The sequence below is a fragment of the Mytilus trossulus genome, chromosome 6, assembly GCF_036588685.1.
Source record: "Mytilus trossulus isolate FHL-02 chromosome 6, PNRI_Mtr1.1.1.hap1, whole genome shotgun sequence".
In the NCBI taxonomy this organism is placed as follows: domain Eukaryota; kingdom Metazoa; phylum Mollusca; class Bivalvia; order Mytilida; family Mytilidae; genus Mytilus; species Mytilus trossulus.
Window position 1 is genome coordinate 21,016,642 of NC_086378.1, and position 66,351 is coordinate 21,082,992.

At 33.6% G+C, this 66,351-nt stretch overlaps 1 protein-coding gene and 1 long non-coding RNA gene across 2 annotated transcripts; both read right to left on the minus strand.

Annotated features, from left to right (window-relative positions):
- Window positions 1-6,516: 6,516 nt before the first annotated feature.
- Window positions 6,517-9,854, minus strand: LOC134723252 (uncharacterized). Its single transcript, XR_010108030.1, has 4 exons — window positions 9,781-9,854; window positions 9,010-9,028; window positions 7,985-8,058; window positions 6,517-7,274 (listed from the first exon to the last, which is right to left on the minus strand). It is a non-coding gene; the product is annotated as an uncharacterized LOC134723252 (long non-coding RNA).
- Window positions 9,855-11,108: 1,254 nt separating this feature from the next.
- Window positions 11,109-35,600, minus strand: LOC134722408 (cell adhesion molecule DSCAM-like). Its single transcript, XM_063586028.1, has 8 exons — window positions 35,576-35,600; window positions 34,481-34,825; window positions 29,563-29,874; window positions 18,667-18,774; window positions 14,325-14,343; window positions 12,884-12,963; window positions 12,112-12,127; window positions 11,109-11,202 (listed from the first exon to the last, which is right to left on the minus strand). The coding sequence occupies exons 1-8, from the start codon at window positions 35,598-35,600 to the stop codon at window positions 11,109-11,111; spliced, it is 999 nt and encodes a 332-aa protein (XP_063442098.1).
- Between the last annotated feature and the right edge of the window lie 30,751 nt (window positions 35,601-66,351).

Genomic DNA, 66,351 nt, shown 5'->3' on the forward strand with positions numbered 1-66,351 from the left:
CCTTCTTTGAAAATGTCATCTTATAAATTTCATTTAAGATCATTTGTAATGCCCTTATATGAACCTTAAACATTCAATCAATATTGGCAATATATTTGTACCTGACCAAATGGTTCAACAATAATTGAAAGGTGGAAAACATATGAATTTCCGTTTCAAAAACATTTTGACTTCTTTTGTTACAAATGTTGATTGATTACATGTAATGAAGTAAACCTAACGAAAAAACTAGTTTATATAGCTTTTATAGTTTATATACATGTAAACCCAAAACAATAACAGATTTTTATTACATAACTGTAAGCTTAAGGTGGTATGTGAGACTGAACTAAAAATGGTAAACTTTGTTGATACTTTGCCAAAACGCAGAATCTAATGATACATGTTAAAAAATATCTTAAAACTGGAGGCTCTCAAGAGCCTGTGTCGCTCATCTTGGTCTTTGTGCATATTAAACAATGGACACAGATAAATGCATAAAAAAAAAAGAGTTTTGGAGATGGTTATGTGTTTGTAAATCTTACTTGTGCTGTTGCGTTTCGGTGTTGTGTCGTTGTTTTCCTCTTATATTTAATGCGTTTCCCTCGGTTTTGGTTTGTTGCCCCGATTTTGTTTTTTGTCCATGGATTTATGAGTTTTGAACAGCGGTATACTACTGTTGCCTTTATTTACTTGACTGAATATTCTAGATGCTACAATTACCTCTATATAAAATGAACTTGGCCCAGTCATTTATTTTCTAAAAATTTAAAAAAAAATACAAAAATATATTAATATTGTTGAAAATTGACTATAAAGGGGTCAATTAACAATTTTGGTCATATTGACTTACTTGTAGATCTTTTTTTGCTGAACATTATTGCTGCTTATAGTTTATCTCTATCTATAATAATATTCAAGATAATAACCAAAAACTGAAATTTTTTATTTAAAATTACTAATTTGGGGGCAGCAACCCAACAAGGGATTGTTTGATTTGACTGAACAATTTACTCCTATCAGATTTGTTCTAAATGTCTTGGTTTCAGATATATAAGCCAACATTTACATTTCACCCCTATGTACTATTTTTAGCCATGGTGACCATCTTGGTTGGTAGGCCGGGTCATCAGCCACATTTTTTTAAATTAAATACCCCAATGATGATTGAAGCCAATATTGGTTTAATTTGACACAGTAGTTTCAGAGGAGAAATTTTATTCATAGAATACTAAAATTTAGGAAAAATTGTTAAAAATTGAATATAAAGGCCAATAACTCTTTAAGGGGTCAACTGGCAATTTTGTTCATGTTGATTTTTTTTCTAGATCTTACCTTGTGAACATTATTGCTGTCTACAGTTTATCTCTATCTATAATTATATTCAAGATAATAACCCAAAACTGCAAAACTTTCATTAAAATTACTAATTTGGTGGCAGAAACCCAACAACGGGTTGTCTGATGTGTCTGAAAATTTCAGAGCAGATAGATCTTGACCTACTAGATAATTTTACCCCAGTCAGATTTGCTCTAAATGCTTTGGTGTCAGAGTTATATGCCAAAATCTACATTTTACCCCTAGTTTCTATGTTATGGCGGCCATTTGGTTGGTCCACGGGGTAATTTTATTAAAGATAATAACCAAAAGCTGCAAATTTTTCTGAAAATTACTTATTTGGTGGCAGCAACCCAACAACAGGTTGTCTGATTTGTCTAAACATTTCAAGCCAGATAGATATTCAACTAACAGACAATTTAATCCCATGTCATATTTGCTCTAAATGCTTTGGTTTCAGAGTTATAAGCCAAAATCTACATTTTACCTATGTTTTATTTTTTGCCATAGCGGCCATCTTGGTTGTTTGTCCAGGTCACGCCACACATTTTTTTAAACAAGATACCCCAATGATGATGTGGTCAAGTTTATTTGAAGTAGTTTTAGAGAAGAAGAGCTTTGTAAAAGTCAACGACGAAGGACGACGTCGACGGACGACGACGGACGACGGACGCAAAGTGATGTGAAAAGCTCATTTGGCCTTTTGAGCCAGGTGAGTTAAAAAATGATAGGTCACCGCGCATTTTCACAAGCTACAGGTCGGGACAAAATGACACATTTTGTATGGATTATTAGGGAAATAAAACACCTTTATGTAATAACAAGCTAAGGTAAATGATATCATTGTAATCACCCCGTATAACCCCGATACAAATGAATCCGGACGTTGATGCGTTCGAAGCGATAATCAGGACAACATTTGGGATGACAATAACTTTGAATGCCTCTCTAGAACTTATTTGAGTATATATAAATATGTCAATGAGCATGTTAGTATCTTTATTCAATTATACAGTTGTTGTAAGTTTTAGATATTGTATAAAACGTTTGATTAAACTGATAGATGCAAAACGCACAGACATGGTGCAATTTCATACGGTTTACGATGTAAACAATGCTGAATATATTTTCGTGCATGCACCTTTGAGTATTAATACCTTAAGCAATACTAAATATCTATACATTGAATTACTACGTGCCTTCAACTGGCCCTAGAACTTAGAATAAACGCAATATCATACAAAATAAATTTTCTCTGACTGTATTGTTCGTTCCACCAAATGTGTCGCGTTCATTGTGCGTTTTGAAATAATCACTGTACAGTTCGTTGACAAAAACCGTGACAAACACTTTCTTGTCAAGGTTTTCGAGATGGTGTCGGCGACCCTTTTTCTGTATTCTATTGTAAATGTTTATATGTTAACTTAGTCAAAGTAATTGAACTTAAAATATCTGTCATACAAAGCCAAAATTGAAATATGTAACTCGCGTACATCTGATTGGAATGTTTCTATTGAAAATTGAGAGTTTCAATGTTTTTCCAGATGAAATGAACAGTTAATAAATATATTCCAGAGGAAAGAAAGTTACAAAAAGTATAGTACAGTCATTAAAACTTTAATGACTTCCTTTTCACAATTTGAGGCTCTTCCAAATGCCGATGTTGGTCCAAGTCCGCCTAGAAGAAAGCAGACATACATGAAGGAGCTCGTTGAACTTAATTTGCCGAATGCCATAGATGGCATTCCAACTGCTTTAATATTTTCATTACTTTTTTTACATGCGGAGCTTTGTAGATGTGGTGTGATGGCCAGTGAGACAACTGTCCATCAAAGTTTAAATGAAGCCTTGAAGTTGGCGTATAAACTTATATAGTTCAATGTACAACATTTAACAATGAGGAAAAGCTATACCATACAGTCGCCTAAAAAAGGCCCCGATATGAAAAAAATATATGAAAAAAACCGATTAAACTAACGGTTGATAATTTATAACTTATGAAATGACAGATCTATATAACCAATGAACTGCAGGATTCTGACGTTGGACCGACAAAACAAAGTGCAGCAGGTTTAAACATGTGAGCCCCCAACCCTCTCCTTAACATAGAACACTGGTGTAACAGCACATCATGATAAAAAAGTTCAGTTGCAATTGGCTAAACTCAAAATGTCGGTACAAGGCACAAAAACCATATACATAAAATATCGACAAAGGAGTAATTGTAGTAACTGATAGTTATTTCAAAGCGAATTACAACTAAGAAGTAAATCATGTATCCAAAGTGTTTTAATTAGTATATCCTACGCTTTTAGGTAAAGACGTAATAAAACGCACGAACTTGTGCAATGCCAAATATGAACAGTATCGAGAGGATGTACGGTATTATGAGTTCTCATAAGTGTGCATAAATTGTAATAATGTTAAGTGATGTTTTGATTAAACAGGTAGAGCAAAATTTCTATATTATGGCCAATTGTTTTTTTTTATTTGTGAAAGAATCTGGTGAAGGGTGACTAGAAGATATACTATAAGTTATGATCACTTTGGTCTTTTTCCGATCGGCAGTAAAAACTGACTGAAGTTGGCCACCCATTTAGTTGTGTGGGATGTAACAGTACACAGTCACGTCCTGTCCGAATGGGAATATAAAATGAATGTCTCGTGTAAAGAGAGTACCACGCTAACTACACAGTACGAACCCCTGCAAAAACTTCAAGAGAGGTCTATAAATAGCCTGTTGAAAGACACCATTTGTGTCCTTATAAAATATACATAATTTTATCCAGTGGCAATCCAAACGTCCCTGACGTAATTCCAGAGGGTCTCCTCACAGGACTTACATGTATGTGTTGCTACTTTGTGCTTATCCTGAACATGCATGGCATATTTGCAAGTGATCGTTAAGCAACCAACAATCAGCCATTAATTACGCGTGTCATAAACAAATAAAAGGGTCCATATATTGTTAAGTACCAACAGTAAAGAAGAAACCCAGCAAATGTATAAGGTTAGGTTGGTGGTTGATGCTTTGCTAACCCATAATTTACCAATGACGCCAAGGGTAACTGGGGAATATAAATATGGTCCCTGTGGTCTTCTTTGAAATAAATCAAAATTTGAATGAAATGCATATGGGTGAGTATAGACTTTAAAGGTGTTTATAATAACCAGAATGACCTGACCAATCATTTAGATTTTTGCACCACAGTAGAAAGACTGTAATGTTCGAGGAATTTAAGGTGGTATGGGAGTCTAAAATAAAAATGATAGAATGTATTCATAATTTGTCAAAATGTAATATCTATTGATACATGTTCAAAAATATTATTAAAATGATAGGTCACCGTGCATTTTCTCAAGCTACAGGTTGTGACAAATTGACAAATTTTGTATGGATTATACAGAAAAAAAAAAACATTTTGTGAATAGAAACTAAACAAAATGACAGAATTGTAAAATAAATTAGGAAAAGAATGCTTTCAGACAATGCTTTGAGAATATCAAAAGAAAAGATAGGGTCACCGTACGTTTTTTTCGGCTAAAAGACAAAATAGGAAAATTTCATGTAGAGTCCTTCAGAAAATGCACTGTTTTAGAGTTACCTCCCCTTAAATTGCCAATTTGAAAATATTCAAAAACAACCAAAAATAATCTACACTTGTAAAAATATTAACATTTCTAAGTTATATTCTTATAAATTGGTTCTTTTAAATGAAATTTACATTAAATATCTGCATTCCTGCGTCAAATTTTGCTAACTTGATAGAAAATATAGACCTTATATTCTCTGTTTTTTACAATCCAAGATGGCGAAAGACACCCATACCACCTGAAGCATAATCTTTATACCATAAAAATCAAACAAACACAAAAACATAATTAAAGAAAGCAAACCAGTTAATATTTAGTGTTGTCTCTTCATCTTTATATCTTCACATTAAAGTAACTTGTATTACTATTGATGGCTATCAGTTACATGTTCCTTGCATACACCTAATCTTGAGCCTTAATGTACCTCTATGGTAATCTATGATCCCCCTCTGAGATTCAGGCCAAAAGGCTTAACCTATAATCCATTGATTATATTTGATTACTTTCTATATCAAATAGAAGATGCGGTATTGAAACAGCTCTTCGCAAGAGACCAAACGAAACAAAAATGAACAACTATAGGTCACCGTACGGCCTTTAACAATGAAAAAGCCCACACCGCTATTAAGCACACCGAAATAACAAATGTAGTCAGTGCATACGAGAAAACTAACGGCTCAATTTTTGCACAAAAGTGTGAACAAAAAAATATATACAACCACTGAATTACAGGCTCCTGGCTTTGGACAGGCACATACAGAATATGGCGGGATTAAACATGTTAGCGGGCACCCAACCCACCACCTAACAGTACATTGACTGTTGTATGGTAAAAACACTTTCAAATATGCTATGAAATTAGAAATCGGACGTGTGTATCTGTATGCTTTGTCATAGTTGCATCTGTTGAGTTATTGTATTTTCCTGCCAATTCACACTTTTGTATACATGAGGATTTTTTTTAATGTAAAAATTTCCTCCAAGTGTTTTTCGACAATACAACTGACATTATGGGTTGCTCTCTGCATGTTATGATGGTAAATTATTATTTTCAAACATGCATTTTGATTATAATCATATCAAAGCATAATCTAATACATGCAAAATTCATTGACAAACGCAATATGTTGTCAACGAAGCGTACAGTATAAAAAGGTATAATGACAACGAAGTGTACACATCATGAAAATAGAGACATTTGAAAACGTGTATTTTTTTGTTTCTAGATACAACATAAACAAACGATCTTTATAAGTTTGTTAATTTATACTATGAAGTTTTCAAAAATGTATGTTTTAAAAACTATGAGGTACGAGAAACATTAAGTTTTGAATGTTTAAAAATACCAAGCACGTTTTATCATTGATATCGTCGTGCGTTTTTTATGTTTGTATAAAAAAATGTCACATTTTTGAAAAACCTTTGAGTAACTCATGAGTATTATGGCAAAGAATATATTGGCGCAAAATATACGAAGAATAGATATTGGATTGTCTTTAAAAGTATGAATTCCTTACTGTCTAAACTCAGTGCTATACGGTGTGCTCGACTCGAACGCGTCAACGTCTGGTTTCATCTGTATCGGGGTTATACAGAGTGGTAATATAAGATACGAGAAGATAGCTTTTAGAAAATTGCTCGAGAATATCAAAAGGAAAAATAGGGTCACCGTGCGTTTTTCCCGGCTAAAATACAAAATAGCAAAATTCCAGGGAGATTCCTTCGTAAATTGCAATATTTCAGAGTGACCTCCACCTAAATTGCCAATTCAAAAAAAGTTAAAATCAAGCAGAAATAATCAAAACTTGTAAAAATAATCATAGCATATATTTAAAGTTTTAATCTTATTAATTTCTTCTTATAAATGCAAATTCACATTAGTTATTTCCGTTCCTGCATCAAATTTTGGTAATTTGATTGAAACCAGGACCTTCCATTGTGTTTTTTTTTTTACAATCCAAGATGGCGTAAGACACCCATACCACCTTAGGCATTTAAGAGTGTTATTAGATATGTTATAGACATGATATTGTTGACATTATTCTTAGGTTTACTGTTTATTTGAATATTCCTTAAAATGTGTATTGAGTAATTACCTTCATAGGTAATCTAAAAAAAAAAATCACTTGTTAAAATTAATCTCCTGACTATATAGATTAGAACAAACTACCGTATTTGCAAAACAAAAATAAACGATATTTACAAATATAACTATATACATGAAACAATTTTCTAAACAAAAAATATATGTTTTGTCAAAAGGTTCGTGTATCTCTTGGTGTTCTTGTCTTTTCAGTAAACAAACTGTATGTGGCTATAGTTGCATCAAAATACTTCATTTTCATAAACTTTTTCTGTTCGGTCTAAAATTAAAGGAAATAGTCAGTAAATGAAAAAAAAGATGAAAAATTTCCAAATTAAGTATAGATTATCATTTAATTTTTTTTAAGAGACAATTCAACCTTCTATATTAAACAACTGCATTATATCCTATATGTATAAATGATACAAAAAATCCAGGACGATTTGATATACTTGGAATTAAGAAACTTAGTAAAAACCAAAACAAAATAAAAAGAATATATTCTAAGGAATTCCAGATTAAAAAAACACGGAAATCATCATTACATGCGCACTAACAGTTTTGTATATGCATACCGTCTTTATCCATTTAATTTCTAAAATGAAACATAAGTGATTGAATGTTGGTAAACATTTGAAACAAGCATTAAACAGAGTGATTTTACACCATGTTTCATCATAAATAAACAGCAACATATTAAAAAACTTAATTAACAGCAACATCGCGGAGGAAAAAAAAGTTATTTGGAGTATTCGGAGTAATAAGACTAACAACTAACCTATCACTTTTACACACAGTTTGCAGAAGTTTTTAATTGTTTTATGTAAATAAGGACACACATTACACTAGATAATAGATTGTGCTTTTGTTTTTGTATGAAAAAAGACATGCGCTATTGCTTGTAAATCATACATGACTGTGGGACATATCATATTTCAGCTACTTATCTAATGTGTTAAAATTTTCATTGTAATATTAGGAAACACTAACCTTGGTTTGTATTTAGTTCCATGTGGTCGTTGTGATCATTCGGATTCTTAAATTGGCTTTTACCCTCGTGTTGTCTACAAACATAAAGTACTTCTCAACTATAAATTACATTTTTTTGAGAATGTAGGAGTAATCACTTTTTTAAAATAACGAATAAACCCAGATTGATATTAAAAATTTTGAAATTGCAAAATATTACATAATAAACAGCCATCAATTATATATGGAACTTCATATGTCGATTCCTGGTTTGCTGGCTCATTGAATAAACCTTATATTTCATGAACATTTAATTATTTAAAGAAATCTACTCTACATCTCTTTATCGTCCTGTTAAAACTTGTGTTGAAGAAGGCATGCGATTCCGCCTTTACTAGTACACATTTTCTTTTCTTGCTGTCTACTATTGATTTAACAATTGATCCATATTCCGTATTAAGTATACTTAAGATATTTATAAAATATAATGTTAGATTCTATGTACATATGTCATAGTTATCTGTGGCTGGTCTGAACAGTACACAAGTTAGGATCTTTAGGAAAAACACGCATTTAAAACGCAACATAAACCCGCCAAAATAACCCTACATGTGAGAGTAAGAATTGAAAAACTGCTTCCAAGTCCATGGCCCTATACAGGTAAAAGGCGAGGAAAAAATTATTTAACATACTAATTGTGACTTGATTATGGGTTGATTTATCACGGTAATGGCACATATATAGCTATTGGACACTTACACAAAAACTTGCATATATATTTTGAAATAGTTATTAGATATTGCAATGCTCTTAATCGCTTTCTAAATTATGAGTGAACACTAATTTTGTCGACGCTCAAGTAAGTACTGAAATAATTACCCGAGTAAAATACAATTAATCTAAAAATCTATAATATTGATAAACTTCTCGAAAATAACCATTTCATATTTGAAATTTAGCATCCAGCAAGACGTACAAATCTGTCTAGAAATCATATCGGGACCACAAATTCTACCTGAAATAAATATTTATTAAGTAGTACTCACTTATTAGGTTGTTTCTGTTCTAAAATGACAATGATATTTATGCATTACTTTAAACTTGAGATACCAACAATAGTGTGTTTTGTTTGTAATAATGGTGTGTAAAATTTAAACTGTAGGATTGTGACTTTATTTAACGCATCATGTAAATGTAACGGAATTTGATGAGACTGTTATTAAAGTGAGAGGGTTAGCGATATAGAACCAGGTTTAATCCACCATTTTCTACATTTGAAAATGCCTGTACCAAGTCAGGAATATGACAGTTCTTGTCCATTCGTTTTTGATGCGTTTTGTTTTTTGATTTTGCCCTGTGATTATGGACTTTCCAAATTGATTTTCCTCTGAGTTCAGTATTTTTGTGATTTTACTTTATACTAGATTTGAACACTTGGGAATAACTTTAACCTAAAATTAAACTTAAAACAACGACCAGTACGTGTGTATTTAATCCAACAATGGTTTCAAAAGTCGATTGAGTCGAATCTGACTATTTCAAAATCGATATAAAAAAAATTAGATATTCAGTTGATTGTTATAGTCCAAGGGAAGAACATCATTAATTGAAACATCTTACATGTATTTACTATAGAATCAATAATAAAAATAACACATTTGCAGTACACATGTGCTTGGAACGTATTTCAGAAATCATCTTCATTTGTAACGTTCATGGTTAAGGACGGAAAAATATATATGGCAAAGCGATCACAAAATGATGACTTAACGTATCTTATCTAATCAGTAAATATGTCTTTTTAATTTTAACGTTACCTTTCTGGTTTTCCATTTCAGCATAAATGCTGGGTTTTTCTTGGACTCCTAGTGCTTCGTAAACGCCCATCGAGCTAAAAACATAAAAAAAAAAGAAAAGCATTTTTAAAGTTTACTAAAAACACGGTAGAATTTTAGCTAATGTGTGTTTAAATGTTTATCAGTTCATAGTAAATCGAAACCGAATTAAATATCGTTCTTTTAAATCCCTTTTTAAATTTCACCAGTAAAGGAGTATTGTTTTAAGATATGAAATTTTGAATTTTTAGATATCCGTATACATATAATATGAATACTTACGATTTTGATGATGTTACACCTAAATAATACAAAAAATAATAAAAGATATTACAAGTTCTCAATCTATTCAATTATAGCTTTTGTAATCACGTGAAAAATAAAGCAATAGTTCATCTTAAGTATACGGCAAATCAATTTTGTAACTATTGTGCATCGAGGTGTATTGTCAAATAATTCTCTGAACGAGATAAGATATTGACAGCTATACTTAAACACACACAATAAAGTAAATAAATCAGACTTAATTTTGGTAAAATTTATTATCATTATTATAATTGTATTTAATTTTGGATTTTACGCATCTTCTAATTGGCTGACAGCGTTTTGTATATCAGCTCATAGACATAAGTTTGTCATGTGACTGTACTGAAATTAATGTTTGTTCATGTTTAACTCAGACTTTAACTTGTACTAAAATTGAATTGCAAGGAATGACTGTTATATTATTTCTATCAATATAGTGGACAACAGCTACAAGTGAGCATCGTAATTCAATGCGACAATCCGTTAAAAAAAAAAAAAAAAAAAAATATAAATGTTTTATATCATTACTACAAATTAAACAAGTATTCACTACATGTACAATTTAACCTTTGGTGTAACAAATATATGTCTATCGTACAGCATTCAAAGACGAGTGGCTGCACATGTGACACTTATTATTAAAACAGTTATTCTTTGTCTCGGGGCACGTTTAACTCTAGAATTTCCACAAAATTCGCATTATATTTATTATACAATGAGATCAACTAAAAGTACAGAAATCTGATTTACAGATAAATTTAAGTATAATATCAGCAAGTGGTGCAAATGTAGAATTGTCTTACATATCTTATCGGAACTTACATAAGATTTATTACTTTCATATTTGATCCGTTGCAACAGAGGAACATTCAAAGTAATAAATCGAAAAATAAACTGACAACACCATGGCTAAAAATGATTCAGACAAACAGACAAACGGAAGTACACATGTCGACACAAAATAGAAAACTAAAGAATAAGCAAGAAAGACAAGTATTTTTCAATTAAAGTTTACCATACACACCTTTGGTATTTTCTAAATCATCATAAACACTTATTTTTTCTTTGGTACCAAGTGTTTCGTATGTTTTACTAGACCTGAAACATGTAATGATAACTATAAGAATTCAATGAAAATATTTGATTATGCTGAATTATCATTAGATTAAATCTAATATCAGAAGTTTTGCTATAAAACAGGCAAACACGAGATTTTAATCAATCAGACTAAAACTGAAGTTTGTTATGACAAGAAATTTCCATATTTATAATTTAATAACTTATGTTTATGATAATGCTACTGACTAATGAATGAGGCACTTTTACATAGGTGTACGAAACTATATGAAATCCAAATAGTATTTGCTTGATAGATTTTCCATTGTGTTTTTTTTGTATGTCTTTTAAGCCGAACAATGATTTATTACCGTTAATATAACATAGTCAATTTGTAGTTTTGTTTTTCAAATGTTTTGATCCCATGACAAATTTTTTCACAAACGCAAAAATAAGGCAAAAATCAGTGCATTACTTTTAGATTTTGTTTTGAACAGAACATGACACCCTATAACGTTCGTAGGTTCTACGCGCTTTTATTGATTTACTTTCATCTTAAAAGATTAACATAAACATTTGAAAGCCAGTATTGTAAAATCACACTTTTAAAAACGGAAACATGTCTATCCGATTCTATCAAATTACAGAGTAGATAATCCTGTAAACGAAACGATACGACGAAGGAACGTAGAGTAACTAAGACGTTCCTATATTATCGATATGACTAAATCTGTAGAGTTAAAGCTAAGACAACAGTGATTTGTAAAGAAAACTTCATATAGTTCTGCATGTGCAATGATTGTGTCGAAAACACAACCCTGCTTAAAAAACTACTGTAGTGTGAACATTCCCGACATTAATTTCCAAATTGAACATTCAAATAATAGTGAAATCTGTCTTATGCTATTGGTATTTGAGAATGTAAATGTCAAAGAATCCTTATATACTCACTGTGGATGCTCAACATCTGAAACAATACAACATCAATACAATAATGTTCAATAAAGAGACATGTTATAAAAACAACAATAGCAGGACTGTCGGTATAAGCTATGTTTTATGATTACTCAACCATATATAAAGTTCTACTGATTTTATAAGGAAACAGTTTCAAACGAATTGCGATATAAGGGAGAACATAATTCAGATTTTGTTTTCCCTTTGAAGTGTTACTTCTCGTAGCGCATTGTGTTTGCAACATTCTAGAAGCATCGACATATGTCATCATACATATCCCTCTTATGATTAAATATCCCAGTGGATTTGATTTTTGATATGGTTTCAATGATAAGAGAATGCTCTTTACAAAAAAAATCATGAGTTGTTTTCATCCCTTCCACAGTTTTATTTTACGTCATCCTGAGTTGATTGATTGCTATATAATATATGTGCTACAAATGAGTACTGATGTTCTTTTATTATTTACCAGAGTTTCCACGATAATATATCCCTGAAAGTAAAGTATAGCCAAATTTTAATTTCACGAGAAGCATTACCGGTGCCGCATGTGAAACAGGAGCAGCTTACCTTTGCAGAGTACCTGATTATTGCTTTTAGTGGAGTTCTCGTTGCTTAGTCATTCTTTTCTATATAGATGTTGTGTGCACTTGTCCGTCTTTGTCGTTGTGTTCCGGTTTTGTTTAGTTATGTTGTCCGTTATTGGTTTTGTATGTCACGCCACCTTTGTATCTTTCGACTATTTTATATTAAAAAGCAAACTTACCAAATTTATTTTCCATTTCTTCGTATGCATCTCCAATGTGAATATTATGGAAGCCGGTGTTTACATAACATTTATCATTTCTTTAAAAAGAAGTAATTATGATGTACAAATAAGTTTTAATTCTATAGGTAAATATCGATTTACTTTTAGTATAAAAAAATATTGGCATGAGTTTAGCAGTATGTCAACACCTAAGTAACATACGAAGTATTGTAAAAATAAGTGTCTAGTATTTTACAAGATTTGTGCTATTTTATAGTTTTGTGATGAATTGAAAGTAAATGTAAAAGCTAATTATTTTTACATGTGCTGTATCTTTCATCGTCTTTTATTTACATACTGTACTCCGTTAAGGAAAATTTCAAACACCTAAAATGTATGTCCTACGGGCAGTAGAAGTATCTGTTTGTTTTAATTTTGATCCTCTTTTAAGCAAATGTAACAAAATTACCGGGTTCAATGATAATAGATCATAACCAACAGCACTGTGAAGGTTACAACAAATCAATAAACATAATATAAGTTTTGTGAATAGTATCAAAACACTGTCGATGCTGTTTTACATGTCGTCAATTTATGTAAAACATGTTCATTCATTTTGACATATAGAACGTTATCATTGTGACAGTCAATTTTAATGTACGTCTATTTAAACTTGTATGTTATGTTCAAGCAGCGTTTCCGTGTGATATGATACATTCTAACATAATGACATATAATCACAGTATATTTACATTTATCGTAGACACTTAGATATTCAAAATTGGCTATTCCGCGTACGCCCATCAAAATCATCTAACAATTTTTTAACAGTAAATTATACGTTTCACGTACGTGAACCTTCAAGTACAATACCGTTATCTTTAAGTCCATGTAGAGCTTACTTTTTTTTACATTTGTTCAATTACGGAAATACATCATTTATATCTTGTTATTATCATTAATATTTTTATTATATATTTGGTATGAAAATAAAATAATGTATGATTGTCAATGTACATGTATTGAGAAAACTCTCCATCACCGACCACACAACGTTTATATTAACCTGATATGTGTCATCCTACAAATGTATGACCTTCGACTAGAGTAAATCACATAGCGTAAGATAAGGTATAAGGCACATAACTAACAAGTTTTAAATAGTTCAAATATAACTATAACGGCCAAATATATGTACACAAAAAAACGGTAACAAACTGGTACGGTGTAGTAACGGCACATCATAAAACAAAATTTTAAAAGCAATCGAACACAGGCTCACTTATCAGATCGATACAGAGAGCAAAAAAACAGGTTTATTTAATTAGAATTTTGTTCTGACTGCAAGAGTAAATCTCAAACGCTGGACAATTTGCACTCGCACATGTAATATTTTTTTTCAATACTGTTGCGTTGCTATCTCTTCTATAATTTATTGAATAGAAAATAGTGAACTTACTTTTCTCTTTTATCTTTCCCTGAAAGTATAAACACTAAACAGTGTGAGATTATAAACACTATATAAAAATATCTATAATATTCTATAATATATCATGAGATAAAAATGATTATAAAGTTTAGCTTTTGAATGCCACGGTTATACGTTACGAAGGCAATGCTTCACTGGGGTAAAGCTGATGACCGTAACTGCATTCACGGTCATCCCAAGATGTCGGATGAAAAATTAGGTCAGTATTTGTATTGTCTGTTTAAGTGTTTCTAAAGGATTTTCTTAACAAAGCATACCTTGGTACGATATAAATTTGTAAAAGATTCACACGGAATCAACAAATTTCTATCAAGAAATGTGTATGAAACGGGAAATTGGATTCGAAAAAATCACTAAGATGACCGTAAATCATATTTCGAGATGACCGTAACAGGATCAGCGATTCATAACAAGGGTGACCGTAATTGGCTAAAAGATGACCGTAATTTGTGAAGGATGACCGTAACTTTTAAAGGGTGACCGTCAATTCTAAGAAATATCCATATTTGTATTCATAACCGTTTGTTGAGTTTGTCTCAATAGGGGCTCGTTTAGCGGTTATAAATATGTTTTATCAATTTCTTTTCAACTATTTGCCGTATTTAGAGTTGATGACAATGATAGTAAATTGCATATTTCTCGTAAAAAAATAAATATTTATTGATAACAACGTTAAAATTTGAATACATATCAAATATTTTATTTTTCCAATCAGGTTCCCAAAGTGGGCATTTACAATTACCAATAATGATAGTATATGCAACAAACATTGTACACTATATAACGTGACAGATATTATAATAGACAAATGAAAATAGCATTAATAACAAAAATACATTAAAAGAACTTTTCCCCCCTTCCTTCCTTATTATCATTATTATTTCTATGTCCAGCAATGCACCAATAAAAAAACACATTAAAAGTAAAGTTTGAACAGACTGAAATTATTATTTATAAAGATCGAAATTTGTTCATCTGTAGGAGACACCAAGGGACGGTGCCGTAGGATATACTGTTGATTGCGATAGGCAATAACAGCAATCCTCCTAGTGTCAGAAGCAGATGAACAAAATAATAGAGAAACTGAATCTTGTCACTTAACAAATATATTTTTTAAATAGCAACAATAGCTAATTTTGCGAAACATGGAATATAAATCTGCTATTTGCAGTGTTTAACCAGGAATATACATGTTACTCTTTTCATACAGTTGAGTTTTCACAAGACAGCAGCCATAGCAATTTCTCTTGGGAATTTAAGTTAATTTAATTGGAACATGATTCGGATTTGATATAAATGGTGTCTGTCTTTGTTATATTTTGCGCAATAAAAGAGAAAATGAACTTCATTTTCAATATTACCAGAATTACATTGCTGACATGGTCTAAGGTTTGAAGGAGTACCCTGGTATCGTTCTATTTCAATCTGCAAATGTTGAGATGGCACCCTCAATTTTGTTAATGATCCCCTAAGCTAAAATTTTGTTATGATATTGATATAGATACTTTTCGAAACCATAATTATCCTTTAACTTTCACATAAGTGCGGAGCTCTCCTTCTGATTTCTTGGTCAGTTGATCCTTCCAAAATTTTTATGCACGTCTCTTTCAATATTTTCCTGATGGTATTATTTGAAATATTTTCCCATCATTTAGGTTTGCGAAACCAGGAAGAGTTTTTAAAATGTGTTGGAGAAAGCCATACCATGACGATTTATACTGAGAACATAGAGATTTGAATGCTGGTATGCATCTTGTAATAAAGGAAATTAGTCTATTTTTTTAGTCTAAGCCAATAATTCAAAATAGACCTCACTAATTAAAAGTACAGTGGAAACCGACCAAGTTCAGATAAGGCTGCACAATTTGTGTTTTTATTTGTGCACACCCAGAATGAATTTACAAAATGTACTGTGTAGCTTTTCACAAGTTTAATGTGAATAAATTTTATCCTTGCAAATAAGTTAGTTTCCATATCTAAATTCTGCCATCAAGGGATAAATAGCGAATTTCACTTCCAAGAATAAGCTTAATAGCATGATGAAAAAACATGCATAAAGTACTAGTTTTTAAGGATTTAGAGATAATATGCCTATTAATATTTACATGGTCTAGAGATTTTGCCACATAGTTGGGAAGGTCATTAATGAAAATCTTAAACAGGTAAGGACTTAGGTTATCTCCTTGTATAACTCCAAACTGTTTTGGGAAGAATATAATACAAATTGACAGCGATACGACGAAAAGTTGAAGAAAAAAAAACCCCATTGATTAAACATATGATTATCCAGCAGAATCAGATTAAAATCTTAACATCTGCCTTGAAATATATAAACAGTCCCTTGCGAACACCGGATCCGATGGAACTGCAATATTTATTCTGCATTCAGTTGGTTTGACTGAGATTAAAATTCCGACATTTAGTAACAAATGAAAATCAACATGTTCAGTAAATATTCCATTAGATAAGGATTTCAATATGGAAATGCAGTCTTCGTATCGCCCTATCTCTTTTAGTTTTGCTTCAATATTTGCCAATAGTTCATAAATATAAGAAAAAGAGATGTGGTATAATTGCCGATTAGACAACTCTCCAAAAGACAACTCTCCACTGGACACCAAAATGACACAGAAATCAACAACTATAGGTCACCGGACGGTCTTCAACAATGAGCAAAGTACATACCGCATAGTCAGCTATAAAAGGCCACTAAATAACAATGTAAACCAATTCAAACGAGAAAACTAACGACCTAATAAAGTTCATTTTTAATTCCGTTTGACACCATTCTTGGACATAATCTCCACTGACTTTAAAATTTGAGGAACATCTTTTGAATGCTATAGTTTGTTCTTTTAAATTTATAATAAATTTGGTTTTCACTTGTATAATTTAGATTTTTTTTTACAGTATTATATACATTGTACATCGGATAGATTTAGAAATGTAAAATTTGTTGAACACGCCAACCCCCTTGTACAATATAAAAAGGGCCCTCCAATAATATATATACAACACTATCGTGCAAAGCAGGTGTTTCCTTGTGTTATACTACAGGCAGGTTAAAATGTTTACATAGTAAGCACATTGTCTACAAAATAGCTCATGTTCAAAGCTAGCAAGATTCCTCTTTCATTTGGATACGATTTAATACAGTTGGTGAACTATGTATTTGAAACAAGTCTTATTTTCTTCTACCTATAGGATAATGCAGTCTTATAAATACGTTTTATACCAACACGATTAATTATTTGATACAAAAAAGGTAATACAAATACGGATATGAGGTGGAGTCGATGGTCATCCTTTAAAAATTGCGATCATTCTTTACAGATTACGGTCATCTTTTTACCAATCACGGTCATCCTTGTTTTATGTTACGGTCATCTTGAAAATATTTTACTATCGATTTACGGTCATCTTAGCGATTTTTTCAATTCCACTTTCCTGTTTCATACACATTTCTTGGTAGTTATTTGTGATTTCCTTGTGATTCTTTTATACATTTACATCGTACCAATGTATGCTTTGTAAAGAAAATGATATAGAAACACTTAAACAGACAATACAAATACTGACCTAATTTTTCATCCGACATCTTGGGCTGACCGTGAATGCAGTTACGGTCATCAGCTTTACCCCAGTGATGCTTTGTCTCCTCTTTCTTCGTATTTGTTTAGCTAATGAGGTTGAACGAAATGTAAACATTCCAAAAATAACCACCATATTGAAGAAACTACACATTGAAGTAACTGCTTACTTTCATAGAATGTGTACCACTACAAACATTATTCTTCACAGCTAAGGCTTTTGTAACGACTTAGCTTGTCATGTTATTTACATGAGTGTTTATTGAAACTTGTTGGACGATAGTGATTTGAAATAGTACCTCAATCATTTCATCTTTTGATTAAATAAATTCCATTAATGTGTACTAAATCTTACAGCAATAAGTTCATCTTTTTACCCTCTAACAGGATTGATTTCTGATTTCCGTATATTGACAAAATAAAAAAAGTGTATCAAGTTCACAAGCTACATTTTGTACGTATAACTTCGTTATTCCCAGTATATAAAAGTATTAGTTGTCTCCGATATTAATCTATCATTAACTTTTCATGGCATTTAGATTTAGGTACCAGTTATATATTTTATCAATTTATTATATAAAAGTATAGTCAATACAAGAAATAGAAAACATGACAACCGTGTTGTTAACTTTAATCTCTTTTACAGTTAAATAATGTTAACAGAAACAGATCAGCGTTTATTATGATGGTTAGTCGATGTTATTTTTTTATTAACAGTTTACCTTTGTTCCTTTTGATTAACAGTATCACTATAAAGGAGGCGCACACAATAACTAAAGTAACAACAACTCCTACTACAGCACCAATAACTGCACTCGATGTCGTTGATTCTGTAACAAAAATGAATAAACCTCCCAATATTTAAAAAAAAACAAAACATGTATCAGTATTGCCTTGCAAACAACTTTTAAAAACGATAAATCTTGAATGTTAAGTTTCTGATAATAAGGAGTGATCGATGATTTATCTTTCATTTAAAAAAAAATTGAAATAAAAAGATTTATATACAATAAAGGACTTTTTGTTTTTGAGAGACATCAAAAACCAAAAGTCCTTTATTCTGTTTATCGGTAATTACGAAAAAATATAAATATCAAACGAACTATTTTATCGCGTCGAATTACGACGAATTACACTTGACGTCACAGGCTGTATTACGTCATTTGAAATTTTGTCACAGTGCAGTAAACATGGCGTTCTCTTGTACAAAGTTTGGAGACTTTTTGCTTTTGGTCAGTTTTTATCATTTGTATTATTCTTCTTCTTCCTCTTCCTCTTCTTCCTCTTCCGCCACTTCCTCTTCCGCCACTTTAAAAATGAATTTGTCCGCAGCGTTTCTCCTAAACCGATTGTCAGATTTACTTAGGATTTTATAATATGTTGGACTAACATGTCTAGGGGAGCTATCAATCTTTCGTCTGTGCATTATGGTCTGTAAAGGGGTATTTTGAGGGGCATAAAAAGGGGAGGGGTTTACTATAGAACCCTATGGGATTTTTTTAAATTTTTTTTTCAAATTACTACAACTTGATAACTGTAAATGCATTCTTCAGAAATGATCACAGGACAAGAAAACAAATCAAATGAAATAAAGGGTGAGTCCCTGGGGGCACCCCGGCCCCTTCAATTTGAGAATGTGATATTATCTTGTAAACCGTCCAGATCCCCAACCCAAAACCATATATATTCTTATATGGGACAATAAAACAAATCAAATGAAATAAAAGGGAAGTCCGTGGGGTCACCCCAACCCCTTCTTGTTTGAGAACTTGTTAACGATCGAGATCCCCATCCCTAACCTATATATATTCTTGCACGGGACAATAAAACAAATCAAATGAAAGAAATGGGAAGTCCCTAGGGGTCAACCCAAACCCCTGTTGTTTGAGAACTTGTAAACGGTCGAGATCCCCAACCCTAAACCATATATATTCTAGCAAGGGACAATTAAACAAATGAAATGAAATAAAAAGGAATATCTCTGGGGTTTACCCAACCCCCTCTTGTGTGAAAACTTGTAAACCGTCCAGATATCCACCCCTAAACCATATATATTCTTGTAAGGGACAATTAAACAAATCAAATGAAATAAAAGGGAAGTCCCTATGGTCACCCCCACCCCTCTAATTTGAGAACTTGTAAACAGATCCCCACCTCTAAATATAAAAAAGAAGATGTGATATGATTGCCAATGAGACAACTGTCCACAAGAGACCAAAATGACACAGATATTAACAACAATAGGTCACCGTACGGCCTTCAACAATGAGCAAAGCCCATACCGCATATAGTCAGCTATAAAATAAGACAATGTAAAACAATTCAAACGAGAAAACTAACGGCCTTATTTATGTAAAAAAATGAACGAAAAACAAATAACAAATAAACAAAACACAACCACTGAATTACAGGCTCCTGACTTGGGACAGGCACATATATAAATAATGTGGCGGGGTTAAACATGTTAGCGGGATCCCAACACTCCCCCATACCTGGGACAGTGGTATAAAAGGCGTATAATCCGTTATTTCACTGATCTTCAAACTAATTTAAAATGGAATATAAATACTCAATAGCAAACACTGATATCTAACATTAACATTATAATATGTTTTATATAGGTTTTGAGATGCATCGCAATATGTGACCCCCTTTTTTTTTTACAAAAAAAACCCCACATAAACAAAATTTTAAACATCACCAAAAAGTATGCAGAAGTTAAGATTTATATTACTAAGAAGTGTGTAAAGTTTGATGCAATAATGATAAATCGTTTTGAGATATGTCGCGACATGTTAAAAAAAACTCACACTCCTGTTTTACTAAGTTCTGTAACTCAAAATGATTTAATTTGATTTTCACTAAAAGGTTTACAGATCGGTTGACCATTTCAAGAAATAACTATGTTAAGTTTCATGAAAACTAGATAAGCTGTTCTCAAGTTACGGTGCGACATTTGGGATAGACGGACAGAATGACTGATAGAGGGAGGAACGGACAGATGGAATGAAGAACAGACGAACGGACGGATGTATACAATAATAAGTCCTGTAAAAATTGTGACGGGCGTGTAAAAACGCAATGAAATAAAAAAAATAAATAATTAAAGGTCAATAAGTTTTATTAGGATATCGGCCAAGTCGATTTATTTGTATATCTTCTTGACTTCCTAAGTCATTTTTGATATATGACTTTTATATATATATGTTTGAAATTAATAGATAAAAATTAATCAAAGGAACTTCAAATTCGTCATTTAAGGGCAATGCAATAACTCCTTTAAGAACTAATGTGAGAATTTTATTGTAAGGGGACGACCATTTGATATTCTGGGGGGCGGGGGGGGGGGGGGGGGGGGGGGCAAGAGGATTTTGAAAATAAATAACTCAGCCTTGAGAATAACAAAAATAAAGGGTTTGTTCTTTGGTAGTTTGAAAATAAATTACCTGACTTGGAATGTATTGAAAATAAATAACTCAGCAGGTCTTTAGCTTCTTGGGCCTTCAGCAGTTCCAAAACCCTTCAAACAATTTTTTGGTGATGGTGATGTGTTTGAAGTTCTTACTTTACTGAATGCTCTTGCTTCTTACAATTATATCTATAATGAACTTTGCCCATCAGTAACAGAGAAAATTATTTGGTAAAAATTTACATAACTTATTTGTAGATCTTACTTTGCTGAACATTATTGCTGTTTACAGTGTATCTCTGTCTATAATAGTATTCAAGGTAATAACAAAAAAATGCAAAATTTCTTTGAAAATTACCAATTGGGGGGCAGCAACCCAACAACGGGTTGTCCAATTCATCTAAAAATTTCAGAGCAGATAGATATTGACTTGTTCAACAATTTAACCTCTCGTTAGATTTGCTCTAAATGCTTTTCTTTCAGAGTTATAAGCCAAAAACAACATTTTACCCCTGTTCTGTTTTAGCCGTGGCGGCCATCTTGGTTGGATGGCGAGGTCACCGGACACATTTTTCAAACAACATACCCCAAAGATGATTGTGGACAAGTTTGGAATAATTTGACCCAGTAGTATCAGAGGAGAAGATTTTTGTAAAAGATTACTTAGATTTACGAAAAATTGTTAAAAATTGACTATAAAGGGCAATAACTCCTAAAGGGGTCAACTGACCATTTCGGTCATGTTGACTTTTTTGTAAATCTTACTTTGCTGAACATTGTTGCTCTTACAGTTTATCTCTATCTATAATAATATTCAAGATAATAACCAAAAACAGCAACTTAAAATTACCAATTCAGGGGCAGCAACCCAATAACAGGTTGACCGATTCGTCTGAAAATTTCAGGGCAGATAGATGTTGACATGAGAAACAAATTTACCCCATGTCAGATTTGCTTTAAATGCTTTGGTTGTTGAGTTAAAAGCCAAAAACTGTATTTTACCCCTATGTTCTATTTTTAGCTATGGCGGCTATGTTGGTTGGTTGACCGGGTCACCGGACACATTTTTGAAAGTAGATACCCCAATGATGATTGTGGCCAAGTTTGGTTTATTTTTGCCCAGTAGTTTCAGAGGAGAAGATTTTTGTAAAAGTTAACGACGACGGACTACGACGACGACGGACGACGATGACGTGCGACTACGGACGCCGGACGCTAAGTGATGGGAAAAGCTCGCTTGGCCCTTTGGGCCAGGTGAGCTAAAAAGACAGATGATTTTAAATAAGGTTGGTTAAATACAGCCTAGTAATTTAAGATGTGAACATTTATGTAAAAAAAAATATTGAAAGATAATGAACGACGGTCGACCGGTGCCAAGTGATGAAAAAAAACACCTTTTCCTGTTGGGTCAAGTGAGCTAAAAACAATCAAGAATTCCAAACAAAATTACACCGTTCTTGAATTTAAAAAAAAAATGTGCAACAACTGAAAATTTCAAATTTCACGAACCGGATCGGACATAGCAAACAACTTCCTAACTGGCGGGTTTTTTGTTTTCTCGATAAAAATAATAAGACATATTATTTATATTTAAGTGTACGCTGTGTTTCAATTTTTTAAGACCGTAAAGTTTAACTCTCTTTACTAGTTAAAACATATTTTCCATTATTCATATAGAAAACGCATATTTGAGATATTAAACCTTCATTCCTATATATTCTGCTGTTAAAAAAATTTGAATGTAAGGTAAAATTTGAATTAGTTGTGTTCTATAAGAGTAGGAATTCTAGTGCTTGCTTAATTATTATTTATTTGAATCTGAGACTAATCATATAAATAATAAGCCGTTGTCCTGTGAAAACTTGTTTTCCAACGACCCGGTCACAAAACCACTTTTTGACACCGAAGTTAAATTATCAATTATAATGCAATGCAATGCGATTAGATTTTTTTTTTATTTGACCAAACCGGGTTATGCATTGTGAAATCTATGACCAAATCGGGTGTTAAACATTGAAGAAACTGGCCAGTTCCATTTTGACATGACCCATTTCTTTCGTTCCATACTCAGAAATACAAACATTGCGATGTTCATAAAAACAAGTTTTGCAATCTCCGTGTCAGTATCTATCTTCCCGTACCTTTCTTTCCGTACAATAGGAACAATTTAACAAGAAATTAAACAATGTAGAGGCAAGGTTCACACAATTCGTCATTTTGACGTGCATTTTTATTATTTCTCCGTTATTGTAGAACGGTTATAGAAAATATTGCATATCACAATAGAAAATAGTTGTATATGTTATAGTTATTGACCAAGCAAATCGGTATATGCCATTTAATCTGCACAGCACGGGATGACACAATAACCCGAACGACGTAGGAGTTCGGGTTATTGGGTCATCTCGTGCTGTGCAGATTAAATTACAAATACCGATTTGATTGGCCAATAACTGTTTCAACACATGACGCAATCAATTTACGTGAACGTTTTAGAAATGTGGACGTTATTCCGCAATCCACTGATTCTAGGAAAGTATCTTTTAGGGGAAATACGACCGTTTCCGTTAAATTTATTACCAATTTTTATTTAATCGGTGACGATTAAGACTTTGACAAATTGTGAACTTTCAAATTGGTGTATGAAAAGATAAATAACTGCAAGGGGGTTATTGAGTTTAAATTAGATTAATTGCTTTTGAATTTCGTTCCCTCGTTGATATGCTTAATGAAAAAAAGAACCGAGGAAGATGTTTTATTACCTAAATTTTAAATGTTAAATAAACAGAAATACATTTCTCTTTTAAAACCTTTTACCCCCCCCCCCCCCCCGCTCCCCCGCATTTCCTTTTTATCTACTGTATTACTATTTAAGACATGTCCATCTAAATGAAGTCTGATAGATCTCCAGCTAACCAGCTAATCCCCATTTTGAAACGAACTTAAGTATGATCCTCATTAAATTCAATCCAAAAATAGTCCTTTTATAGTAATAGCTATCCAAAAAGTCGTTATAATTTCAATGGGTCTGAAACTAATCCAAATCAGATTTCTTTTATTCGGATATTCTTAGATACATTTCTTTTTTGGCAGAAATTAACAAAAAATGTTTCACTGTCTTTCTAACTTTAAAACACTGATTAAGATTTACGTTGTACACAAAATATAATAAAATAGTTTATGAACCAGCTAAGATAACAAAAAAACTAGAGGCTCTAAAGAGCCTGTGTCGTTAACCTTGGTCTATGTGAATATTAAACAACGGAAGCAGATGGTTTCATGACAAAATTGTGTTTTGGTGATGGTGATGTGTTTGTGTTTGTACATCTTACTTTACTGAACATTCTTGCTGCTTACAATTATCACTATCTATAATGAACTTGGCCCAGTGGTTTCTGTGGAAAATATTAGTAAAAATTTACAAATTTTATGAAAATTGTTTATATTGACTATAGTGGACAATAACTCCTTAGGGGGTCAATTGACTATTTTGGTCATGTTGACTTATTTGTAAATCTTACTTTGTTGAACATTATTGCTGTTTACAGATTATCTCTATCTACAATAATACTTAAGATAATAACCAAAAACAACAAAATTTCCTTTAAATTACAAATTCAGGGGCAGCAACCCAACAACGATTTGTCTGATTCATCTAAAAATTTCAGGACAGATAGATCTTCACCTGACAAACAATTTAAACCTGTCAGATTTACTCTAAATGTTTTGGTTTTTGAGTTATAAGCCAAAAACTGCATTTTATCCCTATGTTCTATTTTTAGCCATGGTAGCCATCTTGGTTGGTTTGGCAGGTCACGCCACACATTTTTAAACTAGATACCCCAATGATGATTGTGGCCAAGTTTGGATTAATTTGGCAAAGCAGTTTCAGAGGAGAAGATTTTTGTAAAAGATCTATAAAATTTACTTTACGAAAAATGGTTAAAAATTGACTTTAAAGGGCAATAACTTCTAAAGGCGTCAACTGACTATTTTAGTCATGTTGACTTATTTGTAAATCTTACTTTGCTGAACATGATTGCTGTTTACAGTTTATCTCTATCTATAATAATATTCAAGAAAATAACCAAAAACAGCAAAAACAGCAAAATTACCAATTCAGGGGCAGCAACCTAACAACGGGTTGTCCGATTCATCTGGAAATTTTAGGGTGGATAGATTTTGACCTGATAAACAATTTTACCTCATGTCCAGGTGAGCTAAAAAGGAATGAGAAACCTTTCGTTTCCTATTTTGAAAATACGATGTTTGTACGAAGTTCAAGGCAGATAGCGGAATCGGGGGTGGGGGCGAACAGGTCTTTTACCCTTGAATTGGACAAAGTATCGTGTTTTAGCTTAAACTCGTCAATTTTGTCTTTAGTCTCGCTACACTCGGTGATATTTTTTTTAATTTGATATAATAACACCCCTTCTAAAAATCAGGAACCGCCCCTTAAGATAAAAATAGACTTGAACTGAGCAGTATATCTGAGGTAGTTAATGCACACCTTTGCTGTGCATTATCCATGTTATAACACAGTTAGAACAAAGATATTTTATTCTTGCCATGTGTTAAGTATATATATTCTTCGATATCGTAAAAAATAAGAAAATAAAGGAGAAACCTAGCTTTCTTCAATCTGTCTATTAAAGTTCCGTCATTGTGCCGGATGTTAAATACCATCGAGTCCGAACAAATTTTGCCGGTGTGGTTTAGACACAGTGTAAACTGACCTAATCACAAACTGATACATGTAAACTGAGCAAACATTTCAGTCAATAAACAATGAATTAGGGATAGGACAATAATCTCAATGGAAAAAAAGATAATTATGACAAAGAATTGCATTCCAAAAATCAGTAACCTAGAACTAGTGGTTCCTAATAAACTGACCTAATCACAAACTTATACAAGTAAACTAAGCAAAGTTTTAAATTCAATAGACCATGAATGAGGGGTGGGGCCAAATAATCTCACTGGTAATAAGATGTGCCAATATTAATATAACCGATTCTAATTTAAATATTATTGACCTACAAATAGTGGTTCATGATAAACTAGATGTATAATCATGTAGACAAAAACTCTTTAGTGTCTTTAAATATAAGTTGGATTTGAACGAGGCTAGGAAACAAGGTGTATGCGAGCTTGTAATTATTGTCTTTATCCTGCAATTAACTCTGTTTATTGTTTGTGTTTTGGAAGACACAACAATTAACTCACATACTTACATTGTAGCATTTATTTTCGATTTGTAATCCCTTGAGGCCCGCGAAGTAATATAAAAAAAGACGGGTTCGCAAAAAAAGAATCTCTTATGGTCAACAATAATACATCGCTCAAGGTGAATAATTATCTATTTTAATATAACAACTAATTTCAACCGTATAAACAAATACTAGTAACAAAACATTGTCAAATTTGAAACAGAAGTGTATGAGTTGTCCTACGCTTCAGACTTAGCATTCACTAAACATGCATGCTGAAATTGACATGGTTGATTTTGTAACACAATCATACACATTCAAGTTTTGAAATCGACAATTGTTATCGTCATTGGAATGCAACTGGAATACACATTCTGAGGTCACACCGGTTCAAACAATACTCAATCTGGCAGTGGGCGGAGCTTTAAAGCGATATCTGTATAATAGTATACAGATACAGCATAGCGATATTATATGTAGGGCTGTATCTGTATAGTAGAACACCCAATTGCAGGATAAAAACTTATAAACAGTTAACACTGCCGCAGCCCCCAACAAAGATGGCGGAAATACACATGTTCATAACGTAGCATATCTTTCATTTTAGCATACCTTGCTTTTTGACTATGTCAAGGAAAAACAAAATTACTGTTCCTAAATTCTATTGTTAGCCGTGTTGGCCATCTTGGTTGGCAGGAGTGGATAAAGTACACATTTTACAAACTAAAAATGCTATTATTTTTTTATTTTAAGAAGGTGTTTCTCACATTCCCCGTTTCCATTTTTAATTTTGTTTTATAATTCAGTATAGAAATGGATTTGCATGTCCTATACATAGTTTGACGAATCGTAGGTAGTAATAAGTTAACATTTTCTCATAATGAATTTATACCTCCAGTGGTCATTTTCAGTACACCTATGCTAATTTTTTTTTTATTTCTAATGAAAATTTCAGTTGTAATGGTTTAAATGAAAGCTTGTCGGATTTGTGATTCAGAACATAAATAATAAACACACCTTACATCTATTTTGATAAGATTATACTGCATTTAAGACCGATTTTGGGGATATTTGTCTGCGTACAGTATCAGAAAAACACATTTCAAATGATTTTTTTTGCGATTTTCTGATCGCCTTGATATCTGCAAAAGGGACTTTCTAAGAACTTTAAATATAACTCTAACGAAAAAGCGTAGCTTCTTTATCATTGTATGTAACATATTATCTACAAACTAAATTGAATCAGCGTACGGGAGGTTCATGTCTTTCCTATTACCGCTACTTAAATCAGCCGTTACATTATTCTCCCTATGAATGTTGATCTCAAAAGTGAAAAGTAATCTTTACATTTAAAACGCCTCGTTTCTTGAACGACAGTGTAGAGAAAACAAGAACTATTTTTAAAAAAGATACCCGACGTATTTAAATTTAAGTGTATGTTTAAAACTATCATTTCGATAACCTTCAGAAGCACAATGACTTAAGGTCCTGGTATCCTTCTGTTTACATTCACCAAAACCCCGCGGAAATCTGTTGCCATAGTTAAACGTCCTTAAGTTCAAAGGGCACAAACCGAAACTTTACCGACTACGTCGGAAAAAAATTCAAGACATTTAGTGAAAAAAAAGAGTGTACTTTTTTTCATGTCTATGCTGTTACCACCAATATTAATTAATTACACCAACAGAATACTTGTAAAAAGTGCAAGAACGTGTTGGAAACCAAATTAACAATAGAAAAACATAATCATTTCACCAAAGGGAGTAGTTATTTCACAACAGCAATCAAAAACGAAGAAATTTGTCTATCATGTTATTTCTATCCTGTTACTATGGTTGCTTTGGTTACAGTGTAGACAAAAACGTCGTTATTTTTATTATCTTAACCTAGAGGTGCAAAACGAATGAAATATTTCGTTGTTTGGACTCATCTTAAGGTTATAACGTCTTAATCTTCCTAATTAAGCATTCGCAGGTGCAATACTGATATCGGTAACAGGATAAACAAAAAGGTAACAGGATAGACTTTTATATAGTGATATATCAGAAACGTACGTTCCTGTTACCAATGAAATACATAGAAAAATAAACTAACGTATGAAGGATTGACTTGATGTTGGGTTTATTTGAAAGGGTGAAAAAATGCCGAACAATATAAATTGCTATCTTAGACTTGCATTACTGGTGGTAATTTTTACAACCTCCGAAAAACAATTTTTAGAGGCTTTTTTCAGTACAACCTGGAAAAAGGGCAAATAATCTATTATATTACAGAATGAATACATATAGAAGTTTATTCTCTTGAAAACCATCTAATTGACAACGTAAAATAAGCTTAAAATTGTATCTAAATCTTTTCTTAATAACCCAAAATTTCTTTTGAAATTGGAAACAGCATAGACAAAATAATGTACCACCGATCAAATAATGTTTCAACATTTTCTCGTATGACATCATTAAGATAGCATCTTTTAATATGTTTTTCTTAAAGTACTGTTTGTTTTGAAATGTTTATGCAGAGGGTTGTTTGAATAAGTAACTTTTTTTTTACAATTTCAAAATTCGACATTTTTTTTTAAAATGACCCCCATAAGCCTGAAAATGTCATAGCGGATCACATATTACCACAATTAAAATATACCAGAATAGTCAGATCAAGCAATAGTATACAAAAATTCACAACCAAATTTTGGTATAGAACATCATAAAAGTGAAAGCTTTACAGGGGCCTCATTTGGGGGTTCTGATCTTGGATCCCGCTTACTGTTTTGTCAGTTTCCCGTATCCCGCTTGCACTATGTATGTAAGCAATTCTCATTTTTTTGTTATTTTCTCGTGTCCCGCTTAGTAGACCTCATACCCCGTTTTCACGGCACAGTAATTTGACTTTCACGTGTCACGCTTACAAAATATCGGCAATCCCGCGTCACCCTTAGACCCCAATTGGACCCACTTTACATATTTCACTGAGCTACAATTAAAATCAAGTCTAAAGTATACCTGAACTTTGAGTATAGGAAATCAACACCTCTGTGAAATTACTTCTTTTCATTGCTGTATTCTCAGCATACATTCTCATTTCGTAGGCTTTTCCTTCCTGTAATGTTTTTACTTCATATGTTCTACGTCTCCTTTGTTCATTTATATCTTCCTCACCAGCTGATACTGTGGTCCATTCTGATGATCCTTGTACTCTGTACTGTATGTGAAATATTTGTTTATATCCACCTCCAGAATGAGGATCCCATTGAACAGTTATACTTGTAGCTGATGATGCTACTGTGCTAAAATTACCTGGAGTTTCTGGTACGCCTGTAAAATGGATCTTTGAAATAGACATGGGTTTTCAGTTTTTATTAGTAAGATATTTGCATAAGCAACATTCTGATGCAAAATGAACAGTATGGTAACAAGATGATGCAAAGACAAGAGGTAGTCAGAAAGACAGCAAACCAGATTTTCCTGCAGAGGTTAAACCCTATAGAGTTGAGCAAGTGAAGACACGGCATTTAAGCTTAAGGTGGTATGGGAGTCTAAAATAAAAATAATAGAATGATAGCTTTTTCTCAAGCTACAGGTTGTGACAAAATGACACATTTTGAATGGATTATACAGGAAGAAACATCACTATGTTATTAGAAGCTTAACTAAATGATAGAATTGTAAAATAAAATACGAAAAGATAGGTAATACGTTAAGAATATCAAAAGAAAAGATAGCGTCTCTGTACCTTTTTTCGAGCTTTATAGGCAAGTGATGTGAGAGCCAAATTTACAGTTTTAATTCACCTACCTAACACACGGCTAAATTATATATCACTGGAAAGCTAAGAATGTGTTCTATCTAAATATCATGGTCGTCAATAGAAATTGTGGTGCATTATTTTTAAATCGAGGTCAAAGGTCATGGGTGCATTTTCAATGCACGGATACTTACAGTAGAAAAATCGAGTCAAAACAAATGCAAAAACAAAACAATTTTATAGGAATGCTGTACTATTGTTGGGAAAATATATTTCTATCATAGTATTAATAAATTTTGGCTGATGTTAAAGTAACGCATGTTACGTAACGTTTTCTCTCGGAGTCTTTGAAAATCAACCATTACTAGAAGTCTTAATTTCCAACAAAAGTCCTTTCAAACAGAAGGAAATGAAAAATTATTTTTGTCTGATATAATAAAAGAAAGAAACTACAATATGACGCACTTTTGAAATATTTGCTGCATGAACTATCAAAAATGTGAACAATTCTTTACACAGGAGAGTAGAAATTCTATGTAAATTTAGCCTCAAGTGGGCCTCTTTTTTCTTAGATGAACAATTCTAACACTGAAAATGCTTCCAGTGTGACCAAATATTGCCTAATTCCATAACCAGTATAAACTGAACCCGACAATTTCCCATTTTAATAGACTATGTTTACAGAAAAACCCAAGTGATTCATTTAAGTAATAACGCAGCAAAAAAGGCAAACATGACAGTAAAATATATTTGTTGCGACTTGAATTCTGGTGTTTCCAATTGAAAAAGCATTGCCAAAGGTGAAATCAAATACAAAAGAACTATTATATGGTGCATTTTACACAATACAGTTAATATTGACATTCTAGAATAAAGATTTATATCATTACCAATCAATTTGACCTATCATGATGACTCAGCACTTTTCTCAACACAGTATTGTTTGTTCTCAGTGAAAATTTTTCTATTCTTTGTAATAAAAACCTAATGTACTAATCAAAAGCTTCAAAATGGTATAAACGAATTGAAGTTTGAGTGACTTATATTTCCCTTGTTATCGTCAGTATACTATGACATAAAAAGATATAAAGAATTCTTATGACATTATAAATGCAATACTGGGTTATTATGAAAACCTTGGCTATAATAAATACTTGTATGTTCCCATTACTTTAAAAAAACATAGATACTTTTATGTCCCCATCCCTACATGCTGGTTTCCCGCATTTTCTTCTTCTTTCAGAAAAGCCTTAATAAACAACCTGTATCCAATCATATCTTTTCTTATTAAAAAAAGAATGATAAATAGTTCCATTAAACAGATAAAGTTAACAGTTCCATTCAATTTGTGTTCATTTTATAAAAAATTTCAACAAATGCACAAATTCAAGACTATTCATACTAATCGCCATTAAAATTTCAGAGCTTGTTATAAAATCTATTATTCTATCTTGCGATGATGAAAACAAAGATATTAGACATTTTAAACATTAAATTTGCAAACTACTCAGCTGTTAAGTTGCCTTTGTTGCATTTTTTAATCAATGAAAAAGCTGAACTATGTCCCTTCGGAGTATTATTTTCCAACAAAAGTCCTTTCAAACAGAAGGTAATGAAAAATTATTTATGTCTGATATAATAAAAGAAAGAAACTACAATATGAAGCTTTTTTGAAATATTGGCTGCATAAATTATCAAAAATGTGAACAATTCTTTACACAGGAGAGTATAAATGGTATTTAAATTTAGCCTCAAGTTGTCCTCTTTTTTTCTTAGATGAACAATTCTAACACTAAAAATGCTTCCAATAAGACCAAATATTGCCTAATTCCATAAACAGTAGAAACTAAACCCGACAATTTACCATTTTGATAGACTATGTTTACAGAAATACCCAAGTGATAAATTTAGGGAATTTCGCAGCAAAAAAGGCAAACATGTCAGTAAAAAATATTTGTTGCGACTTGAATTCCGGTGTTTCCAATTGAAAAAATCATCGAGAAAGGTGAGATCAAATACAAAAGAACTATAATATGGTGCGTTTTAGTTTGTTACCCCGATTTTGTTTTTTGTCCATGAATTTATGAGTTTTGAACAGCGGTATACTACTGTTGCCTTTATTAAAACAATATAGTTAATATTGACATTCTAGAATAAAGTTTTATATCATTACCAATCAATTTGACCTATCATGATGACTCAGCACTTTTCTCGACACAGTATTGTTCTCAGTGAAAATGTTCTATTCTTTGTGATAAAAATCAAATGTACTAATAAAAGCTTCAAAATAGTATTGAAGTTTGAGGGACTTAGATTTCTCTTGCTATCTCCAGTATACTGTGAAATAAAGAATTCTTATGACATTATTGATGCAATACTGGGTTATTGTGAAAACATTGGCTGTAATAAATACTTGTATGTCCCCATTGCTTAAAGAAACATAGATAATTTTATGTCCCCACCCCTACATGCTGGTTTCCCTCATTCTCTACTTCTTTCAGAAAAGCCTTAATAAACAACCTGTATCAAATCATATCTTATCTTACTTAAGAAGAATGATAAATAGTTCCATTTAAACCGATAAAATGGACAGTTCCATTCAATCTGTATTAATTTCATCAAAAATTTACTTTATGAACAAGCGCACGAGTTACGTTATGACTAGTATATAATTATCGGACATGCAAAACAGAGTATATATTACACATCTGATAGTTTCAAAATGGATATTTAACAGCTATCAGACATGCACACTGATCAATATCCTCAGAAGTGAAGGGATGCATGGACTTGCTTTGTGTAATTGTGTAATATGAGTTTAAAAGCCAGACAGGAAATTATTTGAATACCTGGACATCTTCTTTTTTATATGTCACCTCACAATACCTCGGGGAATTATTCCTTTAGCAATGCTGGTGATAAGATGAGGGAATGTCCGAATTCTTTATTAGTTTATTACATAAAAGAATAATTAATATTATATTAGATTTTCCAAAAATAATTTTACAAAAACAGTATTAACTACATACTCGTGCAAAATATAAACAACACAAACATAATCTCAGTTTGTCGACGGTCCGTCATGCTCAAGGAACGCCAGATTGTATTATAAATATTCACAAATATTATTAACATCCTGATTACAATGCATATATAATTCAACATCATACAATTCCTACACAAGTATGCATTATTCTAAAAACACCAAAACCAACTTCTGACTAAATGCAACCCTTCTGATATAGACGGTCAAGGGCCGAAAAACATCTAGAAATCTAAAATGATAGCATCTATCAAAAAGCTCTAGAAACCTGTGTCAGTGGATGCCAAGTGCGCAATCCCTTCTCCAGGGCCAGGTACTCTGACCTACACCTTAAACATGTGTGTATTGACAAATTAAGATCATGCAATTAAAATATCAATGTATATACATGTACATCAAAAATGTAAGGTGAGTGTTCACTCGTTGCACGACAGCTAGAAGCGTGACCCTATGCTTCATTACCAGAAAGTATACCCATTAGTCCCTATGTGTGACCATAATATATATTCATACGACCTGTACCCGTCGATATAATATTTTTCCGCTATACTTAGATGAAATGTGGGAAACACAATTATTCATGACTTTGAACTTCACTTTCTAACTAATTCTCATATAAATTTCTTGATTCAAAAACTAAGTAAAAAAAGAGTTAAATACGCAGACCATATTTATTTAAAAAAACTACTTACAATTTTCAAAAGTTAATAAGTCAGCTAAACAACCGTACGCTATCAACACGCAATTATGACAACGTTAGGTTACTGCTGGTTTTTGTTCTTTTTGGTTAATATGGTTGTTTCTAAGCCGAGAAGATGTCAATATGGCCACAGGCAGAGAATTTATACTCTAAATTAACAATCGTTGGTAATCAAATAATTAGCAGATTAAAACTTTAATATTATGAATTTATGCTTTTTTTTTTTTTATATAGAATGGATACAATATCAATTTTTCATATTTTTGGGAAGTTTCCCTTTTATTCCACATCTTTTTGTCTCTGATGGATATTTGTATTATTGGAAAACAACAACAACAAATGGAAGTTTTTAACGACCTTGACTGGCTATACAGCCCTTGCACGGTCGGCAACCACTGGAAAACACTGTTTATTTTCTTACTTTTATACTTACTAGCAGATTCCAATACAATAGTAAACCTTACATCTGGAAATCCACTTCTCAGTGTTACAGTGTAATTAGCAAAGTCCTCTGCTTTCAATTCATTTATTGTTAGTGATACATTGAAACCATCTAATTGTATTTCCTTTCCATGAATCGTATGCATAACAATAGTAGGTGAACTTGACGATACATATTTTGCTATATTTTGTGTTGTTATTGGTACTCCTTCATGAGTCCATACAACACTGGTAAATTTAGGATCACAATACACATTGACATATATATCAACTGCTTTATTAATTTCACCAAACTGTTTGACTCTGTCAATGGTGTCTGAGGAAAGCACTGGCTGAGCTGAAATAATACAAATATATGATTTCCAGAATAAAAAGTATGAATAAAATGTTAAATTTGTTACAAATAACTTATATAGGCAGCTACATTTAGATACAACAGCATGAACAAGGTCAACAATTTCAGCAATTGTTGAGAAAAAGCAAATCATTAGAGTGCTATATTAACTTGCACAAAGAGGTAGCGCATATTTCCCCTGAAATTTTTCACAGAAGACCCGATTTCAAAATGAAAGTCCAATATGCTGATTTGAGGGTGTTTTTTTGGTGAAAAAAAACAGGGAATCTCCAAAGGAGGACATTTCAAACAAAACAAAAAAGTGATGTTTTTTGTTATTGTTGTAATTTATACAACTTTTCCCCTCAAAAATAAAATTTGTTTAGTGTGACCTTTACACATATATAAAACAACTTTTTAGAGAAAAAAAGTGGAACATCACTAAATTATACATATAAAGCTCATAAATAAGACATGTATGTACACATTAGCATCGCCATGGCTCCATCAGAATAGCATAGAACTGCAAATGTTAGATTTTTTTGAAGAAATGGTTCAAATCTCGCACAGATGTTTTGTATTTTTGGTATTGAAAAATTAAATTTTAATGTTTCTATCATATTTTTTCGGATGTTTGCCTAATTCATAGATTCATTATAGATCCATTTAACTATATATCATATTATAAAAGAAATAAAGATAAGGTATCGCTTGTTGTGTGGATTCCTATGACTATCCATTCACTTGTTTTACTTTCCATTCTTTTGTTTACATTCATTACGTATATGCAAGGAACAATTGCCGTCAAACTGAAGTAGGTGCTTTATTTCCATTCTCAATTTTATGTTATTGCTTGTACATAACCCATAACACGAGAATTGATTTTATAGCAATGAAGTCCAAATATTGCGTGTGTATTATATACACATAACTAAAAAAAAAGCCATTACCACCGACCCTGTACCGGTACCTAAGTCATAAAAAAACCCACAACAGAACAAATCAATTACACTACAAATAGTTATTATAGGAAAACACCAAAAAGCTGTTGCATCTGTCTCACTATGAAGGGCAAAATTGTTAAAATACAAGAAAAGGCCATATTACATGTGTTTGTAACACAAGTTGTTCTATGGCCAACTGATGTACAAAAATGAAAGATGTTGTCCGGTTTAAATATAGCTTATTTTATCTTATCTTTTAGACAATAAAACCTTTAAGTCTTAGACCAGAACAAAAACAGATAATTATACACATACAAGTATTCAAAATGAGAAAAACAGGATCCCTTTTGACTTTTTCAATACTATTTAGCTTCTTGACAAGTTACGTAGTATGGTACCTTATGCACATAAAAGGTGTTAACAATTAAACAAAATCAATATAAAACAAGATGCTCTGCAGGGCGCAGCTTTATAACACCGCATGTCGAACACTGGACAATTAATTGGGCAAGTATGGGCACAACATTCAAGCTTGATACAGCTCTGAATTTGAATGTGATCAAATTTTATATGTATTTGTAGTGTAAATATACTTACTTAGAACAAACTCACCCCTTCTCGTCCAATGAAAAGTCATTTTTCCCCTCTATTTTTCATAGTACATGGTTTTCCATGCACTATGAAATGCTATATATGAATGACTTTTCATTGTCAGTTAATTATGTGAACTCTTAAAATAACTACATTAATGAAGTGTACAATCCCCTTAGGCATTTTCCTGAAGAAAAAAAACCTATACTGATTAAAGACGAAAGAGCAAAGATTAAAACAAAAACCTTTTGAATTTCACAAATTTTCAAACATTTTGTAATGTTACACATACATTGTATATATAGAATAAACAAAACAAAATAATAGGGTAAGGATGTAGGTAAATGATTTCTTTCTAATTTATATACCCGAATTTGACGGATTTTTTTTCTCAAGAAAATAATAACAGCCTGCTGATATATAGAGAAAAGGATATTTTTCGGAGAAACACAAAATATAAAAATTTATCAATAAAAAGTAACATTTAACGGTGAATGGTCTGAATTCAAATATTCATATAGAGAGTTTAATGTTTATACAAAAAAAAAGGGAATTTATATAACATTATGGCGCTTTTTTTAAATAAAAAAAAAATCTAAATTTATATAAGTATAACATTTTACCTGAAGCAGAGGAAAACCTATTTATCCTTTTGGTCCTCACAAACTATGTCAGTGCTATATTTCATTCCATCCATTTAAATGATCATAACCTATGTTTTACTTTTAGTTCATTATAAAAAGTGAACTCTCACCATGACATTACATTTATATTATATAAAATATGTTTGCTTCCTCAAAATGTTCTCATCGCATTTAACTATAGGTGATTAAAATTTACATCCAAGAGATGTACTCACCGACGTTATAGTCTACATGTGTAGGTGAGTTTTAATTTGTGCGTTCATCTGAACGCATGTTTCTCGTCGACAAGGATTTTTAACAATTTATTGTTGAAAATCCTTATGTTTTATAAAAGACATTATTTGTTTTCGGAATATCATTTAACGATTAATTTAATGTGAATACGGCGCTTCTGTCAAGTTTTAATTTAAAGCACGTTTCGTCATTTTTACCATGCAGCTTACGAGTCTGGAACGAAAACGATCTAGAAAATGACCTTTATTAAGGTAAAAAGGTCATTTTCAAACATGAACAGTCCGGTCGGAGGAAAGATAGACTTTTTCTGACAAAATCGGACATGTTACAGGAGTGCGACGTTTTTTTTAAATAAACGGTTGCTTTATTTTTTCTTCCATGCTGAATGTTTAGAGCAATCTACGAAACGGGTCAAGAGGAGAGTTTAGATAAGTTAATTGTTTACAATTTTGCAGTCTGTACACGAGACTGTATAAACACATCACTATAAATCATATCCGATTGTATTATTTGGATAACGTTCTATACTGAGAGCGTAAACCAACAGTGATACTGTTTAAAGTTGATACATACATCACAATCAGGATAGAGAATTTGCCCATAACTGATGATGGTAATTTGGTTAACCTTCATTCAGAAAACATAAATCATATTTATTGAAAATAAAACGTGCTTAATGAATCTATTTAATTAAAATTAGATAAGGGATTTTGCCCAAGTCTATATGATTAATGTTAACATTGTTTCAACCAGGAAACATAGGAACTAGAACAACATGCATGATTTTGGATCTGTAAGTGGCATTCATTCTACTAAACCACAGATTTGATATCTTACATAAATATCATAACTATTAATTGATTGCACATTGATATTTATGGAGCATAGATGATTGTTGCAAATAAAATAAATTAGAATCAAAATAGTGAATTTTTGTCCAGGTCTATCTGATTATTGTAGACATCCTTCCACCCAAGAACGTTAGGTCTACTTTTATTACATCTATAACAACATACATGTACAAGCATATCTTATTTTTGGTTGCACATTGATTTTTGTAATGAACCAACAGTTCAGTTAATCATATTGATAATATATTGAAAGAGTGTCTAGAAATTGGTCAAGACAGATAAAAATATTGAAATAATACATTGTAACCAAGTACAAAACAAATGTGTATGCAGTTTATTAGCATATCAATACACACATATTTTTTTTTAATTATGTCCAGTTTTTCTCAGGACAGTAAATTCTTAGTAGTCCAAAAAATTTTCTCGTAGCAGGAAATTGCTATAAATATTTTCTTTAATGATAAATTATTCTCGAATAGATGTTAAGAAAATACTGATATGTTGAGTCAGTGAGAATGGAACACTATTCTAAAACCAGTTGATAGCTTGTGACAACTCATTTTAGCAATTTTTAATGTTCATGATCAGTTTACTACTGTCAAGAAGAACATTGATATTATCAGTATATACTGTTATGACCAATTGGTTGTTTTGTCTGCTGTAACGAAAAAAAGACTTTTTATATGTTTTTAAGTAAACATTAGATTGTCTATTGAATTTAGAGTTATGGGGATGCCTTGATGCAGCATTTGACAAAGTCTGATTCAGGGTAATGGCTTATATTTTGATTACAAAATTCAGAGTGTACATTACAAATGCATATAACATAATATGTACTTGTTCCATGTTCTGTTAAGTTCACAAAACAGAGGTGATGACATAAGACTTAAGGGACTATTATACACTCAATTTATGATGATCACTGTCAAATAGTACATGTATCTTCCAATCATGAAATGGAGAGATTTTTGGAAGCTCTTTTAAAGATAGTAAATGAGGCCTTTACATCTTACGTTTTAAAAGCAATGCCAACAAGTTTGACAAGATTCTGCTATAAGGGATTCATTTATTTGGTCTGTTTTCAATCTTAAGGTGAGATTGGTAGTAAAAATCAGCGTATTAAACTGCTACATGTTTTTTTCCCTTTAGTTTATATCGAATCTGAAAGCTGAATTATAGAGGACTTGAATATTATCATATCTTAGGATTTGTATTTTTAGAATTTAGTGTAAAAATAAATACATATCAGATAGATTTTGCAAAAATATATAATAAGCATAATATTAGTAAATAAATTAAAAAAAAAGTATAGCATTGTGGATGCAGGATTCATTAAAAATGCTATACATGAACGAGAAAATTGAAGTAGTTCACAAGATTTAAAAAATGAACTATCTAATACAGCTCTTCGTATAAAGCTTCGTTTTAGCCAGTCTTTACAAGATGCAAGATTAATTATGTACCAATATATACATATACATATTTCAATTAGTTCTCAAAGTTTAGCACCAGTGTAAAAGCAGTTAATTTAAAATTAAAATGCCTAAAAAGTAATTTATTTAAAAGCTGATTAATAGTTAGCAAATAACATTCAATAGTCTGTTATATTAGTACATGGAAGTAAAATACAAAATGATAATTACATGATTATATTAATTTGTTAATATCTAAACATAATTTGCCACTGTTTATTTTTATTTTTGCTCATTATTAGCAAGCAGTACAAAAAAAATCTAGTATTGTCAAAGTCAAGTTGTGTCTTATCTACATGCAGGAAGGTTTCCAAATGCGTGTGTTTTAAGCACTTAATTGGTGGTATTCACTATTCAATTTTCATAATTACCAGTCAACTATCAAACAATATTTCTTAGTTTGTTTGTTTATTTCTGCAGAACTTTGCAGAAATAATATAAAATATATAGCATAGAGTAAGTATCTTATGCAAAAATATACTTAAAAAAAATTGAAAGGTGTTTATTAAAAGTTACTTTGAATGGTGATTAAATACTGTTTTGAAAGATGTGATTATATAAATCAAATTATTTTTGTTTTATCAAATCTGTGGACAAATGCAAAATTCTTCTGAGTGAATTTTAGTTACATGTAACCAAATGACTGGGTTCAAGTCACAAAAATACTTTCTAAAATGTTTTTGTTTGTATATATGGAATCATATCAGAATGTATAGAATTCAGATACGGGAAACCAAAACAGATATAAAATTAGCATTTATGACGGTGAAACCATTCTGAAAAAGCTAAGAACACTCAAGTCCGCCAGTTAGTACAAGTCTTTTCCATATGGTCAAACATGTATTTTCTTAAGATACACCTATAGAACTATATTTGCCAAATTGTATGTTAGTTTTTTTCTGATAGTGAAATAATTTCTGAAACAAATATAAACAATTGTCAAGAGCAACAGTTCAAGAGTTGTTCAATATGTCAAACGTTTGTTTCTTTAAATTTGAAACTGTACATGGTAAGATATAATTTATAAAGGTTCGAATTTTAGACAGTATACCATTGCTAAGTATTGATTAGAAATATCAAAACAACATTAACAGACATATTTTTCATATATGGAGAAAATCATCCGTCAGAATTCCTTTTGGATTATTAGGACAACAGTTATGGCTTGCTCAACATCCAAATGCTCTGTAGAAGCATAAAGATACCACTGAAAAATATGTATACTTAAACATTTCCACTGATTTGCCCATTTCTGTATTTTTACACTTAAGTAGTCTAATACGAAACAAAAATGTTGTTCTTTGTTGAACTGGTAGACATTGTATTTAAAGGTTCTACCACTCATAGAAAGTTGTCCTCCTAAAATAATGTAGGACTTCTCTGGACAAAAATATTTTTGTTCTAAATCTTAAAGTTATAAAAAATAGTAGTATAGCTAGCAGAAAAATAAGTACTCATGAGAAAATAACTTCAAAAAAGTTTATGGATTAATCCAGAATCCATAATCATAGAACATCTTTTGTTTGAGTCTTTATTATACTTTGTTTGTATTAAGGACAATTATTTACAAAGTATATTTCAAATAGTTATAATTCTAAAATAAAGCCGAAAATAATTTATTTCGAAATATGTGATATTGACCAGGTTATCAAAAGATGACAACAATCATATATTATCTGTTATTTTATTAAAACTATAGAGAAAACAATGGAAAGTTAGAGTTAGGCTAATTGTTTTCAAATAAACTTAAATTTTAAAAACTAATATTTCAAGTTTGAATTAGTTCTTGTCGTGTTGTGCAAGCAATTAGAACAACCTTTTCAAAAAATAAATGCTGATTTACTGTTGCAATAATATCACAACACATTTAACTCATAATGAAGGAGCTTTAATGAAATACGTTCTATTCTGGCATGCAGATTATTTATTCAACAAATATAGAAAGATGTGTTATGAGTGCCAATGAGACATTTCCATCCAGTCTATTTCTGCATACTTTTATTTATGCAATCTGCAAAGTTTTGCTATTGATACATATATTTATACAGTTAAGCTTTATTGTTTAATAAAATTATAAATTTAGTACTTTCGGTTTTATCAAATACCCGTATTTATAAAATTTAGTGGTCCACGAGTTATTTTTAAAATATATATATGTTGGAAATAGTATATGTGTGAGAGAATTTATCCTCCATCAAAATAAAATACTGCTTGTTTATGGAACGCCACAACTGTCTTATGTGGAGCACTATTATTACTTTATGTTATTTTATTATTACTTAATGATATTTTGTCTTTTAATTACACAATATGTTTTTGACATTACGTAATGATGTTTTAATATAACTCAATATGGAATAGTCATTACCTAATGATATTTCGATATTACACGATATGGTTTTAACATTACGTAATGTGTTTATAAATTTGACGATTTTACACTACGTGTTTGTTTCTTTATTTTAGTGGCCTTTTCATTCTTTGACGTGGTCCTGTCATTCTTTGATGTTGTTACTTGATGAGGTAAAACCACGTGACCAATTCGAAAAACCTGTTCTATTTTTAGATAGATTTCCATGTTGTATGTGCCTTGAATGCGTGTGGCCATCCATCTAATTAGTGTTCAAATTTAAGTTCGGGTTACTGTTTGAGTTAAACTTTTGACTTAGTTTTCGAATTCAAGTCATGTTTGAAATTAAAGTTCTACTTAGCATTGAGTTTCGAGTTGGACTTCGAGTTTGAGTAATATTTCAAGGCAGAGTTCTAGTTACAACTTAGAGTTTTAGTCACTTCTTGAGGTAGAAGAAAGTTTAACTCAAACTAAGTAAGTTAAACTTTTGACTTAGTTTTCGAATTCAAGTCATGTTTGAAATTAAAGTTCTACTTAGCATTGAGTTTCGAGTTGGACTTCGAGTTTGAGTAATATTTCAAGGCAGAGTTCTAGTTACAACTTAGAGTTTTAGTCACTTCTTGAGGTAGAAGAAAGTTTAACTTAAACTAAGTAAGATTCGAATTGAAGTCTCAATTTGATTTATTAAGATTTTGAGTTGAAGTTCGAGCTATTTTATATGTCTTTTTGAGTTCGTAATTAAATTTTCTATCGCGGAACAAGGGCTTTTGCTCGTGCCTCCGAAAAGAGGGCTTCGGGATATCCATACCAAATAAACAATATTGCAGTATACAAAACGCAACATTGGAGTTGAAATAAGGTTATGTGTTGGATTGCCGATGAGACAACTATCCACCAGAGTTTAAATGCAGTGGATGTAAGAAATCATATATGGGCAACCGTACAGCCTTCAACACTCGGTATAGGCAGCTACAAAAGACCACCATGCACTATGTGAAAAAATCAGAAAAGAACTAACGGTCTATTTCACAAAAAAAAAAACAATATGACACAAAATATATACAACGACAACAATTGTTCTTCATGCTCCTGACTTTGGACAGGTACATAAAGAAAAAAGCACAGGGCGGAGTTAACATGTATGTGAGCGAACATCGGACTGTAACAGTAGTGTAACAGCACAACACGAGAAAAATAAACTAGACAAAGTGAAGCCCCGCACTTAACTCATTTAACTGTTTATATCCCTAAAAAGGACAACACTCAACTTTTATCCCAAAAGAGGAAAAATAATAAAAGGAAATTAAAAACCAATTGTTCAGAGAACAATTGAAGGTCTTTCAACCAATAAGAATCTATTTTGATATGAAAATATTAAAATTCAGTTGAAAATGTCAGTTCCTATGGCTTTATGATGTACATTGTATAAATATGAATTTCGAGCAAAGGTCAAAATCTAGAGCGTCCAATTAACCTATGACTTTGACCTCAATTTCAAGGTCATAGACTAAACATCTATAAACAAAAGACACTTGTTCCTTAATATGTATGGTTCATGAGTAATATCACTTTACACATAATTCTAAATATAAGAGGTATGAAAACTCCCATTTATTGTCTACATGCTCTTTTAACTATTTTTTTTTTATAAGTTACAACATGTTGCAACTAACAATTTAGTAAAAATAATGTGTCGATATCTTATGAGATTAAGGAAAATAAGTAAAAATAAGTCAAATTCAAAATCTAGAATTGGACCTTGACCTTTGACCTCGACCTAATTTTCATTTTTTTGGACCAAGGACCATAAATCAAAAGACCCCAGGTCTTATGGTTTACCAGTTAGAAATGCATATCACTTATATCATATACAAAAGGGGGATAACTCCCATATGGAGTCTCCAGATAGCTTCGGTTAAAATTAAAATCCAAATCCTGAAGATGTAACGAGCAATTTGGAAAAATTAATTTGTCGTAATCTTTTACGGTTGCGAAGGAGTAGTTGCCACAAGAAAAACAGTGTTTGGGGAGATAACTCTAACAACGTAAAGTTTTTGGTTACGCCTTTGTCACTTTTTAAAGCGTATAAACTTTACGATATCATATTCCAAATATCTAAGTGACATCTTTTGAAACATCAATAATACGCAAGAAAAAAGTTAGGCGGAAGAAAAAAAATAAATAACAATAATAATCAGAACAAAACCTATAGGTCTTTCAACCGAAAGGACTGAAAACCCTGACCACTTGCACACCTTCAGTACATGTACAAACACCTAGCAGAGTGATGAAAGAAAGTTCCTAGCATTCAAACTATAGGAAAAGTTATCGGGAAACTCCCTATTTATGCAAGTAAAATCCCCCAAAATGAAAAAGATCAACTTTCTCCCATTAGAGCACATGTTTATAAAAATTAAACCCTGACCACATGCAGCACACCCTCAATATATGTACAAAAGACAGAAAAGGGAAAACTTCCTAGGATTCAAACTGTTGGAAGAGTTATGCTGAATAACTATATACCCATAATGGGACAGAAAGATGGATGTACGGACAGAGGTTAAGCACTATGCCCCAACTTATATTTGCGGTAAAGTATGACTGGGTAATTTAAACCCATTCTGATTTCTCAGAAAGGTAAGGAGATTCTGCACAACGTGTGGCACCCGTCGTGATATTCGCAAAATTACAAACCGAGTTATTTAGTTTTATTTGGAAAGTCACATTCAAGTAAAAGATGAAGGTATTATGGTAACGACAACTGGAACATGGTCGTCGTTACATGTGAAACAGGTATTCAAAAAAAACATTTCTCATTTAGTGGGAGATAGATCAGAGAATTCAATTGATTAAAAGTAAAAGATTGATAGTTGCATATATGTTTTAATGATCATTAACGTTAAAAACATTATCGGAGAATTCTGATTTTATAGTATTGATGCTTTGTCGCTTAGTCCGAGCTCCCTCTCCGACTTTCCTGTGACTTCAGTGTGAGTTGATTTGAAGTGTCTCAAAAAAGTATTAGTTTGTTGATTTGTGTCGCGCCTGCAACATAAATGTAGCGGCAGTGAGACACAACAACTTCGCCGAAAGTTGCGTCATTCAGGGACCTTTTATAGCTTACAACGGGGTATGGGTATTGCTCATTGTTAAAAATCATAGTTGTGATTTAGGTAAATAAAACCGAATTAAACTGATTTTACAGACCAAATTTACAACCTCCATGAAGTGCTTTAAAACTTGTATAGGAGTTTTCCCTCAATATCAAGAAAAAGCATCTACAGAAAAACATTTTTAAATCATTTTTTTTGACCGATGAATGTACAGCCGATCAACATTACGCTTTTACACTGAACGAAGCAATATCAGGCGAGACACAGTTATGTCATTTTTCGGATTTTATTTTTCTATTATTGTCTGCCGTTCCCCTTTTTTATACTAAAAAATTCTGAACAACCCCTCGAACTTTTATCTAAACTTTGACTTTGGCGATACCAATCCAAAGCACATTAAACAAACGATATATACTGCATGGCGGCCTTTTGTAGCTGACTATACGGAGTGTTGAGGGCTGTATGGTTGCCAATATATGATTTCTCACATCCACTGCATTTTAACTCTGGTGGATAAATGTTTCATTGGAAGTCACACCACATCTAACTTTATTTCAACTCTTATGTTGCGTTTTGTATACTGCAACATTGTTTATTTAGTATGGATATAATGAAGCCCTCGACTTTTCGGAAGCCCTTGTTCCGCGATAGAAAATCTAATTACGAACTCAAAAAGACTTATAAAATAGCTCGAATTTCAACTCGAAATCTTAGAAAATCTAAATAAGACTTCAATTCGAATTTTATTCAAACTCTACCTCAAGAAGTGACTCAAATTGAAAGTTGTAACTAGAACTCTGCCTTGAAATGTGAATCAAACTCGAAATCCAACTCGAAACTCAATGCTAACTAGAACATTAATTTTAAACATGGCTTGAATTCGAAAACAACTCAAAGTTTAACTTAAACAGTAACCCGAACTTTACCTTGAACACTAATTAGATGGATGGCCACTCGCATTCAAGGCACATACAACATGGAAATCTATCTAAAAATAAAATAGTTTTTTTCCGAATTGTTCACGTGGTTTTACCTCATCAAGTAATGGGATTACCACATCAAAGAATGACAGGACTACATCAAAAAATGACAAGACCACATCAAATAATGAAACAAACACATCAAGTAGTGTAAAACCGTCAAATTTTGAAACATCATTACGTAATATTAAAACCATATCAAGAATAGACAAATCATCATTACAAAATAGCAAAACCACAGCATGCAATGAAACAACTATATTACGTTAAGTCACATACACATCAAGTAATGTTAAAACCACATTGACTTATGACACACCCGTTTTGAATAATGGTGAAACCACATCGAGTAATGACAAAACCATATTGAGTAATGACAAAACTATATCAAGTCGATACGAAACCATATCGTGTAATATCGAAATATCATTCAGTAATGACTATTCCATATTGAGTTATATTAAAACATCAATACGTAATGCACGGTGGGTATGGTTGTCCTGCGAGAGAACGTTCTGTGCTGATGATTCGGTCCTCATGGGTGCTGGTGATCAATGAAAAAATGTAAACAAAGGCGAAAATGATGATGTTTGACGTTCTCGCTCATAAAAAATAGAAGAAAACAGTTGAGATTTTTCAATTTTGTTTCTTATGGGTTCATATGTAAACCATTAAAAAGTTGACCCTCTAAACTTTTTCAGTAAGCGTCACACAAAAATGCTCATTTTCAGAAAATCTAAAACTAAAAAAAAAAAAAAAAAAAAAAAAAAATGCTTATAGAGTCCGCTTTCTATACCACAATCAACACGACAAAACTATTTTGTGAAAAACATTAAAATTTAGCATTTTCTCAATCTATTCATGTCCTGATACTGTGCTATGGGTCCCGATACGGTGCTGGTGATTTTGGATAAGAAGTTGGTCATAATTGAAACCAATGTTACAAAATCAATAAAATTGGGCAGATAAGTGTTGTCAATAGGATCTATGACTCCTATTTTAGCTCTTGTGCATCCAATTGGCTGTTTAATATGTGTTTTTAAAATGATCGTAACTTGTATTACATAATTACATAAAAGGGCAACATCTTTCGTCCAATATCAGATAACAATATGTAGTATCTAAAATAAGAATAGTTTTATTAAGATATTAAATGCTCCTTATATTGATGCTTCAACCATGATCAAAGCCCATGCCGCATAGACTTGTTTGTTAGCGCGCCGCACACCTCTCCCCACTTCCACCCAACCAACCCTCCTCATTTCCTCCTTCATTGTAACAGTGGTGTACCAACACAACAATTTATCACATAACATAATAATAATTCAACATTATTGAACAACGAATGCTCGCAGGTACTGAAAGCTAGTTCAAAGCCGCATTTTCAACTAATAGATTAACCATGTTCTCATATACAAAAATCCCAATCGTGTCGATTATAAAAGTCTCAAAACTTAAGTTTACATTTTAATGTTTGATGAAGCAGAACAGTTATTGTCATAATTATGTTTGCATAAGACTTATAAAGGAATTAAGAAGGTACCAAGAAATATTTTACAGTTCAATTTAATTATTATAAATGGAAGGAAATGGTACGGAAGTTTACATATGACAAAAAGAAATTGATAGTATTTTTGGGCGAAAGACTTCTTAGCGTTATATAGTACAGCTCTTCTATAAAAGCATGCAAAAAAACTTTGATTGACTTGCTTGCTATATTTGCTTGGATGTTTTCAAACAATAGGTAGGCGGAGTTTCAATACATACTGGGGTTTGATTGGACAAATACAAACTGACAGGAATTGAAGTTAATGTTAATTGTCCAAACAAATTCTAGTATATACATGTAAACAGACTACTTACCTGTCGTTTACAATCATCCAAACAATCATTGCAAGCAATTTGGTCAATGGTTTGCTTTGCATATATTTATAAAAGAGCTGTAAATTCTAAAAAAAAAATCTTGTTGTCGTAGATGGTTAAATCCTCAACAAAATCTCTATAACTTTTTTTGAACGAATTAAGGTTTCAAATCAAATTTTCGTGGACTTTTTAGCTTCCACCCTGACGAGACATGTTAGCTGTTCATATGATGTTGCACCTGACGCACGGAAGCTTTTTCACATTTCCATCTTCTTTCTGAAATATTTTACCCAGCTCATACTTGACAGGATTGTTAACCAATGAATTGAACACAAGTAAAACATTCCACAATACTATATTATTCATGTTATGTGTCAATTTGTTCGAAAAAACTCGAAAAGAAGAGAGTTTTTTTAATGTCATGATTATCTGTCGCTTTCTATATATATGCTTAGCATTTATTCAGATGTCATGGACTCCTCACCCTGGTGACCCTGTTGCCTTTCATAACTTTATCCGTATACATATATTAAAAGATAAACAAAAGGCTGCAACTGGTATTTTTGTATTTAAAATGATTCGTTGTAACGAGAATATTTGTGGTGAATGGAAACTGTGAGGGTAAAAATCTTAAATTGCTTATAAATGTTGCTGGACCTAGTTTCGTTATCTGATCTGAATTTTCTGAAATGTGCAAGGTAGATAGATATTGGTCTTTTAATTTTTTTACTCGGTAAGTTTTGCCCCAATTGCTTAAACTTTTGCAATATTAAAGCCGATTTCAATGAGTGTGTAGACAAAAGGGAATATCTTTGGTTATCTTGCTTGCTGAACAGAAAAGTCATTGTTAGGTTATGTAAACTACCCTACTTTAAGAGTAGACTAGTCCGACAAATGACACATCGAAAGGAGGATAGTATACCTTAAATAACTATGAATTCACGGTTTAGCTAACAAGCAAGCTAATTAAAAATATTACCTTTGCCTACATACTCAATGGAATCGGCTGTAACTAAAAACTCGAATACATTTTAACAGACAGTGGTCATGTTTGTTGATGACTAATGTTTTGTAATTGTGGACGCCAAGACAATACATGAACCTCACACGACCCCTCGACACAGGTGAGCTTATATTATAGGGTTATTGCATGAATATTGGGGAATATTGTCCCGATTTTATATTGCACGAGCTTGCGAGTGCAATATATGTTCTACGAGGGACATTACTCCCCAATATTCATGCAATAACCCTTTTATTGTATAGCAATATAATATTTGGAAGTAAAAATTAGTTTAAACTAAGATTTGGTCATTGATGACGTCATCAATTTGATGTTTTATTGCACTAGTGCAATATTGGAATTTATTGCACGCTAACTTTTGGTTACTTTCTGTGGGAAATATTATATTGCTATGCATTAAATGATCTTATAGCGATTCGGGTTGATAACCAGTTGAAATTAAGCCATTATTTTGTGTGGGTAGATTTGTATTGTTTTAAACTGTTATGACCTTTTTTAGTTAAATCAAGGAATTGTATATTTAAATATACAATCCCTTGGTTAAATGTAGGTGTTTAATCTAAGAATTTCTTTTTTAAATTTATATATACTAAAATGCAGTCAACTTTAGCATTTGATAGTTCATTGATAACATTCTGGCGTATCATAAACAAACAACTTGTTACGTCTCATTTCATTGGCCGAAAGATTTAAATACAAAAACAATGAAGTCAGTGTGCACGTGAATTGACACAGGTGACCGACAATGGAATTTACTATGTTACTACGAGCGTAAAAACAATGATTTGTATAGTTTACAAACTTTTGGTCAAAAGAATTAAATAAATGTTTTGTTAACTTCAAATAGTGGGGTCGAAATATTATACTGATATTTTGTTTTAAGTAATATTCTAAGTTCTTTATGCATGCAGCAACTCAATTATCTTGTACTCGGCATGATGAGAAATATAAGGATAAAATAAAATACATGTGCCGCTTTTATACGGATGAATATATGAACCACTTTTAATTTCTTTCATACTGACGATAGGTTATAATCCTAACAATGTCGTAGTCACTTATAATAAGTATCTCATAATACTGATCCTTTACAATAATTAATGAGGGGTTGCGCTGACATTCCTCTTTTATTATTTTCATGCTATAAAACATACACACAGTACAAAAATGTATCAATAAGCGTACCATAAACGGAGGAAATTGTCCCCCAAAGATAGAAACAAAATAACTTTAATCCTATCATTGGTGCACCTGAATGAATTCAGTGAAGGCAGGTTGTTATAATAAATTGAAATATTACATCGGCGAAGATTATTTCTTTTGCATGTGTACATGTGGAACTAAATAATAAATTAATCTTTGTTAGAATGCGTAGTTTATAAGGAACAATTCTTGTTCGAATTCGGGGCCTTTTATAGCTGACTATGCGGTATGGGTTTTGCTCATTATTGAAAGCAGTACGGTGACCTATAGTTGTTAATTTCTGTGTCATTTTGGTCTCTTATGGATAGTTGTTTAATTGGCAATCATACCACATTTTCTTTTTTAAATATTAATGTACTGTTTTCGATTTTAAATGGATGAACATTAATCTTTCCATTTTAAACTGTAAGAATAGAGCTGCATAACATTGTTGAACTATCCGCTAAAGTGTATGTGGTATATGTATTCGTATTTAAAATGAAATACAAAACGAAACGTGTATGATAAACTGATAGACAAAATATCAAGGAATTAAGGATGACTAAATGCATGTGCAATAAGAAACTCACCTTTTTATCAATACATTTAATGAATAAACACTTTTTTTAAAAACTGATGGTGTCCATTAACATGTACATATTTACAATTATGAATATATAATTTACGTTCGTTTTTCAACTGAGAATAGCAAAACATCACACAGTATTTGGAGTTAAAACTACTTTTAATTCCCCTGTGCCATGGTTTGCCATCTCCGTTTTTTCTTAGCATGGTTGGTAACATGTGATGAATTTACTAACAATTTCGGGATTTTTTGTCTCAATTAAACGGAATCAGAAAAAAATCACTATTCTACGTCGAATACCTAAAACTCGGCAAATAATATGAAAAGTGTTTGTAGTAAAGTACGGTTTGATTTTTCATCGAGTCCATTCAGTGAAAGAAAAGGCAGTCAGGACGAGTAACTCAGGGTGGGGAAGGGTGTAGTCAATGAAAAAAATATGTGAATTAATTTTTTTTTTTATCCTGCATTGATGTCGTCCCTTGATCCAGAGGAGACATTTGAATGAAATATTTCAATGTGAAAACTGTTTAGATTTTTAAGTTTAAAATTTTGTTATCAATTGCAGAAAATTATAAAACCAATGAATTTCACATGCACATTTATAAAAGCTTGAATTGTGATTGGATAATCAAGAACACAATCATGTACGCAAATACGACGATGGAAGCTTTAAACGACCTTGACCAGCTACGTGAATATTGATCAGTCCATTCAACGTTATAGTACGTGTGTTCTATTTTCGCGGTGTGAGGTCGAAGGTTTGAATTGACCAATGGAAACGATCGTTCCTTAGAGAGTTAATCTAATAAAGTTTGTTTGACTGATTACGTCGCACTACCTTTCGCTAAGCTAAGCCGCATATGAGTGTACTTGTTTGATACTCAATTGGTAGTATGAAGCTACGAGATATTTTAATTTTTGAAATTAAAGGCACAATTAACAAAGCAAACGGTAGTTTCAAATAATTTTAAATATATTTTTAAGGATAATGTACCTTCTGATGATCCCATGCTTCACATAACAAAAATCTCTGTACAAAGGTCTGTGAATTTTCTACAAAAATAGTGATTTTATTGTCCCCAAATTCTCTTTTTCTACTAAATACAATAATGAACTATAAATAATAGTGCTTTGCAAGAAGATTCCCCTTGATATATGTACACACCTGTATCTCTATTATTAATTGTCTGCGCTGTTGTAATACTATTGCAGTTTGCACATTTCGTAATTGACAGGCCACATAAGAGGTCATAAACCATACACTAAAAGATAAAATATTGATCTAAGTACTTAATTTGCATCTCTGAACCCCCACCCCGGCTTGTTTTTTAGGAGGGTGTCTAAAAATTGTCGATTACAGACAGCCGAGTACGCATTATACTTTCAAGGCGTGTTTACGTTGATTGTTAAAGTCCTGAAAACGAATAGATTGAAACAAAAATGGTTTATATATCTGGCTTTAGATTCAGTTTAATAATTCACAATATAAAAAAATGCAGAAAAAAATGAATGAAGTCAAATATCCTAGTAAGGAGTCATTACTACAGAGATGGTGACTGTTTGACACACAAAACTTAAAAGCTTAGTGATATTACCAATATAAAAATAAAAGTGTATTTTAGGTGGGTATTTTTTTCATTTACTCATTTTCAATTATAATTAAGGCACATTTGATTTTTATTCATAAACATATTTAAATTTAGAAAAGTAGGACACATTGTTAACTTCCTCCCCCGTAATTCTTTATCAAAAATATCCATACTTTTATTATTTTTTTTTGGAATTTTGAAATGAAAAAGCTTAGAAATCTTAGTTTTGTTAGTGTTCTCTAGGTTATCTCGTCTTCATTATCTGACATATTTTAGTCTGCCCTTTCATAAAATAGTGTATTTTTTAAGTGTTCTATCGAACTTTCGAAAAAAATTACCTGAAAACCGTTCAGACAGATATTCAAAAAAAGCATATAGAAATATCTGAGCGTCTTTGTACTAATTGCTCACTTGGTAAAGTTGAAGATGAGCTTCATTTTTTATTAGAATGCCCTCTTTATGATATTCAAAAGGACGATTTTTTTCAAGACATTTCTAACAATTGTTATAAATTTATAAATTTTAATAAATCTTCTAAATTTTTATGGCTCTTAACCCAAGAAAATGTTACTCTTATGGAAAAACTGGGTTGTTATATTTGTGACTGTTTTGAATTAAGGAGATCAGGCATGAACACTAACACTTAGTAAAGTAAATAATTTGAGAATACATACATATACATGTATAATGTAATTTTATTATTATTTTATTCACAATATATATGTGGTTTTTAGCTTGATTCTGACCAATGCTTATATTCCAATTATATATGTACATGTATATGCCTCTATTATTGCTGTTGTTACCAATTATGTAAATCAATTGTATCTGATTTTATGCCCTTTATGGGCCCTGTATTTGGGAAATAAAAATATTCGATTCTATTCTATTCTATAAGTCAATAACAGTACAGCATCAATAATCGTGAATATATGCCACTTTAAACTAAAATATAAAGGCACAAAACCAGGACATAGGAGCACAGAACCAGGACCGTTTTTCTTATCACCAGCACAGCGTCAGGACAATTCCGTTTAACGAACTTGCACGACTTTTGCAATATAGTATTGTTGTAATATACTTTGCATGGTACTTATGATGCATCAGAGCAAAATTAAGCAACAAAAAAGTCGTTTCATTGCCGTTCTGATACAATGTAAACAAACCCACCACCACAGAATCAGGACCCACCAGCACCTGACAGGACCAAATCACCAGCACAGAATGTTCTCTCGCAGGACAACCATACCCACCGTGTAATGTCAAAACCATATTAAGTAAAGACAAAATATCATTAATACTTTACCACGCATATACGCTTTTTACGCTTATCCCCTTACACCTACGCTATCCTACGTTTTTCATTTTTTTTTGTCTTGAAAACGTTAATGTAAAAAATTAACGTACACATAAATGTCGTGACATTTAAAAATTAATAAACGGATAACTGCCAGTGCTTATCGAAGGATATGGGCGGTAATTATTTTGTGTTGTATCTTTACCCTAAGCCCCGGGTTCTCCCTGTCAGGAGTAGACAACTGATACCATTCTCCATGCCAGGAGTAGACGATGGACACCAATGGGCGTCTGGTTGGATACAGCGGATGTCAGAGCCTGCGCACGCCTGCAGCGCCCTCTTCATCTAATGGTCAACTAAGTTAGATGCATAACGAAGACACAGCTTACAACGCCCGAGTAATAGGTAATTACAGTACTTAAGCCTAAGTCCTTCTTATATGTATAAAGTCCAGGTCGGGTCCTTTCAAGGAAAATAGTCTTTCCCCAAGACGAACACCACATTATTGGTAGTTGCGGGTGGTTCGAACGCACATGGTGTGACCTAGTTAGCCATTTTGGTCAGGGGATTTTGACCAGGTGCAATCAAGCGTGATTGGCAAAATTAATTTGGCTATTCTGAGACTTTGCAAGTTGGATTAGGCTTAAACGAAAAGCTTTAGAAGCGATACCTTATTGAGAAAAGCGTTGTATGATAAGTTTTTCACTGTCTGTGAAAGTTTTCAAACTTTGTTCAAGTCATTGATTTTTTTCAGATTGAGTCTCGCGTGATTTCGTGTTACCAGGTAACAGCGATACTTGAGATCAATACCGGAAGTGATTTCCGTGATTTGTTTACATATGCAATACACATCTTTGCTATTTGTAAACGGGATTTAAATCAATAAAGACTTGTTTATTATTTTGTTATTGTTTTGACATTTATTTATAATAGTGAAAGTATCACTGAATATAGGGTAATATTCAGCACAATGAGTGGGTTTAAAATTAAAATAAACTCCAGTCCGGAGTCTGTTCTCCTACATGTACCTGGCATTGGTACGGCTACTGTTCGTAGAATTATAGTAATGAGAAATAATGGCCCAAATACCATATATGAAAAATAAAATGTCCCTTGTGTCAGATATGATTGATTTTTCTCCTTGTGAATTCAATGACATGGACAATGTTGATGTCAGGTATCAAGGTCAGCCACATGAGTCACAAGACTATGAGACAGATACACATGTAAAATCACACGTGGGAGGGCACATTTTGAGTCCACACCCTTCACCCCTGGTACTATTAGACGGGAAATTGCTCATTTCCAAGAATTTAAGACCGATACACAGAAGTGGATAGACCAACACTGTTCCACACATGCACCTGTCCAGGGGGGTGAAATCTATACAAAACTTCTTTAAATCAACCGGTTTTTTTCTGACTCTGAGATTGCCATGAATACAGTGTGGAATTCGCAGGTTGATCGCACGTCGATAAGATCCATGCCCTCATGCATTGAGGAAAATGAATATCCAACCCAAGAGATGACCGTTGCAGAATTTTAGACGATAATCTGTCCTGTAGTGAGGAATCAGTACTTCCAAGCCGAACTTTACAACCAGAAGTAATTGACCCAGTATAAAGACCACATTATGTAGAATATGAACCGTCAGATAAGGCAGATTTACCAAGTCTAGATCAGTCTGTAGGTATTCAGCATGATAGCACCACTATGATAGAAGTTCAGCTGAATCAGCAACCAAGGTTAGCGGATGAACATTGTACGGTGTACGAGTCGTCAACTGCTTTGAAAGAGCAACATTTCGAGAACGACAAAGTCAACTACCAATTGAACAGGACTTCTACAGCCAGAATAGACGAACAAGTAGGTCGTTAGATAATTCAGTCAACTATATTCAACCGCCACAACCAACGGTTCAACTGCCTTTTGATCATACCGTCAACTTCAACCAACAACTTCAACCAGTTGTTCAACTGCCTGTTGAACATACAGTCAACTTCAACAAACGCCAACAAGCTGTTCAACTACCTGTTGAACGTATCATCAACCACAACCAACAAAGACAACAAGCTTTTCAACTCCCTGTTGAACATAATGACAACTACCCTCGATCGAATACTAGAGCCATTCATCTACTTGGTGGTCACACAGTTACCAACACACAACCAACTCAACAGCCAATTCAACAATCAACCCGGCATACCATTAGCAACGTACCACATCAACCACAAGGCACATCCATGCCTAACGGACAATCGCCTACTCAACAAGGTTTCAACAGTTCACCTCCGACTGTTGCCAATCAACCAATCAACCACAGGGCTACAGATCAACAACCACCTCAACCCAACATCAACAGGTCAAACCCTTTACCTGCACTTAGGTCTACTCGACCCGTCAGGGAAAGGGAACCTTGTCAACATTTAACAGAACAGGTCAATACCAACCTAACACCAACCAGTCAGGTTTTCAACAACCACTCAACAACACAATGGGTCAGCAGGGGCAACCGCCTTAGGCCATACATAACCAACAGGAAGTTAACAGGCAACAACCGGTGCAACATCTCTAAAATGTTACTGCACCTACTGTATACATCAGACTCAACAGCCATTTGGAAATACACCATACCAGCAGGGGAGGCCTTATCAGCCTTCAACAACACAAAATTTTGTACAAGGAACGGCTCAATCACGGTATTATGACGCAGCTCCACGCTTGTAAGTGTACCCACAACAACAGTTGTACAATAACCGACAACACACTCAGTTTCAGGATCAACGCAGTATGTCTAGTAATACGAGCTGCGCAAATAGTGATTCTGATTCATCTAGTTCTACATCAGGGGTAGTGCTTCGTCGGAGTCGTCATAAGAGTAGAAGCCACACAACACACTCTAGACTCAGTATATCAAGCAGACATGTTTCACCTGTGGAGGAGAAGGCTAGTGAACACTCATCGCCACACCGAATAAATTCAGGCAAGAAGCATGACAAAAGGAGGTCAGACAGACATGGTCAGTCGGAAACGGATGGCCACCATTCCTCAAGCAACCGTCATAGAGCGAAGCCAGCTCCAATGAAGCAGGACAAGAAATTTTTCTTTTCGGTGCCCAAGAACCTTAAGTACACAGGGGAAGGCAACTGGAAGGCATTTTACACAAAGTTCACCGGGTACGCTGAGACTGCCGGTTGGACGGACAAACAAAAACGAGAACAGCTTTGTTGTTGCTTGTAGGACAAAGCTAGTGATTTTTATACAGTGCTACTGGAATCCAACAAAGACATTGCTTTTAGTGCAGTAGTGACTAAAATGGTGAAACGCTTTGGCAAGAACTACAAGAAACTTCACAAATACAGTTTCAGACTATTACCCCCAAAAAAAAGAGGAATCCCTGGAGGATCGTGTATTATCTCTGGCAACACAATTCTTCACAGACCTCTCCGAAGAGTACATGACAAAACAAGCAGTAATGAAATTTTGTCAAGGTTGCAACGAGCCAGAGGCTGGACAACACGTATGTGGTTTTAAACCAGTATCGGTTGAAAATGCAATTGATATAATAAAGTGGTATCAGCATTCAAGAAAGGCTGTGCAAGCCCATATTGCTCAAGGAAAAACACACGAAGTCAAACAGGCGTCAGCTCTAATACCAACAGCACAAATTAGTGACACACCATCAGTGCACGGGGTAGGCTCGTCCAAATCAAACATAAACACACGAGTATCTCAAATGGAGCAACCGCTTCGTCAACAACGAGAAGAGCAACAACAAAGCATGCAACAGATGCAAAGCCTACTGTCCCCAATGGGTACACTTACGGAGGAAATACGACATTCAAACAGATCTAGTGGTACTTCGCCCAGTCGGAACTATAGATCAGATAATACCTCACGTGGACGTGGTCAAGGTAGAAGAGGTGGTTATAATAATCGTGCTGGTAACCGCAGGTCGCAAACCCCAGACTGGGCATGTTTTTATTGTCATGAACTAGGACATTTCAAAAGAGATTGCCCAAAGTTAAATAACTCACCCGGCAGCAAACCGCCAACTCAGAACAAGCAAACAGAACGCAAATCAGTTACGATGAATGTGCCAGAGGACCAAGTTACAGAAAGACCATATAATTGGTTTACTGTGGTAGGAAAAATTTGGACTGCTCAACTCTTGAGAGTAAAGGTACAAATCCAGGACAAGCTTATAACTGCTTTGATTGATACCGGCTCAGAGGTTACCATAATGCAGGACAAAGTTTTTGATTCTCTGAAAGAAAAACCTTATGTCATTAAAGAGACAGTAATGCATGGAGCAGATGACCTGCAGAATTACTAATCCTACTCTGTTTAGTATACAGGACTGACTTTTCAATCACAACTTATATATCACTCCAATTGACTGTGAGATGCTACTGGGCCATGACTTCTTAGCTAGTAATAATGTAATACTCAACATTGGTCAAGGATACATGTCTATCAACGACAAGACAGTTAAGCTAGTCCAAGGAGGAGAGACACCATCTGCTCAACCCTCAGTCAGCAGAATTACAAAACCAAACTCTGTAGTAGTCCCACCTATATCAGTAATGCGAATGAATTGTACAGTTCCAGTACAGGATAATGATTTTGTGATAGAACCAAACTCGAAGACCTGTCCGCCTCCTGGGTGGAATAGAAGTAGCTGAGGCACATGCTGTGACCGTAATTGAATCTATGGATGACCCTCAAGAGATTAGTGTTGGTACTTGTTTAACCAGTAAACAGGGTACCAGTCAAAAGGGTACATCACCTAAACAGGAGGATCTCCCAGATCACCTCCAGGAACTCTTTACTACATCCAGTCAGGATTTGACAACAGATCAGAAATCAAAACTGAGAACTTTGCTTTACACCTACAGTGATTTTTTTTGCAAGAACAGAGTTTGACCTTGGTAATTTTAGTCATGCAGAACATGAAATTGATACTGGCGATGCCAGGCCTATTCAGCTCCGTATGCGGAGAACACCAGCTTGTTTTGTTCAAGAGGAAGAGGGGAACCCCAAGAAAATGTTAGATGCTGGAGTTATACAACCTTCAACATCAGAATGGGCTTCAGCACCAGTGCTAATAAGGAAGAAAGATGGCGGGGTACGCTGGTGCATAGATTTCAGAAGACTGAACTCAGTCACATCACGTGATTTATTTCCTTTCCCCCTGATAGACGAATGTCTGGATACTTTGGCTGGAAACATATGGTACTCCAAACTGGCCGCTAATAGCGCATATTGGCAAATAAAGATCAAGCCAGAGTACCGTAAGAAGACCGCATTTGTCACCAAATATGGATTGTTTGAGTGTGTCAAGATGGCTTTTGGACTTTGCAACGCACCAGGTACCTATGCCAGAGTGATGAACCTTGTACTCAGAGGTTTAACGTGGAAAACTGTTTTGGCTTTCCTTGATGACATATTAGTTCTAAGGCCATCTGTTGATAAACATCTCACTAACCTACAGAATGTATTTGCCAGGTTTAGAGAGTATGGACTTAGACTAAAGCTTAAGAAGTGTGCTTTATTCAGAACAAATGTAGAATTTTTAGGCAGGAGTGTCAATAACCAGGGCCTCCAAATAGGTCAGCAACATTTGCAACCAGTTAGTGGTTGGGTTGGGCCTACTAGCACAAAGGAAGTTGAACAATTCCTGGGATTTGTGAACTACCACCGTTCATTTATCAAGGATTATGCTAAAATATCTGCTCCACTATATGAATAGTTATCAAAGGTACCAGGATTATAATTTAGTACGCCAGACGCGCGTTTCGTCTACATAAGACTCATCAGTGACGCTCATATCGAAATAGTTATAAACCAAACAAATACAAAGTTGAAGAGCATTGAGGATCCACAATTCCAAAAAGTTGTGCCAAATACGGCTAAGGTAATCTACGCCTGGGATATGAAGTGACATGAACCAATTTGTTTTCATGGAACCATGAACGTCAACTTGCATTCCAGACGTTAAAAGACAACTTGTTATCTGCACCAGTACTAACTTTGCCTAACAACAAGGATTATTTCATCCTGGATACAGACGCCTCCCAAAATGCAATAGGCGCAGAACTCATTCAGGTGCAACATGGAGAGGAACGGGCCATAGCATATGGTAGCTTTGTACTTACAGCCGAACAAAAACGGTATTGCACAACTAGAAAGAAGTATTTGGCAGTAATTAGATTTACTAGACAGTTCAGACACTACCTTCTGGGAAGACAATTCACTGTGAGGACAGACCATATTAGTTTGACAATGGCTTGTCAATTTCAAAGAGCCCCACGGGCAATTAGCTAGATGGTTCGAAGAGCTTAGTCAATATGACCTAGTCATAAAGCATAGGCCAGGTAAACAACACATTGATGCAGATGTCTGGTCTCGTCTACCGGATAGGTTAAAAGAATGTCCACATTATACTGCAGACAGCATACTGGCAAGTTTACCTTGCAAGGGCTGTAATTACTGCCAGCGAGCACATCAAAGTTGGGCACAGTTTTTTATGTGATGTAGATGAAGCAGTCCCATTGCCTAGAAAAAGAAAGCAAAAGCCAAGATTACTTAAAAGAGTAGCAACAGCAATGATAATGTTATTTGAAACACCAGAAAAGGTTTCAACCTTGGAACAACCTGCAGTACCAGTTGAATCTGCAGTTACTGAAGACTGTTGTCACACTAGCATCTTAAACTCAATTGAGTCAATAGCTAGCCAGTCATCTGAGGAATGCGATTTACCACCATTCAGTACAGGTATGGAATTGATTTTTACTCCATCAACGGCAAGAATTGTAATGGAGGATTCTTCTGATTGTGTCGTGGCAGCAATCGCACAAGAAGAGGGCATAACCATCTCGGGATTCAGTGAAGAGGATCTAAAAACAGGACAAGAGAGTGATCTAGACTTGATGTTTATCCTCCCGTATTTAAAAGATGGCTGTGAACCACTATCCAATGATTTGTTCCTGGCAACACTAGCAGCCAAGAGTCACTGGATAAATAAATAAATATTCTTCTTAGACGACAATGGTATTTCAAAGAGTCAACCCAAAACAGAGGGAGCCAATACAAGGCTTGTTGTACCCGTTTCTTTAAGACAAACAGTAATGGAGCTCTGTCATGAACTGCCTAATGCAGGACATCAAGGTGTATCAAGGACCATGTCCAAGATAAAGGACAAATATCACTGGTATAACATGACCAAAGACATTAACTTGTTTGTACTTAGTTGTGATACTTGCAATAAGAACAAGAAAGCGAACAGACATAGTAAATGTCCTCTGACCAAGTACCATGCTGGGTACCCTATGGAAAGAGTCCACATAGACTTCATGGGCCCTTTGCTAAAGACGAAACAAAACAATGAACATATTTTAATGATGACAGACCAATTTACCAAGTGGACGGAATGCATACCACTACCGTCACAAACGGCTGAAGTGACTGCTCAGGCTGCCATTAATGAGTTTTTTTACAAGATTTGGCTATCCAGTTCCAGCTATTCTCAGATCAGGGACGTAACTTTGAGAGCGCACTCTTTAAAGCAGTATGTGATTTGCTGCAAATTTATAAGTCGAGAACGACCCCATACCGCCCTCAGTCCAATGGACAGCTTGAGAGACAGAACCGCAGTCTCATGGATACAGTGAGATGCTTTGTTGATTCAAAACAAGAAAACTGGGATCAACACATTGCTCAACTAGGGGGAGCAATGATATCTAGTGTCAACAGGAGTACCGGGTACACACCAAACAAGCTAATGTTAGGCAGGGAGACCAATCAGCCAGCAGACCTTATGTTCGGCATTCAGAGCGAAAGGAAGTATGAGGGTGCTGATAGCTATATCATAGACCTTGAAACAGCTATCAAAAGTGAACATACCATTGCTCGTGATAAGCTTAAGACCTCCCAAGAGAGAATGAAGAGAGACTATGACCTTAGGGTCTTAGAAAAATCGTACCAGCCGGGGGATCTTGTTTATGTTTTAGACACTGCCAAGATTAAGGCTAAATGTAAAAAATTGGGGTCGCCATGGAAAGGGCAAGGTATTGTAATTAGTAAGGTTACCGGGTACGTGTACAAGGTGAAACTCCAACGGGTGGTTTTAATACTAATCATGACCGACTCAAGCCATGTGGGGATAGGAAGATTCCTGCTTCGTTGGAGACGTGTAGGGACAAATTTAAACCAGGTATTGACGTCTTAGCAGGCAATAAGACAAAGCCTACCACCCCTCAGTACTGTGTGTGTTGGGGCCCAGACACGGGTGAGACAATGGTCCAATGTGATAACTGTAGGGAATGGTTTCATTTAACCTGTATAGGTATATCAATCCAAGAGGCCAATGAGATAGATCCCTACATTTGCCCAAACTGTCAACTTGTCTGTCCCACTACACCCTCAAAATATAAAAAAGGAGGGGGGGGGAGAAAATGAGTAGGTTACCACATTGTGTAAATAGTCAGTTTAATTATTGTGTATTAGATACGTAAACTGTCAGTTTAACTAATATTTGTTTATTTTTTCATATTTTTCAGAATGTCAGACTCAGGCAGGTCTTGCTCCAGCGAGGGCATTGAGGATGAGGCAAGGTCTTGGAGGCCTAGCAGTTGTGACTCCCAGCCGGGAGTGGGCATTCAGCCATTCGACACCTCAATCCTGGATGAAGCCAACCACAGGAGAAGGGTCAGGAGGGAAGAACCTGGCCAGGAAGGACCTGTGGAGGATCCCTCAGTATTGCTGGAGGTACCAGCAATACCTACCACAAGTAAGTGCTTCAGGGGAACAGGAGGAACTTGTACAGGAACCTGTAGAAGAGACACTTCCTACTCCAAAGGAGCCTGCAGCCGCTCAGGAGGGAGCAGCCAAGGAAATCGTCCCTATGGCTTTTAAGAAGGTCATTCCAGATGCTTGAAAGGGGAAGGATCACCTGGTATGGACTGGACCATATAGTGGGTTCAAGGAAAGAACCTGGAGACTTAGTGACAGGGAAGTCGCGTGCCCTGTCCCAGATTGTCCGGTGATAACAAGGTACTTGAGAGAGCATGCCCTAGCTGACCACTTGTCAGGGATGTTTGGTAGTTAGTTCTGCCAACAAATCTTGCAGGACAGAGGGTTCCAATATTTCAGGGGCCAGATGGTCATTCTCCTTGCCAGATGGTTGACGGGGAGAGAGCTTGTTACTGCTACTGATTAAGTATTATAGCTCCAGCGACATGCCTGTATCCCAGAAGGATTTAGAATCCAAGGAGTTGATATGCACCCGCTCAGGGCTGTCTGTTCCGCCATGAAATGGCCACAGCGTAGGGTATATACAATCCACCCATTCAACAGTCCAGTGGTTGTTCTGTATTGGAGGGTGATGTTATCCCTTCTTAGACACCTCAGCCAGGCAAACCGAATCACCATTGCTATGGATGAATACACAGGAACAACAGTCCCACGTACGACCTAATATGCCAGATTAACTGGAAGTGTATTGCAGCAACAGTTGTGGTTGAGCCCGTCGTGGCGAAGGAAGAAGCATCTGTGCCAGTGGTAAAGAAAGTGGGTGCCATAGCCTCATCAGTTGTGGTACAGCCTGTCGTGGCTGAGGCTAAGGAATCTGTGCCAGCTGTAGAGAAAGATTTAAGACACCAGAATCAGTTAAGGAGCCCAAGGCAACAGGGAGTGTGAAGAAAACTGTAGAAGTGTCAGAGGCATCTACCCCTGTTGAGGAGTCTCTTGTGGTTCTGTTTACCACAACACAAGAAAAATGGTAACAGAGTGCCGTCCAGGGAGTTAAAAACCTTTTCGATCAGGAGGAAGAGGAAGTTGTACTAACTTACCTAGGGGTAGAGATTACCTTGGGTGTGAAGCTGGAACTGCTACCGGCTGTTACATAGCTTCATGTTGTTGTCAAATGAGAAATTGGCGACTGACTCTAGATTTGAAGTGTGACAGAGAGGACTTATGTGATATAGCCTCCGCTTCCTGGCTGGAAGCTGTTTGATAAATTGGAAACCAAGCCGGTGTATAAATGTAGATAGTAGCGTAGAATTTGACATTCAGTATTGGCGCCATATTGAGGAACAGTAATGGTGTTCCTTTGATTTTACGGTTATGGTTTTTCTTTATGTGTTCCAGGCTGTAACTGGTCCTTCTATGTTGAAAGACAGTTGTATAGGATATATATGGGGGTATTTTGTTCTTGTAGTTTAGATTAATTGGAAATTCGAGGGGTGATTAATGAACTGGCAGAAATATAAATCTTTGTAAATATTGATTATTTGAAGAAGATTTAGTTTTTTGTGTTTTTTAAGAGATATATATGTGACCAAGAATTAGAACAATTCTGAGTTGTAGCTCTGAGTGAGGGACATGGAGAAAAAAAATTATTGTCTAAGGCAAATAGATCAGTGATTTATTTTTTATATGCCATGTTTTAAGATAAAAGAGAAAATTTAAAGAGAGACCCAATAGCCAGGGAACAGGGAGGGGGGGGGGGGGGGGGGTGGGGGTAGGATTTTAGAAATAACCCATTCGTTGGTTAGGTAAATTGACTTAGTATTTTGAATTTAAGGCATAAGGATCGTCTTCAGTTGTCAGGCCTTTGTCGGAACTTATAGTTCCTCCTTTTTAGGAAGGAGGGGGTGTTGTATCTTTACCCTAAGCCCCGGGTTCTCCCTGTTAGGAGTAGACAACTGATACCATTCTCCATGCCAGGAGTAGACGATGGACACCAATGGGCCTCTGGTTGGATACAGCGGATGTCAGAGCCTGCGCACGCCTGCAGCGCCCTCTTCATGTAATGGTCAACTAAATTAGACGCATAACGAAGACACAGTTTACAAAGCCCGAGTAATAGGTAATTAAAGTACTTAAGCCTAAGTCCTTCTTATATGTATAAAGTCCAGGTCGGGTCCTTTCAAGGGAAATAGTCTTTCCCCAAGACGAACACCACATTACACTTAAGCAATGAATATTCATGAAATTCTCACATGTAATAACAGACGACAATAACAAATATGGCGGCCTCCAGCAGGCCGAGTGTATGGGATGTTTTGGAACAAATTGTGTCTTGACCAACCCTTCAAAATACATCAGACGATGAAAACATTGAAGGTGCGAATAACGGGAAAGTATCCGATAAAGATGTACCGTTGGTTAGCGAGGAGGAAGATGATATTGATGTAAACTCGTGCAGGATCAGGAGGATGGCAATGATGATACTGACATGAATGAGATAATATGGACAGAACCCAATCAAGATGTAAATATTCGACAGTTTAACGAAAGTACCGGACCGCAGGTTTTATTGAATGCTGATGTTAGTGAACTGGAGTGTTTAACACCTTCGTTACACTAGATATGATTAGTAAACTTGTTAAAAAATTCAAGATTTAGATGCAAGACGAAAACAGAAACTAGCGCGCATTGGCGACCTCCCTACTAGCGGTACGAAATGACACAAACTGGACGGAGACAGATTTTGCTGAAATGTCTGCATATTTAGGTGAGTGAAAAAATATCCTTACAAACTAACAATGGTTATACGTGTACAATTGTAAGGGTGGTTGATATTAAGAAAATTATAATTGAAATGCATAGTAAAAATCCTTTAAACTGGTATAAATACATGTACATGTATTAATTTGTATGCCCTGTTTATGCACACGTCTGTTTTAGATCAGTGGTTTCATATGTGTTTCTCCTTTCTCATGTTGTATATTTATATACATGTAGATTAGACCTTTGTTTTTCTATTTTTCGGTCCTTTATAGCTTGCTGTTTGGTGTAAACAAATGTAAGCGTTGACTATGTTGAAGGCTGTATGTTGATTCATTTTTTTTAGCTTATTTTATTCATTGTGACTTTAATCTAGAGTTGTTTCATTAGCAGTCATACAACATGCACTTATTTACAATATTTATTGGTTTGTACATGCCTTTATACATGTCTGTCATTTTAAGATTGTGTTTGCTCGTTAGACGATACATGTTTTTTTATGATTCTCAAAAGTAGAATTGCATGTTGGTTTAGTACTCTATGCATGTAGGGTACATTATAAAATTTCACAGAACTTTTACATGTCCAGATATGTATGCACAACCTAGTATATCCACATGTACATGATGTATATTTAAAAGTGGTATTAATAGTAATATTTTTTTATTACAAAAAGGTACAAGTGTATATTTTATCTTTACTAGGAATTCTAATTCTAATGGAGATTATACAAGTTCCTCACTACAAGTTTTTATGGCCGACAAATAAATTCCTTGCTATTGGAGTTGTACATGTAAAAGATGTTATGCCTGTAACATCTGTGGATGAGATGTGACACAACCTCAGGTACTTACATGTTCATAATTTGTAATATTATATTATATATAAAAGGTTTGGTTTTTACATGTACTTTTCACTCAATCATGTTATATATAAGACATATTAGATAAAAACCCTTTGATTACCAGATATTTTTTTCAATTGACGTTTACTCTTCCTGATAATCCATGTCATGATGATGAACATGTATGCGTGACTGGACATTGAGCAGCAAACAATCAATCAACTATGTTTTTATACAGTTAATTCAGTTTAAATTAAAAATGTTTTATCCTTGATCCCTTATAAATAAAAACATTTAATTGTAATTTGCGTTCAACTGGATTGTTTTTATAATACATGTACATATGTATATTATGTAATATATTCATCAAATGTTATGTTACAACTTATTAAATGTTCAGGATACTGCCATGAATTTGATGTTTACCTTGGGAAGACTCCAATCCAAATAATAG

What these genes read in the sequence shown, in the direction of transcription:
- LOC134722408 (XM_063586028.1), bottom strand. Translation starts at nt 35,600, where the DNA reads ATGAATGTAAACAAAAGAATGGAAA. An exon ending in TGTAAACAAAAGAATGGAAA is followed by an intron (nt 34,826 to 35,575) that starts GTAAAACAAGTG and finishes GTATTATTTCAG; the next exon opens with CTCAGCCAGTGCTTTCCTCA. An exon ending in TATTGTATTGGAATCTGCTA is followed by an intron (nt 29,875 to 34,480) that starts GTAAGTATAAAA and finishes TCCATTTTACAG; the next exon opens with GCGTACCAGAAACTCCAGGT.